This window comes from Protopterus annectens, chromosome 10.part0, assembly GCF_019279795.1.
Source record: "Protopterus annectens isolate FY-2018-M chromosome 10.part0, PAN1.0, whole genome shotgun sequence".
In the NCBI taxonomy this organism is placed as follows: Eukaryota; Metazoa; Chordata; order Ceratodontiformes; family Protopteridae; genus Protopterus; species Protopterus annectens.
In genome coordinates, this window is record NC_056744.1 from 508,993,515 (window position 1) to 509,065,603 (window position 72,089).

The window sequence follows — 72,089 nt, forward strand, 5'->3', positions numbered from 1 at the left end:
AAAGTGCTTAAGTTATTTTTAGAGGATGGACAGCCTTGATTTTGCTCAAAAATTGCTTAAATTACATCATGGTTCACTATTGCTGTAATGCGAGACCCAGTCTTAACATTTGTAGAGCACCTTCTATGCACTAGTTAACATCGCAGCTTCACTAAAAGCAGACAACACTGACAACAAAATAGCAACAGCAAGACATAAAATGGTTTCGATTCAAGGCCTGCATCTGCCTGCTCTCAGATATCTTTTACTCAGTAGTTTGGTTACAGCCACCTTCCTTGGACAGAGAATATGTAAGGTTGTTAGGGTGCTTTGTCAAATTTTGTAAACTGACTGGAAGGTCAGGTGACTTGCAGTAAAGAGGAACTAATTCTCTTAGACAGGGAATTCATAAGGATGTCAACCACTTACAAACTGATTTTTTGGCTTTAAAAGCCAGAACATCACATTGATTTTTTTTTATCTTACTTTTGATTAAATTGTAGTACATGGAAAATATAACTCCCCTTGCACTGCAAGTAATTATGAGTGGGTCAGCGATCGTAACCCTGTATTACATGATCTCAACATGGATGTCAAGATTCACCTCTTGAACTTTGGTCTCAAAGTGAATTTCTTGCATCTGTGTCTCAAGCATCATAAAGAGGTGACGCTCACTGTACCACTCGTTGTCCTCTATGCCATGGCTAACTCCTACTCCACATGTGCATATGAGTTTGCAGTAATATGACATTTTTATGTTTACCACTTTGTTTTTCATTATTAGAAAATAACAAAATGCCTAAGAAAATATGATTTACTTGCAAATGAAATATTGTAACTTTCGCACATTCATCATAAAGGCCAAAATATAGCTTTCAAAAGAATGTAACAGTCTAATTTATAATGCCAATCCTACCCTGATTCTTTTTTCAGTACTTCTTATCATTTAATTAGGTATAGTATTTATTTAATGTGTCTGTTAAAGAAGTCCAGCACATGTTAAAGTGAGCATATAACAAAACATGTGACACTCTAAAGTAATTAATATAAATACCACCTCGGATACCCCCTGAAAAGAGGCTACTAGCCTAGTTGGACTAACGCAGTCAATAAAGGATAAATAAAAGAGTAAGTGAGAATATGTTATGTCTAATAAGATAAGAAAACATAACTGATTTGTTATGCAATTACAGAACTTGAAATGTTCTTCCTCCTGCTGATTTTAATTGTCGTCCTCTTATTTCACTCACTTTGATAATATACAATTTACTTTTTTTCTCATAAAGAACCTAATATAATGTCTTTAGCCTTAATGTCTCCAATTATAATTTTATTCCAAAAGGCAATTTTAACAAGGTTAATGATGACCAGCACCATAAATCTGACAGGTAATTGCTAAATTATGTATAAATTAATATAAAAACTTATTAAGGTTCATAATCTACGTTCCTTGCTATACTTCCCTTTGGCAGCTTCTCATAATTTTCCACCTCCTTGCCCCAGTTGGTGTTTTTTTTTTGTTTTAACAGACATTTCAAGTAAAACAATCTAATGACTGCATACAAGCTTTGAAAATGATTTGTTATATTATTATGCCATGTGTATTGACAGTATTCAGTTCTGTGTTCCTCTGCAGCTTGCATGTTCATTATACACTATAATGAAATTAATATTTAGTATTTCAAAACATAAAGTACAATTACTTAAATACTGGTCTCACTTTGCTTTTGACCATGCATGTGTGCGCGCATGTGTGTGTGTGTGTGTGTGTGTGTGTGTGTGTGTGTGTGTGTGTGTGTGTGTGTACACGCATGTGTGTGTTTATATGTGTGTGTGTGTGTGTGTGTGTGTGTTTATATGTGTGTGTGTGTGTGTGTGTGTGTGTGTGTGTGTGTGTGTGTGTGTGTGTGTGTGTGTGTGTGTGTGTGTGTGTGTGTGTGTGTGTGTGTGTGTGTGTGTGGCTGTGTGTATTTATCATCATGGTATTGTGATTGTAGTCACTGTGGGTATAAGTGCACACTACTCCATGTCTTCAGACCACGCAGTATTCCAATATTTAGCTATGCTATTATCATTCAGATATATACAAACTGCAGTATGCTGTGTTGGCCGCGGTGGTAGGGTGGCCGTGGTGGTGTAGCGGTTAGCATTGCCACCTCACAGTAAGAGTTTCTCCTGTTCAATCCTTGGCTGGGGTGCCTTCGGTGCAGAGTCCACATGTCATCCCTGTGGTCATGTGGGTTTCCTCCGGGTGCTCCAGTTTCCTCTCACATCCCAAAGACATGGTGTAGGTGGATTGGACAATCTAGACCATGACAGACCACGATGGTTTGCCACAGATGGCCTGCACCTGTCGCCCCTGGGATTCTGGATACTGGCTAAGGCTCTTGCTGCCCCTATAGTGCCTTTTTTATGCAAGGTTCAAATAACAAATTCACCACCATAACAGGAACAGACAAGCAAAAACTGAGGGTAATGCTATTGCTACTCAATGCTAGAAGTCTAAATCTCAAAATGCACTCACTCGAGGCACTCCTTAAAATGGAGAACATCGATATCTGTGCAGTGACTGAGACCTGGTTCAAGGCTCTAGAGAGCACCCCTGCACTACCAGGCTATAACTCATACCACACTTTTTGGCCATGTAACTTGGACAGAAACAACAAAGGTGGAGGTGTGTCCATATTCATTAAGGATATCCACACCTCCAGGCTAGTTGCTCAGCATAATGCATCCGAGGTTATCCAAGTGCAACTAACTCTGGGCAAAACTGCAATCCAAATTTTAGCTTGCTACAGATCCCCCACCATGCCCCAGGATACCCACTCCTCTTTTCTTGATGTACTGGAAAATATTAGGGTTCAACCAAACACCCTAATAATGGGTGACTTCAACTATCCCACCATTAACTGGGAAAACTACTCTTGTACCAACTCCTTAGCGCAACAATTTCTGGAATTCATAAACTCCAATGCTCTGGATCAACTTATCCACACCCCCACCAGGGGCAACAATATCCTAGACCTAGTCATTACCAAGATAAGTGACCGGTGTTCCACACCTGAAGTCAACTCCTCGTTGGTCCAATCTGACCATAAGCTAATCACCCTTAATATGCACATCCCGCTCACACCCCCATTAAGGAAACCATGGTAAAAAATTTCTCCAAAGCCAACTTCATGCTTCTTAATACAGAAGTGGTGAACTTCATGACACCCATACAGATGGACAATACAGTAACAACTGCTGAATCCTACACAAATGCACTCTATAAGCACTTACACAAGTGCATGGATCGTGTATCCCAAACAGAACCAAGACTCTATACTCCAAAAAATGGAAGCCATTCTGGTGGTCCCCTGCCATAAACACACTGTACAACAGTAGGAAGAAACTGTTGCAAAACAGAGTAAAATCTCATGAGTGAAGGAGCTCCCTGGTCAGCCTCAGTAAGAAGCTGAGATCCCTTATAAGATCCTCTAAAGCTAGCTACGAAATCAAAATTGCCACTAATTCTAAGGACAACCACAAAGCATTCTATAGCTATGTCAAGAATCTTGATGGCAACACCCAGATCTGCTCTGAGTTACAGCACAAAGACACGAAAATTGCAGAACCAACTGATGTTGCCAACATCCTGGCAGATAGGGTCAGTGCTAAGTTTACCCCCCCCTCACCCCCTAAAGGACCCACATTTATACAGGAAGAATGCAGAGTCCCTGTAATCACAACTATGCAGGTAAAAGCTGCACTCTCTAAAGCTAGAAACACAGCATCCATGGGACTGGACAACATTCCAGGCTGCATTTTACATAAATGTCAGAACGAACTGGCTCCCCACTTAAGCACCATGTTCAATAATAGCCTTGCATCAGGCTTTGTGCCCACTGATTGGCGCACAGCAACAGTTATCCCACTCCACAGTGGGGGAGCCACCACTGATCCCGGGAACTATCGACCTATTTCATAGGAGTTGTTTCATAGTTTCATACTAAGCTAACTGCCCTTCTGAGCCATTTTAACCCTAGCCAATTATCCCTTCTGAGACTCAAACCCTGCACCTTGTGTTTGTAAGACAAACACCTTAACCATTAGGCCACCCTCCCTGATGAGCCTGATGAGCCTGGTCTGCAAGGCCATGGAATGTATCATCATGGAACTCATAAACAAAGACATTGGTAATCTCCAAACTCTGGATCCCACCCAGTTCTGGTTTGTGAAAGGCAGATCATGCCTCCTGAACCTGATTGACTTCTTTGAGGCAGTCACCAAAGCCGTAGATGAGGGTAAGGTGGTTCACACAGCCTATCTTGACCTCGCCAAGGCTTTTGACACCATGCCCAATTCTGGAATTATAGCTAAACTTACTAAACTAGGTGTAAATTCCTGCATCACAAGATGGGTTGCCAACTGGCTCACTGACAGAACCCACACTGTAAAAGTTGCAGACTCCAAATCTGACCTCAAAGCAGTGACAAGTGGAGTACCACAGGGTTCCGTCCTGGGACCTCTACTGTTTGGTATCTACTTCTCTGAAGTACAGGCTATCACAGAAGACCTCTGGCTAATGAAGTTCACAGACGACTGCAAACTAGGAGCCATAGTCAAGTCCCCAAATGATGTGGACATCCTACAGAAGGGCCTCGCTGAGACAGATGCCTTGTGTCAGAGCCATGGCCTCAAGCTCAGTGCCAAAAAGTGCAGTGTTATCCCCTTTGGTAAAAACTCTTTACCCATGAACTACCACATAGGCAGCAATCTACTTAACACCGAATGTGTGATAAGAGACCTTGGGACCCAGGTGGACAGTAGTCTCTCCTTTGATAGTCACATTGCCACAGTAGTCAGGAAGTCCTTCTACGTGGCACACCTCATCATAAAAGGGTTCTCATCTAGGAAAAAAGAGGTCATTGTTCCCCTCTACTTGACACTCATTAGACCCATTATACAGTACAAAGCCCCTTTTGGAATGTACCTCACAAGACATCTGCAGCAACTGGAAAGGCCACAGAAGTACTTCACAAAGAGGATTACTGGCCTCAAACAAATGCCCTACACTGACTGCCTCAAAAAACTCCAGCTTTACTCTGTAGCATATCGCCTACTCTGAGGTGATCTCTGTCTAACATATAAAGCTATGTCAAACCCAGAGCTGTTGGACATGCTACACCTAAAGAAATCCCAATCCCTCCAAGCTACATGCTCTAGGGACCTAAACCTTGTCACCACAATAAACAGGACATGCTGGAGGGATAGATTCCCATCCCAGAGACTTCCCATACTCTATGTCAAGCAAAGTTCTTCATTAGCACTCTTCAGGAAAAATCTTGATGAGTGGATGGGAAATAGGAAATACACCCGGGGATCACTTCAGTGTCTCTGCTTGACAGTGGCACAGAAGAATAACTTTCTTGGGTGGCGTCAGCCAGGGAACCTTGTTGGCTAGGCTTACGTAGGCCCTTGGGCCGATAGCCTAGTCCCTACCGATGAACCTAAATTGGCCTTAGGCATAAATGTGTGCATGTGTGTGCCTTCTGTGGAAGGTTTGGCTCCGGGCTGGCAACTATATATATATATATGTGTGTGTGTGTGTGTGTGTGTGTGTGTGTGTGTGTGTGTGTGTGTGTGTGTGTGTGTGTGTGTGTGTGTGTGTGCGTTTATAAGGGCATTCTTCTTTAAGAACGCCCTTTTTGTGTCTGGTCGCACAGATGTAGAAGATGAAAACAAGTCGCAAACACCTGTTGCTTCTGTCTAACTGATTGTTTACGTCTTCATCTTTTGTGAGCACAGAAGTTGAATTCCAGAAGGCATCTGGACTGCAGACAAATGGACAAGTTAGAGGTGTGTGTATGTGTGTGTGTGTGTGTGTGTGTGTGTGTGTGTGTGTGTGTGTGTGTGTGTATGTTTGTGTGTGTGTGTATATAAAGTAGATAGGTGTGTGTGTGTGTGTGTGTGTGTGTGTGTGTGTGTGTGTGTGTGTGTGTGTGTGTGTGTGTGTGTGTGTGTGTGTGTGTGTGTGTGTGTGTGTGTAAAAGAAGTAAGTAGGTGTGTGTGTGTGTGTGTGTGTGTGTGTGTGTGTGTGTGTGTGTGTGTGTGTGTGTTTGTGTGTGTGTGTGTAAGAGGGAGACGGGATACTTTGTGAATGAGTTACTATACACCCCTCCTGGGGAAAAGCTAGCAGCAGTCTTTATGCATTTTGTTGGGGTGCACCTACTTTAAGCAATCATTAAACAGTAGCCCTACATTTTTGTTTAAACATAATTATCTCACTGTGTGTGTGTGTGTGTGTGTGTGTGTGTGTGTGTGTGTGTGTGTGTGTGTGTGTGTGTGTGTGTGTGTGTGTGTGAGTGTGCATGCAATTGTAGATCAAGAAAATCTGGGAGGGTATGACTTTTTCTTTTGGAAGAATTCAAGGTTATCTGTACAATATACATATTCAATACATTCATACAGGACAGGCAACCTGACATTTGAAGGTATGATTTATTGAAGTGCGTATATCAAAGTTGTGTACTCCAGCATAGTTGTCCTTTTTTCTTGGATATGACACATACCTCTCAACTGTACAAATTTTCACAGAATATCCAGAATTTTGTCTCATATCTTTGGTCCATTTTTCATAAAATTGTGGCTTTCAGGCAAAATAATGGCAGATCATTAAAGACTGAAGTTAGGAAATAATGATAGACATTTGAGTTTCAGACTTCATACCTTACAGAAAATGCATGCTAATGTAAAACTTGTTATTCTATCAAATTTCTAAGTTTGTAAGTGCAATATTTAAAAATTGCCAGTAGTTTTGGACCTTTGTCCCACTTTTATTTATGGTTTTGTCGAGATTTCTTGTTCTAATAGGTTGACAGGTAATTATTTCTTTTATCTTCTGCATACTTCACCTTCATGCATCACTGTTAGGCCATTGATGTTACAAATGGAAAGAATACATTGTGTTATCAAGATGAGATTTGAATAGCATTTCAGTCTATTAAAACAATAGAAGGACATTTTGTTCTGATGCTAAAAATCAGCATCAGAATAAGAAACAAGTTCTTCATCAACAAGACCATGATGCCTGAATGTTTTTGTACATATTTAAAAAAGTGAGCGAAATAATATAGATGTTCATATAAAATAACTTATTTGGTGCTTATCCATTACTTATTTTTCTTTGAAATTCAGATTGCTCATTATTTCTATACCTTCTATACAATTCTTTTCATTAAATCATCTATTTTCTTTTTCTAATCTGTGTACCAAAAGCTACATAAGTTAGACACAAGTCTACAATCCTCATATTTAATATTTGTTCTGCACTCCTTGGACACTGCATGCGAGAATATGAAGTAGGAATATGGTAGGGGTGTGTGTGTGTGTGTGTGTGTGTGTGTGTGTGTGTGTGTGTGTGTGTGTGTGTGTGTGTGTGTGTGTGTGTGTGTGTGTGTGTGTGTGTAAGAGGGAAGTAACATACCCCTTAACTGTTCAGGTTTTTGCAGCATATACAGATTTTTGCCACATAGTTTTGTCTGTTCTTCCTAAAAAGTATTGAAGTTGTTAAATAATGACAGGCGTTTAAGTTTTAGACTTCATATCCTTTAGAAAAGTGCATACTAACACAAATCCTGTTATTCTAGCAATTTTCTAAGTTCATGAGAGCAATATTTATAATCTGTCCCTATTTATTTTAGGCTTTGTCCAGATTTCTTGCACTAAGAAGTTGAGGTGTGTGTGTGTAAGAGAGTGAAATGCCCTAGTTAGAGTTAGCAGGCAAAATTTATTTTCAAGTGCATTTTGAAGGAATTGTGATCTTCAAGGGAAGAAAAGTTTACTGTTGCTCATGCTAAGTTTGTTTAAAATGTGAAACTGTAGAACTTTAAAGCAGTGTTTGTAGCACAGCATGTAGCATGATTGCATCTTGATGAAGAGGGCTGTATGTTCTACTCCCGCAGCATGTAGATTTGTATTTTAAGGGGGTGGAATGCTGCGGTCCTGAGTATGTCCTCCTTTGAAGGAGATGCCTAGTCACTATGAACCTGTTTTTCAGTTTGCCATCCATTCCCTATTGCAATATAGCAGCTTACCATTTTTTAATGCAACAGGCAATTTGTTCTTTAAGGGCAGCAGGCACTAAATTTGTAGATGAAACACTGAAATATAAAGTTGTTTGCTAGCAGCAACCTCTTCATTAGTTTCATATCTCTTTAATGGGGAATTATTCAGATGACTTGTACATCTGCAAAGATTGTACATATTGACTGATACTGGTGGATTCTAATGGCAGAAGTTTGATTGGCCTTTTATGGTTGAAATGTTCTGAATTGTGCAGTTTTGTCATTATTGGTTCATATGTTTTGTTTCACTGTTTACTGGAAAAAAGTTAAAAACTATACATTTAAAACAGACTTTAAGAAGTGAGATATAATTTAAATGTTATAGATTATAACTTAATACAGTCAGGAAGGTGACTCAAAGAACTTTTGCATGGTCCTAACATGTGTGCCAGGGACCTATGATTTGAAAACAGCCCAAAGGTAAACTTTATCCATCACTGGTCAGATGCATTTTCTTTGAATGTAGGTTTCAGTGCTGTTCCAGTGAATGTGATTTTCAAAGGCAGAGAAGTTTTAATGCTAGGCCTGTAAGACTGTATTGCTGTGTTTAGCAAATGTCTATCAGTATTTATGCTATACAATTTGAATTCAAAGTTTTAAATTAAATGCAAATATCTGTAATCATTTTCGAAGTAATGCATAAAAAAGTATGAACACAGAGTTTTGAACAGTGTTTTTGACAACTGGGAAGAAATAGCCAAGTAATAGGACACTGGAATGGCTGCATGGGGAGGGGTGCTGCTTTTGAGGGGCTGCGTGGGGGACTCTTGGCTTGCACCCCCCTGGAAAAAATCCTGCGGGCACCCTTGAAGCTGAGCTACAGCAGTAATCACACACAGCTCTTCAGGGAAACACACAGTAGTCATGTGTCCCACTATTTATATAACTAAAGAGGCAAAAAACATGCAACAGTGAAGAGGGTTGAACAAATTGGCATCTCCTGTGTTGTTTAAGGGGGTTTGCTAGAACATCAGTTAGGCAGATTTTCAGGAAAACACACAGAAATTGGGTATCCCATACTCGCAAAATGAAAGAGACAAATGGTATGCATCCCAAAGAAGCCATGAACCAACAACTATTAACATCTGTATTTTTAAGACACTTTATTTACAGGCTAAGATACAAAAACAGTCAGGCAATGCTACTCAGCAAAACTCAAAGTAGTTGTGTGGCCAACACTTGCAGAATGAAAAAATAAAAGAGAAAAAAAAACATGTAGTCCTGAAGTGACTTGAACCTACAACTTACCTTTAGTAATCAAAGCACTGCAGCTACTAGTGAAGCTATGGCAGCAGGGGCAGCATAACAGGGAAATGCACACTAGGCATGTGTCTCCTTACTCGTAGAATGAAAGAATAAGAGATCAACAATGACTCTCCAGGACACAGCCTTTGAAATCCAGAAGCAGACTTGTCAGTATAATACTTAGCAAATAAAAATGCTGAAAACCTGGTGATCACACCCTATTTAATTTGTGCCAAATGCTGTGCAACAATGTACAACTCATGTGTGTGGTAGGTGCTGGACAAGGCCAATATAAGTATGACAGTTGCTGGGCATAACAAGTGGAAGAGTGAAACATGACCACATACTTCTTTGCCATAGAAGAAGCAGTGTCAGTGTAAGTGATTTGGAAGCGCTACATAGAAATGTGAGAGATGTGTTTATATATTTTTTGACCAGATTAAAGAGCAGAAATGGGAGTATAGAAAAGAAATGAAAATAGGAAGCAAATGGGAGACAGAAGAGAAGGTGAACGACTAAGGAATGAAAAGGATGGAGGTGGGGAAGTTGCTGCAACATTTTTTGTGGGGCAGTTGCCAATTTTTCATCCATATTGAAGCATTTCAGGGAACAACACAGTAACTGTGTATCCCACACTTGCAGAATGAAAGGCAAACAAACCTGAGATGATGTGGTATATTAACCAAGTCTTTTTTTTCCATATATACATTTTTTATGCATAAAGAGAAGTAAGAAAGGTTACAATAATACAAAGTACAGTGCAACAGTTGTACATCAATGCAAGGGAGGGAGAAGTCACTGATACAATATTGCCCCAGGACCGGCTATACCAATAAAATGTTTGGCTATGCCAAATAGAATCCTGAAACAGGATCTGTTATTGCAATATTATGGGAGAAAGAATCTGGCATAATACATGTTGGATGCATTGATTAATGCAACAGTCTGTAGGTATTTAACGTTATCGCGGTGACTGCACTGCATGTATTCTGCGCCTTGTTATTAGCGGATTTTTTTGTTTTTTTATTACATTTATTGCCATTTTGACCTAACCTTATGAATGTTAGTTTACCCATGTTTTTTAACGACATATTACAAAGATTTTATAGTTCTGCTTTCAATTTCTTATTACTTATTCTACTTCCCTGATCTAGCATAGATAGCAATTTTCCCTCCCTTGGATTAAAAAAAAAACCTCTGAACAAACAAAATAAAACAATCAAAAACAGCAAAACAGAAACCCCTTAATGATCCTTACCTGAGCCTCAGCCTGGTCGATCACAGATTGAGACGCCAGTCGCAGATCAGAAAGCGGGTGCTTTGCCCAGAAGGTAAGTGCCTTTTCAGTCGGAAATTCAGTTTTCGGTCTTTCAAATAAGAAGACATATTTCATTTCAGCCACCAGGCCTGTTCAGCCACAAAGACCAAAGAGACAAGAGAAAATCAAGAAGGACCAGAAAAAAGTCAAATCAAAAAAAAAAATCAAACATCAAAGGTTCCTTTATTCTTGTACAAGGAGACAAAATGCAGTAATACAGTTACAAGAAAGTTAGTGTTTATGATACTTGGACTTATTGCATTATTACTATTGTTTTGTAAGCCATTGCCCTAAGCATTGTTTGACGTAATAAAAAATACTAGTTTTTCTTAAGACAGGTGTTTACTAGTTTTCTTTTTTTTCTGCTAGCAAGTATAAACTTCCCATGTTTCCTAAGATATTCAAAAGATATCACGCATAACTGCCGGTCTGTCTGTATATTTCAGTATTTCAGTGTTGCATCAGTGTTTTCCTGCTGAACAAAGCATATATTCTGATCTTCAGCATAATCTTATCTACAGCTGCAGTATGAACAATGAACTGCAGTTTGAACAAGGTTATTCACTTTATTGAAGTGTCTTTTTTTGTTAGTTTAGTATAAAAAATCATCTCATCTGTTTCTGTCATGTTCACTTCTCACTGACCAGACCATGACAGTCAGAAAAAGTACATGCAATTATTTTTCAAGCCTAGAATAAAAAAATTAACCCTTTTTTTTAGGCTTATGCAGCAGCAAGCATAATGCTAATACATATATGAATACATGTTTTACTATACATGTGAATACATATTTCTCTCACAAAAAGAAAATACGTTGGGAAAGGAAGTAAAGCAAGTAAGAGAAAGGCAAACCGGTTAGGGTAGATAGCTGGGGAAGACAGAGAAGTCTGATAAGATGTGCAGTAACACAATGAGGGAGGGGAAACACAATGGTGAAGGAGACACTAGAAAGTAATGACAAGACTATCGTAGCAGGAAGATTATGCAACAAGCAGTGGTGGGCAATGACACCAAAGGTAGGCGACATTAGAAAGTAATGACAAGACTGTCGTAGCAGGAAGATTATGCAACAAGCAGTGGTGGGCAATGACACCAAAGGTAGGCGACATTAGAAAGTAATGACAAGACTATCGTAGCAGGAAGATTATGCAACAAGCAGTGGTGGGCAATGACACCAAAGGTAGGTGAACACCAAGATGGAAAACAGGATGGGATTCACCAAATGCAGTGCCTGCCAACTGAGATCCAGCTGTGAGTGGGTGATTCCTCACCACACTTGGTATCATCACCTCTGAGCCCTGTCTCAGATGCTGGATACAGTGCTACAGTGCTGGACACAGAAACAAGTCTGTCAGTCATTTGAGTAGGTTCTCCATTTGATTGATTTGCATAGGTGGGGCAGGAGGTATAAAGGTGGCTGTTGCAAGGTGAGACCCAGATGTGCTGTGTGCTTTTGGTAGTCAGGATGGCACTGTGGCTGCTGCTTCTTAAGGGGGTCAACAGGCCTTGCCTGAGGAATGGGCATGTTTTAATGCTGCTGTATATAGAAGTGAAATAAATAAAAACAAAATAATAAACAAAATTGATGTAGGGATCACCTCTGTGGCTCTGCTCGACAGTGGCACAGAAAAATAATTTTCTTGGGTGGCAAAAGCCAGGGTACCTTTTTGGCTGGGCTTGTATAGGCCCCAGGGCCAATAGCCTAGTACCTACCTATGAACCTATGAATCTATGAAATACAAATAAGGTGGGCTCAAGAGAAATGCAAATACAATGCAAAAATACACCTGATATGTAATTGTCTCATATATATATATATATATATATATATATATATATATATATATATATATATATATATATATATATATATATATATATATATATATATATATAGTTGCACCTCATATACATGACTTAACAAAAATCACCCTTTCCACTTTAATAAGGCCGTTAGCATAGATAAGTAAGAGGGACATGAATCCACAGCCATCAATACCTGCATTCAGAATAAGAAAAGGGCTAACATAAGATACTATGACAAATTTTACAGGGGTCTTTTGTCTAAGACATAGTAATGGGAGACCTGTAACAAATTTACATGTATAAAGAGAAATGTTGCTCAGACATACATGTCTCTCACAGATTATCAATGAAGAATATTGATAACAATTGTCCAATAAATGTATGCCCACTCACCCAAAACATGCTGCCCGGACAAGGAAAATGATCAGAACAGACATGTATACACAGACACACACATGCACACACACACACACACACACACACACACACACACACACACACACACACACACACACACACACACACACACACACACACAAACACACATGAACATGCATGTACACTCGCACACACACGCACACACATTCACACTAACACTGCTGCTAACTTTGAACCGTGGAATGGAACTAAATTTACACTACTTTTAATATAAAAAGCTTACATTCTGAAGCAAGTATGCTCAAGAGATTGCTTATGCTCTCTAATCTCCTCCTTCTGCATAATCTCTTTTGGGGCTATGGAGAAACTCTCAAGTATCTGTGGATGGCATGCAATGACACATTATATTTGTAGATAAAATAAATTCTACTTACAGTACATTGGTGGTGACTGCTGTTTGACTTCATCTTCCCATCCACCAAAGATGTCAAAACTGTAGCGTCTTGTATCCCTTCAATGGAAATGGCACTGTTCACCCATGGGGAGGATGGCAGTAGCACAGGTGGTTTCAGACTTAGTCTAGGCCCTTAATAGCCCTCCTATAGTAGTCTCTGATTCAAATCTAAATGGATGAGGTAAACAAATATTTTTGACTCTTCTACACACCATTTCTGCACTCTGAAAGGAGCACTAGCCTATTCTTCAATAGACATTATATCTTTACTTAGAAGAATCACAGGGAAAAGGGCAGAAAATAGCTGCACAAAGCAGATCATGCATGTACCATATGCCTCCTACCAATGGGCAATGATGGGTACCTTATTTGTGTGATGGATGGTAGACCAGGATAAAATAGATAATGTACTAATATTATGTCAAAAAATGGTACTTTGAAGTGTGAAACATGGTAATAATGTACCCTGTACATGTAATTAAGAAAGTGGGCTCAACACATTTTTCCATGTAGATAAGGTTACACACATATGTCATTTTCAAAATTATGTTTAACCCTTAGAAAATCATTTGTCATCTTGGTCAGTTGCAGTGGTCTAGGTATTGTTTTGGGTGGACATTTGCTAAGTAAAATTATGTGCCTGACATTACTTAAAGAGTGTGGATACAGATATATAACTGTCAGACAAGCAAACATTATGCTATATGGACAAGAGGAAGGCTGTTGATGTAAGGCTTTTTCAGGGCCATGGAGGATCAAGGCTGATAACTGCATTGTTTTCCACTCCTACAGAGTAATGCCTAAAAAAGCAGAGGACACAGAAGCACACTGTGGAGTCTGGTAAAGTGGAAAATATGCTGCAGCTCCAGGCTCTCTGTTTCCATGGTCAACGGCTCTTTGGCCTGCATGTAGCTGATTAGGTCTATTACGGCCATGCCTATGAAAATGTGGAGGCATTCATCAATGGAATTGGTGGCCACAACCAGAGTTATGAGTTGATATGTCACAAGGCCACCAATATTACACAAGTTACTGAACAAAGAGCTCAGTCCCCAGCACAGGAATGTAAGTCAGTGGGTATGGGGAGGGGGTGGCATTGAGTGAATCACCTGTCATGGATATGGAGGAGTTCCTGGACTCTCTCAGAGGCAGTGAGATCTCCACTCAGTCCCACAGAGCAGTGCTGGATGTTGACACAGAGATGGACAATCCACTGAAACAATCTGCTGGAGATGCCCCAAGTATGTAGACCTATTTTTTTTATGTGAGAATACCTATAGGTTCTTTCCACTCCTTAGACACTGTTCAGATTATTACAGCTCTCTGATTTCTAGTAAGCAGGTATATCAGGAATTCTACAGCAGTCTGCATAAGGTATATGATTAAATTATTTATTAGTTTCATGTTAATATTTGTAAACCTCAGTTTCAATATACATCTGGTGCTGGGTCATTCTTACACAGGATATTGTGTTTTGGTGATTCTTTATCCCAAAGCATCACTGTGGAACTGCTCCAGCCTGATGTTGGAGGATCTGTAACCTCTGTTAATGATGATGGGGATAAGTTGGCCCAGACAGATTGTGTACTGGACACAAGGAATGTGACCACTGCATCTCCTGGACAGATCATGGACACAGTCTCTATGCCTGTAGATACTCAGGATGCTCCCACCTCACAGGAAGGACAGAGTAATGGGGCACTCATTCAGAGAAGTGTGCTGGCTCCTAGTAGACACATGTCAGAACCTGCCCATAGCACTGATGGACAGAGAGATCCACACAGGGGTGTGGGGTGAGAAATGTGTCACCTTGCCCAAAGGTTGGTGTTTCAGTGTCTGCAATACAATATATGTTCAAAGCTACCATGGAGGCACAGGCTCCCATGTGTTATTCTTTGTATAGACTCAGGCACATACTGTGATGCCATGTCATCTCAGGGTCACCTGCTGAGGGCGAGGGGCCATCTCCAAAGCTGAAATGATAGGACACACAGTGTCATGTTTTACTTTCCTAATCTTCAGTATTCAGACGGTTCCCTGAGAAAGGCATCCTATGCTCTCTTCCCCACTTGTGCAATGATTACAACCATGTCCTTCCCTTTGTGCATTGTTACTTGGCCTGCCTATATCTGATTAACAACATGTCTAGTTTATGCATGGGCACACACTGCCATGTGTTGGTTTTGCATGTGTGATGTTTACTGTAGTGTATCTGCTTTACTGTTGTCTAGTTTGTTGTGCAAGCCACTGCCCCTTTTCTACTGCTGCAGCATACTGTGCCTGACTCCATCTGATATGACCATCGCCTGCTGCTTGTTCCTCATCTGACTCAGTCTCTACTGCTTGTTTTGTGGGGATTGCTTCACCTGCTAGTATCCAGCCTGCAGTAACTGCTTCCTAAGTATCATATGACTAAAACCACTGACACTAATTTTGCACATGTGCCAGTGTCATACTGTCTGTAGTGCACCACCAGATGACCCCGGACAGCAGAAATGTATCTTCAGCAGCCTGAACTCTAACTCAGTAATGTTCCATGTCTATGATTGGGCATGGATCTACCCCTGGTCTGTTTTATTTTGTAGATTTCTTATGGCTGTCACAAGCCAGGGTTCAAGGGCATATCCAGAATCACCACCAAGATGATCTGGGGGAAAAGTCAACTGGTAGTTGGAGTGATACCCCTTGTTGTACACTTAACCACTGTCCCAGTTAACTAGCTGGAGATTTTATTTTAATGTGGGAACAGTCTGTGACCCACAGTACCTCAAGGAAATAGGCTATATCATAAAAATCCTACACAGTGTTGCCGCTCTTCTCTGGGATAAGTGAGAACTACACATGCTCCCCTACATTCTGAAGTATGGCTCTAATAAAGTGATGGAATGTTGTCAAGGTAGATGCTTGAGATGCCCCCACTGTACCTCCAGTAGGTTCCTGAAAGGTCCCTATAGGTAGTATGCCTAAAGCCACATATACCTTAGCATCCACTAGGATAGGTACATGACAACATCCATGTCTGCAGATGAGGGTGAAATATATCCACAACTTCTTGGATGGAATCCCTATCTGCATGGCAGCAGTCCACAATGTTAGTGTTGTACAGTCCATGAAACATTAAGCTCATTTGGATGACTCAGAGCCTAAGGAGCAGCATTTGACTAGGTTCACATGTTGTGTGGGCACAGTGCCATTGCATGTCATTTATATGTTTATAACTCATTTCACCATCTTGTTTTACCTCATTAGCATATACTGAGATGCTAAACATAATAGTTTGTCATTATACAGCCACTGGAATATACTGTGATTGACCATGCTGCTTGGCCTGCCAGCCTTACAAAGCATGTATTTCTGAATCATTTATATATGTTGAGAGAAAGAGAGACAGCAAGAGAGAGAGAGAGATTTAGATATTAATAATGTGTGTGTGTGTGTGTGTGTGTGTGTGTGTGTGTGTGTGTGTGTGTGTGTGTGTGTGTACATTCATGTTTGTGTGTCTACACACACACACACACACACACACACACACACACACACACACACGCACCCATATATATCTTTATTAATCAGGTGACTCCCTAACCTAACTAAGGACCCCGTATTCTATGGTGGATAACTATGAATGAAGAAAGATTGGACTCTTTTAATGCAGGTACTATTAGGGAAAAGTTCAGCTGCCTAAAGGCTAGATGCTTCATGCTCTGACTCAGAAATCGTGGTTCAATCCAAAGACCATATCTCTTAACTCCTGAAATCTACCTGTCACTAATTTAGATGTGAGGGGTCTGAAAAACGAGAGTTCAAGGGAGGGGGTGCTTTTACTAATGCCCACCAATTACATCTTCAGACTAGTTGCTCACACTGCAAAGGCCAGGTGGTTACCTTTGCCATAGAGGAGTTGAGCTATGAGCTATGCTGATCCATGCCACATGATTATCGGTATCATGTAATCACCTAGATCCTTATGCCTCAGCAATAATTACAGTGAGTTTTAGTATACTGTAGAGAAATGAAAATGTCCAAGCAGCACAACAATCTGATTCACTAACCACATAGTCAGATTCAAAGTCATTTTTGTAGATGTGAAACAAATCTTGGAGCTGACGATAGCAGCTTATAGTTCATACACAGAACTTGGGAGTGAATTACATTAAATTATTGATATGGTCACATTAAGACAATGAAAATTACTTATAATGGAGAGTAGTGACTGAAAATGAGTTATTCCATCATAGAGCAGGAGATGAATTCTAAATGAAAAGAGATCAAATTCTGAAATTCTGGAATGCCTCTGTTGTTCTGACAGAAACTACTGGTACCAGCTCAACTGTGTGTAGAACTGAGGTTGACAGAAAACTCTGAAGCTTGCAAATCTAGTATGGCTGTTTTGTTGTGCAGACATTGGTACCACCAACACATCCAAAGATGAGAGCCTCCTGTGGATATTTGAAATTCCTACTACTAGGTTTCAGAATATTATAGAGAGTCAATTCTGCTCACAAAAATGGATATAGAACTGACTATATACAGAGTGATATGAGTTGTCCTTTTGACAGAGTGTACAATGGAGTGGCTAGAAGGACAGGCATGCCTGTTCTAGGGAAAGGGATCATACTGGCATGTCCATATCACTCATTAAGCCCAGGTAGAGGCTTGGACTTAGAAGGATCACCAGGCATGGTATACAGAATGCTCAAGGAGATAGGACTGTTCTGAAGTTCAGGACAAAAATGCCATTAGAGGGCACATTTTATTGCTCACCAACCTCAAAATATAATTTCATTACATCAAGGGTGTGGGGTATAAGAAAGACAAAAAGCCATGCTTTGCAGGACAGTATATGTGACACTGTTGCCTTCCAGCTCTGCTTCAGACGCCACTTCCTCTCCCTAATCCATTAACGGCTAGTAGGTCCCCAATTCAGTGGGAGGGCTGGGATGTTAGTGGTGGGAGTTCTAAGTTAGGACCAGAAGAATAGTGTCTAGCAGCTAATCACCAGGGACAAAAATAAAAAAACTGTTATAGCAAAAACAAGTTATATACTGAAAGTATGACCTTCTGCAAAGGATAGTTTGTGATATCTGCATATGGGATCATATATAGTAGTCATTTGATTCAAATTAAAACTGAATTGGGTGGGAGAGTAGTCAGAGGATTAGCATGGAGGTATAATTCCAGGAGGTAGGGGCCCATAAAGTGTACTGCAAATTATGCTTTGTTGGTAGTTCCCTGGTCATTAGTGTTGTCACTACACAGCACCCTTAAAAGCAAAACAATATTGGCCTGCTCAGTGCTCCATTATCTAGTAAAAAAAATACAGCCAGCCAACACAAGCTGTTGAAAGGAGCCAGTGAGCAGGCAGGAAGCTTTGTTAAATATGTGTTAAACAGGCAGTTACAATTAATCTGTCTGATGTGTAAGTCATCCACAAATTTTAGTGAAGATGTCTCACACAGGTAATATTGTCAACAGCAGAAGAATTTCCCCAGGGGAGGTTAGTGGTCCTTCATGCCCATCCCCATTTGTGTAAAGGGACCATGTAGCATAATGGCCGATGCCCAACTCGCATACATTCTCCTTCCAGTCATACAGGTGGCGCTATTGTGCAGCACATTCTCAAGATTGTGCAGTTCCATCTTTACTGAGACTTTGGTACTGCAGGCAGGCTCCCTGTGTGCAATACTAGTGCTACCGTACAGGTGGGACTGTGGCACAAGGAAAACTAAGTTAGCTCAGCAGATCTACAGAGTTTTTCAAAATCTCCTTACCAATTACTGGTAAGGAGATCACTGCCTTGATTTGGATGTATGCTACCCTGGTATGATATCAGACCTGGGATGTGAATGAACTTCAGTTCTGATGTGATGAAACATGCATATTATACAATCTGGTATACTTCCCTGAGTTTTTGCATCATGCCTGGGTGGGGTGAACTTCAGGTTTGTAATAGCAAAGAAAGATGGAGGAGTGCCTTTGCAATGCCACATGAACCTTTTGCAATTCATCATAAAGTATAACAGCTTATAATCTGCTGCAATGTTGCTTCCACTGAATTTTGCCCATGTAGTGAGAGAGAAGAACTTCAAACTGGCTATGTAAGCACACGATTACTATGATGGTTTAATTATTTGCTGAATTGTCTAGTTTGTTTATTTAGAAATGCATGCAATCACTTGTTTGAAACAGGCAGTGCCAGAAGCCAGAATCTTTTTTTTTTTTTTTTTTTTTGCTTTGCTTACCCAATTTTAGTTTGAAAGTGGAAGGTCATCCCTTTTCACTAATCTCATTTCTGGTGATATGTTTGCTTGTTAGAAGACCTAGTATATTTTCTTATTAAAAGTATAACTTATGTTCTAAAATAGTTAATTTTGTTTTGTGCTTATGCAGAATTAAAGCAATCACTGGACTCTGTAGCATCTTTTTCTATTCATAGATGTTAAGACGACCACACTGAATACATATAGCTGCCTAAGATGTAGACAGATAAATATATGTATTAAAAACAAAACTTACAGGTAAAGAATTTATCTGACTTGGGCACTTAAGCAATTATTACTTAGAGTACTATCTGTAAAGTAAATCATAAAGCAAAAAGTAGGAAAGTGTTATGGATGTATTTGAATATCCTGTCCAAGAGGTGTTCAAAGCTATCCATCCATCCATCCATCCACCCATCCATCCATCCATCCATCCATCCATCCATCCATCCATCCATCCATCCATCCATCCTTCTATCACCCCATCTTCTCAATTCAATTGCTTGTCTTTGTGAGGGGCATGTTGACACAAAGCTGAACAAGGTATAGATTGTTTTTATCCCAAGCAACAATGCTAATCTGATCTTTTTGGATCTCCAGGATTCCGTAGGCAAGCTGATGCTTCTCTCCCATCAGCCATGCTTATATACATCATTTAGAATTTAGCCAAGGATCATTTTCTCTAAGATCCTATTCCATATAAGTTGTCTCCTCTCAACCCAGGGAAACAGGGTATATACCTTGATGTCCAACTAGACTGTGTAGCCTTTCATCTACCGTGGAGAGTGGTTGTACACATTAATCAAAATCATTAGAATTACATGCAAAAAACATAAATGAATTCAAATGACTTCTATGGATTGCAAATAAATAATTCTGCAATGCAATGATACTAATTATTGATACTACTGCCCCTTCCCCTCTTTCAATATCAAATCGACAAATAAGAGCATCATCACTCCCACTGTTCACACTAAACTACTAGGGGTTGAAATAGATAGCAGTATGAGATTTGATATCCACATATCACAAACCATAAAAAAAGTGCATAAAAAATAGGTACGCTGTACAGGAACAAACTATACCTCACAAACAACACAAAAGCCACAATAACTCAAACCCACTTGATCTCTACCCTGCTGTATGCATTACCCATACTCACGAACCTGAGAAAATCTGACCTTGCAAAACTTGAGGCATGCTATAACAAAATGGCTAGATTTGCCACCCACTTAAACTCTAGATCACATGACTGTATAGCACTCCAGCAGCTTAAATGGCCTGAGTTTCCCCAACTCTTGCTTTAGTACCAACTAACCATGGATTAGAAAATTCTCTATCAGAAAAAAACACACCTGTCCTGCAAAACCTACAACAGCCATACTCCAGTAGCAGAACTTTACAATCCAATAACAAATCCCTGATAAAAGTTTCCATGGCCAACAATCAGGCTGGAGAATCCCTCTTCTCAAACTATATAGCTAAAATTTGGAATACATTACCTAGCAACATAATATTAAACACAACCTCAGCTCAGTTCAAACTAATACTAAAGACTCACCTATATAAAAAATGGATATATCCATGTATGGCTCCTGATTAAAGAGCTTGTTCCTACACATGCTTCTATAATGAGTAACTCTTTTATCAGTACTTTTTAATACAAATGGCATCTATGTCTATGTAAACTGTACACTCTATAGTATACTTGTATATTTCTCTACTGTCTACAGCTGTATGTCATTGACATTGCATTTGAATTATTGTTAATTTTGCATGTTTTACTTAGAGCTTTTCTCCCCTGACCTCCACTAAAAAAGGACATGGGCCCAGTTGGACTTTCCTGTTAAACAAATGCAAAATAAATTAAAAAAAATTGAAAAGAAAAATAATTTCAGGAGAAAGTAAAAATTCTATAAAAAATACTTTTAATGACCACCATGAAAACAACCATGATCCATATCTAGAAGGAAAATGGAGACCACAAGGCAAGTGTGTCTTATAGAGGTATTTGCTATCGGTTTCCTTGTCTTTATGCCTCAAAAAATACATAATCCATTGAAAAATACAGATCTATAGCAAAAGTCTAAACTAGTATTACTAGAAGATATTTTATGTATAAGCTTTTCTGAAAGTTTCTAAGTTTTGTACATTTCTGTGTTCCTACACCTGCAGACAAGAAAGAAACTTTCTAAAACACAAAAGCTAAAATTTTATGTTCCCTACATCAAGGTCAACCACTTTTTCACAGCATTTCTCCTCATAAAACAGAAACAGTTTATAGTTAAAATCAAAGTGCACCATCTCGGGAATCAGAGTTCATAAACTGACACACTAAATATGAAGCAAACACATGACCATTTAATTATGATGTAACTTCCTCTTTTTTAAATATGCAACAAAATCAGACCTATCATTCATTCCAGGTGGTAGCATGCATTCAGTTTAATTTGCCAAAACATATTCCTTCCACCCGAGCTCATCTTCAGCATCAAATCTATTGTGCACATTTATCACTTCGTCTAACACAATAAACTTGAAATTCACTTGACAACTTGCATTATTTTTATAATGTTTACCAAAAACATTTTTTTCATCTTTCACAGATACTGCATATTTATGCTCATAAATGCATATATTTAATTCTCTAGTTGTCCGCCCCACATAAAATGAATTGCAGGACATACATATGCTTAAATAAACAATAAATCTCGATTTGCAGCTATATTTTCCTTGTATTGTTATCACATGCCCTCCCACTGCTAGTTGTTTAACATCTGTCATCAAGAAGTTACACATATTACAATTTAAACACATACATTCCTGTATTAATAACCCTATTCTGTGTGGGTAGAGAAATGGGAGGGGGTTTAATCTAGCTTGTAATAAATTTTTAAAACTCCGTCTCTTTTTCTGTACAAATAATGGTCTATCTCCCACAACTTTCATCATCTCTGCATCTGAAATAAATAATTTCCAGTTATTAATAACAATATTTTTAATGGAAAAAGTATCTATGCTGTTTTCTATCTGCATTGACGTCACAAAATCACTTTGTTTTTTATTAACAATTTCCGACACTTTTGGCTTGTGTCTATTACATCGACTTTCTTCTAGAGCTTCTGCTACTACTTTATTAGGATACCCTCTACTCACAAAATTAGCACATAAAGCCTCACTTTCTCTGACAAAATCACTTTCCTTGTCAGTTAACCTATCTACCCTTTTCATTTGACTCTTAACTATATTATTTTTAGTTTTGTTTGGATGGAAACTATCGTAATGCAGATATGCATTATTTTGAAACTTTTTTTATATAGAGAGCTGCACAGACCCCCATCTTCCTTATAAATATTTAAATCCAAATAGTTGGTACTCAATTTGTCACAGGCTGATGTAAATTTTAAATAAGAACATACCTCATTTAAATACTTAAGAAATAGATTAATACTATACCCTCTCCAAAGAAGAAAAACATCATCAAAAAATGTTTATAGAATATAATATTACACTTATATATACTTTCATAAATATGAACTCTCTCCCATCCCTGCATAAAAATATTTGCATAGCTCAGGGCCATTGCTACCCCCATAGCTACACCATTCGTTTTTCTATATAGCTCAACATTAAATAACAGCAGTTCCTTACAAGAATATGCAGCGGAACAACAAGAGACAATACAACAAGCGCTGAGTCTGCAAGGTACTGCTGATTCTGCTTTTGTTATAGTTAATTTATCTGACATCACTTTAAATGAAGAATTGTGTCATGTGTTGCAAAAAGGATGGAACTTTGTACCTGCTAAAAGAGCTGATAAGTGCAATACCATTAATGCACATAGGGACTATGTGAGGAAATTAAACTTTAAATGTTTATTTCCTAACAAGGTTCAGGAACCTTTATGTTTTGTTAAGCCTAGTACATATAACCCGCCTTTGAAAAAAGAACTTGAATTGTTCCAAATGTTATGTGAGCAGCAAATTATAGAAATGTTTAATAGTAAACCGGCTTATAAATATTTTAATATGAATCCTGTACAAAAGGAAATGTTAGATGATTTGTTGAACAATGAAACTATTTTAGTAACGAAAGCTGATAAGGGTAATGCTTTAGTAGTTTTATTTAGGAATGTATATGTGCAAAATGTTGTTAGACCAAGCGTTTTATAGGAAGGTGTTCTTCAAAGAAATTAAAAAACAGTATTTGTTCATAGATGGCCAACTTGAAGAATGTTTTTTGACAAGAGCGAATTACGAAGCAAATTAGGGATTTTGTGGTGGTTCCAGCTCCAAAAATTAGTCGTATATTTGGGCAGCCAAAAATCCACAAAAATTTAGATAAACCATCTATGCACCCAATAGTAAGTAGTAGTGGAAGTAAAACAGAAGTACTTGCCATCTATGTAGATAAACACTTACAACAAATAGTGGTAGACAATGATGCATATATAAAAGACTCCTTTGATTTTAAAAATAAAATAAGGGAGCTAGAAATAGACGAAAATGATTATCTTGTTACACTTGACATTAAGTCATTATATACTGTTATTCCCAATGATGCTGGAATGGAAATAGTTTGGTTTGAACTAATTAGAGCTAGAAAGCTTTCACATGATACAGTGGGGCTTATAATGGAAATGTTAGATTTAATTTTAAGCTATAATTTCTTCGAATTTAATGGTGAGCTATATAAACAAACGAATGGTGTAGCTATGGGGGCAGCAATGGCCCCGAGCTATGCAAATATTTTTATGCAGGGATGGGAGAGAGTTCATATTTATGAAAGTATATATAAGTGTAATATTATATGTTATAAACGTTTTATAGATGATGTTTTTCTTGTTTGGAGAGGGGATGGTATTGATCTATTTCTTAAGTATTTAAATGAGGTATGTTGTTATTTAAAATTTACATCAGCCTGTGACAAATTGAGTATCATCTATTTGGATTTAAATATTTATAAGGAAGATGGGGATCTATGCACCTCTATATACAAAAAGTTTCAAAATAATGCATATCTGCATTACAATAGTTTACATCCAAACAAAACTAAAAATAATATAGTTAAGAGTCAAATGAAAAGGGTAGACAGGATAACTGACAAGAAAAGTGATTTTTGTCAGAAAAAGTGAGGCTTTATCTGCTAATTTTGTGAGTAGAGGGTATCCTAAGAAAGTAGTAGCAGAAGCTCTAGAAGAAAGTTGATGTAATAGACACAAGCCAAAAGTGACTGAAAATGTTAATAAAAAACAAAGTGATTTTGTGACGTTGATGCAGATAGAAAACAGCATAGATACTTTTTCCATTAAAAATATTTTTATTAATAGCTGGAAATAATTTAACTCAGATGCAGAGATGATGAAAGTTGTGGGAGATAGACCATTATTTGTATAGAAAAAGGGACGAAGTTTTAAAAATTTATTTCAAGCTAGATTAACCCCCCCCCCCCATTTCTCTACCCACACAGAACAAGGTTATTAATACAGGAATGTATAAGTGTTTAAATTGTAATATGTGTAACTTCTTGATAACAGATGTTAAACAACTAACAGTGGGAGGGCATGTTATAATACAAGGAAAATATAGCTGCAAATCAAGATTTATTGTTTATTTAAGCATATGTATGTCCTGCAATTCATTTTATGTGGAGCAGACAACTAGAGAATTAAATATATGCATTTATGAGCATAAATATGCAGTATCTATGAAAGATGAAAAAAATGCTTTTGGTAAACATTATAAAAATAATTCAAGTTGTCAAGTGAATTTCAAGTTTATTTTGTTAGACAAAGTGATAAATGTGCACAATAGATTTGATGCTGAAGATGAGCTTGGGTGGAAGGAATATATTTGGCAAATTAAACTGAATGCATGCTATCCACCTGGAATGAATGATAGGTCTGATTTTGTTGCACATTTAAAAAAGAGGAAGTTACATCATCATTAAATGGTCATGTGTTTGCTTTAGTAGTATTTCAAGTTAGTAGTATTTACTATATTATTCAGACTGAGGAAGTCTGAGGTGGATGAAAGCGCTTACTGATTTTTGAGTCTGTGGATTAAAAGCAACTTTTTACTGTATTTTAAACCTGTGGATTAAAAGCAGAAATTATTTGAACTTCGTGTTCCTGACCTGTGGTTTACTTTGACATTACAGATGTCCTCAGACCCTCTACTGCTGTAATTGCTCATACAAAACATTCAGAGGTACACGGCCATATCCTTTCCACAAAACAGGTATATAAAACAATGGGAATACCCCAAGCCTGATCCAATAATTGTATAAGGACAAAGATCTGATCCAGTTTTCCAATGCAGGACAAAAATCTGCCTTATTGCTACTGAGTGAAATTACTGAGTATCAGAAGAAATGTCCTTTCCAACACCCTTGCATATTTTTTCTTAGCAAGGCTTTGCAGCATAATTGGTTTTATTTGCAATTGGCATACTATATAAATTTTTTTTCTAGTTTCAATTACAGGTTTATTTTGTTTTATTTTTATTTGCTTGCATAAGTAGAGCACTGACCTCCATGGACCTTTTGCATATTCAGCCCAGTAGCAGTGTCTGGTTAAGTAACTTGATGAGAGACACACATTTAGGCAATAGACGCTAAAGGAATCAAACCCTGAACCACTGGACCACAGGAAACAGCTCCTTAATCATCTATGACAACTGCTAGATCATGTTCATGTAAATCCACAAGCAGTAAAAACAGCTATGACACACACCTATGCATCTTCATCCCCAAACTAACCCCTTCTGCAATAAAACTGGCTTGTTATATTACATCCTGCACACCTGAGAGATCTTAATGTCTTGGTAGGGTAATACCAGAGTAGTGGCTCACTAGTGTCAGTGCATGTGCAGTGTGCCTTTAAGACTGCCACCATATGTTCCTCCAAAGTTTTTGTTTTTGCCTAGTTGTGCTTGGCTACACCTAGAGTCCTTGAACAGCATATCAGGATAAACGGTCACAGGTACAGACTAGCCTGAATTACCAGAGTGGCAGACAGGAAGATAATGCATTTTATAAACATTCTCTGATTTGTAAAAAATTCAAGAAGTTTGTTTTTGGCATGCTTAAAGTAGTACCTCAAGATCTTAGAGGGGGTGCTTGGGAAACATGCTTGGAGTATAAAGAGCTCCTATGGCAGTTTTGTCTTAACACACATAACCCAGCATGTGTTAATGGGATGGTGTCTATACTTGCTCTACTTAAAGTGAGAGTTACAGGCTTATAGCTTTTGTCTGTAGTTTAGTATTGGTAATATCTTCATATGCTATTCAAATGATAATTTTTTATTTTCATTTTTGTAATATTTTAAGTTATTTACAAATACTTATATCATCCCGCTATAAATTTTATGTCACTTTAAGGCTTTTTTAAATCTGTCACATGCACTATTTAAATGTCCATTCATGGATTCTATTTTATTCTGATGAAGTCATGTGAGTTTGTTTGGATGAAAGCACATAGCCTTTTTGTGGATTTAATAAATTGTTATCTGTTATTTTACTCTGGTCATTACCCATATTACCTTTCTGCACCTTTTGTATTTATAGGTTCATAGGTTGATACTAGGCTATCTGCCCTAGGGCATTTATAATCCTAGCCAGAGTGTGTTTGGCTTTCGCCACCCTTTTAGATTAGTTGACTGTGCCTCTGTATAGTAGGTCACAGAATATAGCCCTTTTAAGGTTAGTTTACTGTGCCTCTGTCTAGTAGGGACACAGAAGAGATCCCAGGGGTAAACCTATGATCTCCTATCCACTCGTCAAGATTTATTTTGAAGAGGGTCATTGAGGGGCTCTGCCTAACATGGATTGGGATTTTGTTCCAGAGTGAGGGGAGCCTCTGGGATATTAATCTGTCCCTCCAGCCTGTCCTATTTATTTCTGTGCTGAGGTTTAATTCCCTGGAGTGTGTAGTTCTATAGGATTTGGATTTCCTGAGGTGGAGCACGTCCATTAATTCTGGGTTGGACATGGCTTTATACGTCAGGCACAGATTGCCTCTGAATAGGCGGTAAGCAACTGAGTAGAGCTGGAGTTTCTTTAGCCTAACTGCTTAGGGCATCTGTTTGAGTCCCTTGATCCTCTTAGGTACTTTTGGGGTCTTTCTAGTTGCTGCAGGTGTCGGGTAAGGTACATCCCAAATGGGGCATTGTATTCAATTATGGGCCTGATGAGTGATGAGTAGAGGGGCACAATGACCTCTCTTGATCTAGATGTGAACCCTTTCATGATAAGGTGGGCTATATAGAAGGTCTTTCTAACCACTTTGGCAACGTGATTGTCAAAGGAGAGATTGCTATCTACTTGGGTCCCCAAATCCCTAATTACTTCTTCCTTACTTAATGGATTACCACCTATGTGGTAATTTGTGGGCACTTTGTTTTTCCCAAAGGGGATGACTATGCACTTTTTGGCATTTAGCTTTAGGCCATGGCTCTGGCACCAGTTATCCGTCTCTGTGAGACCCTTTTGGAGAATGCTTGTGTCAGTCAGTGAGTCGATTATGGCACCCAGTTTGCAGTCATCTGCGAACTTGGTCAGCCATAGTCCTCCCCTGTTAGCCTGTACCTCAGAGAAATATATACCGAACAAGAGAGGTCCCAGGACTGAGCCTTGTGGTATGCCACTTGTAACTGATTTAGAGTCTGACATGGCACCTGCAATTCTGACCCTGTGGGTTCTATCCCTGAGCCAGTTTGCAACCCATCTTGTGACATAGGGGTTGATATTTAAGCTGGTGAGCTTATTTATGATTCCCGAGTGGGATATTGTGTTGAAGGCTTTTGCGAGGGCCAGGTAGGCTGTGTGGACTACCTTCCCTTCATCTATGGCCTTGGTGACTGTTTCAAAGAAGTCAACCAGGTTCAAGAGGCAGGATCTGCCCTTAACAAAGCTGAATTGGGTAGGATCCAGTGTTTGGAGGTTCCCAATGTCTTTGTTTATGAGTTCCATGATGATATTCTCCATAGCTTTGCAGACCAGGCTAGTCAGGCTTATAGGGTGATAGTTTCCGGGGTCCGTTGTGGCACCACCTTTGTGGACTGGGACCACCGTTGCTGTATGCAATTCCTTGGGTACATATTCTGTAGTAAGGCTGAGATTGAACAGTGACTTTATGTGAGGGTTCAGTTCTTCTAGGAGCTCGTGTAAGACGCAGCCCGGGACACCGTCCGGTCCCATTGATGCTGTGATTTTTGCTTTGGAGAGGGCAGCTCTCACCTGTGCATCTGTGATGTCAAGGAGGCTACACTCTGTTGGGAAAGACATTTGCTCTTTTGGGGGGAAGGGGGGGAGAAGTTTGCACTGAACCTGTCTGCCAGGATGTTGGCAATGTCTGTGGGTTCAATGTATTTTTTGTCATTTTGCACTAACTCAGAGCATATCTGGGAGTTGCCACCCAGGTTCCTGACATAACTAAAGAAGGCCTTGTGATTATCTTTAGCGTCTTGTGCAATTTTTCTTTCGAAGCTAGCATTAGATGATTTTATGAGGGATCATAGTTTCTTGCTAGTACTGATCAGAGATGCCTTCCCTTTTTGGGATTTTGCTTTATCATGTAGTAGCTTCCTCCTTCTGTTGTATAGCTTATTTATGGCTGGGGTCCACCAGACAGGTCTCCTGCCTTTGGAGGAGTGAGTCTTGGTTTTATTTGGGATAGCACAATCCATGCATTCCCGTAGGTGTTCATAGAATGCGTTTGTAAAGGATTCTGTGGTTTGGGCCATATTTTCCATTGGCCCGGGGCCTTTGAAGGATTCCACCTCAGTTTTGAGAAGTGTGAAGTTTGCTTTTGAGAATTTATTCACCGTGGTTTCTTTGGCTGGGGGTGGGGACAGGATATGGATGCCCAGTGAGATTAATTTATGGTCCGATCTTACCAATGAGGGGTATACCTCTGGTATGGAACATAGAGTCCCCATGTTGGTGATGATCAGGTCCAATATGTTTTCCCCTCTTGTGAGAGTGGTGACCAGTTGTTCCATAGCATTTGAGTTTATAAATTCTAGGAACCGTTGGGCGAGGGTGTTGGGGCTTGGGTAGTGCTCCCAGTCTATGTTTGGGTAGTTGAAGTCACCCAATATAATGGTGTTTGGAGAGACCTTCATATTCTCCAGTGTTCTCAGCAAAGCCAAGTGGGGTTCCTGAGTTTGGGAGGGTGGTCTGTAGCAGGCTATAAACTGAAAGGCAGTTTTGCCCACTGTTAGTTGCACATGGATGGTCTCCGATGCTTCGTGCAGTGCCACTAAACTGGAGGTGTGGGTATCTTTGATGAATATGGATACTCCCCCTCCTTTTGTGGTTTTGTCCGAGTTTTGGGGCCGAAAAGCATGGTATGAGGTATAACCTGGTAGTGCTGGGGTGCTCTCAGGAGCCTTGAACCAGGTTTCTGTTACTGCACAGATATCGATCTTCTCCATACTGAGGAGAGCCTCGAGTGCGTGCATCTTGAGGTTTAGACTTCTGGCATTGAGCAGCATTACCATTAGTTTCTTTTTTCTTTGTGTTGTCTATGGAGGTGGGTTTGCCTTTTGAGCCTTACCTAAAAAAGGCACTATGGGGGTGGCAAGAGCCTTAGCCAGTATTCGAAAGCCCAGGGGTGACATTATGTGTGAGAATGTTGCAGAATTTCCTGATTTTTGCCTAAAATTCCTCATCTGCTGCTCAGAAATGTAGCTTTCTAGCAAAACATAAAGGAATAAATCTTATTAATAATTCCAGACTTATGAGTTTCAGGCTTAATATCATTCACAGTGCATAGTAATGCAAAACCTGCAGTTCTAACATCCTTGTATGTTTATACAAGGAATTCTTAAATTTGTTCTTTGATTATATACCATCGTCTTGACATTATTTTTGGCTTTATACAAAGTGTTCTTGCATTTGCAAGAATGTCCAGATGTGTGTCACTTACTTTTGGGATGTTCCTCCTAAAACCTGTTGCCAAGGAGAGAACTGAGTTTCAGACTTCATATTGTACAGGTTATAAAGTGCCTATCAATCCACCAATGCATTCATGAATTTTGGCCATTTTGCATGATGAAAGGGAGAAAATATTTTTGGAATGTCTTAAATTTTGTGACATAGCTTTCATAGGTTTATAGGTTCATAGGTAGGTACTAGGCTATTGGCCCTAGGGCCTATATAAGCCTAGCCAAACGGTACCCTGGCTTTTGCCACCCAAGAAAATTATTTTCCTGTGCCCCTGTCAAACAGAGCCACAGAAGTGATCCCCGGGTGAATTTCCTATCTCCCATCCAATCATCAAGATTTTTCTTGAAGAGTGCTAATGAGGAGCTTTGTTTGATATAGATAGGTAGCTTGTTCCAGAGTATGGGAAGTCTCTGGGACAGGAATCTATCCCTCCACCATGTTCTGCTTATTGTGGTGACAAGGTTTAGGTCCCTAGAGCGTGTAGCTTGGAGAGACTGGGATTTCTTTAGGTGGAGCATGTCCAACAGCTCTGGGTTTGACATAGCTTTATATGTTAGGCAGAGATCGCCTCTGAGTAGATGATATGCAACAGAGTAAAGCTGGAGTTTTTTGAGACAGTCTGCATAGGGCATCTGTTTGAGGCTGGTAATCCTTTTTGTGAGGTATTTCTGTGGCCTTTCCAGCTATTGTAGATGTCTTGCGAGGTACATACCAAAAGGGGCATTCTACTCTATAATGGGTCTAATGAGTGATGAGTAGAGGGGAACAATGACCTCTTTTTTCCTGGATGAGAAACCTTTTGTGATGAGGTGTGCCATGTAGAAGGATTTCCTGACTACTGTGGCAATGTGATTATCAAAGGAGAGACTACTGTCCACCTGTGTCCCAAGGCCTCTTGTCACGCTTTTGGTGTTAAGTAGACTATCGCCTATGTGGTAGTTCATGGGTACAGAGTTTTTACCAAAAGGGATGACAATGCACTTTTTGGCATTGAGCTTGAGGCCATGGCTTTGACACCAGGTATCTGTTTCACTGAAGCTATTTTGTAAGATGTCCACATTGTTAGGAGTTTTGATTATGGCTCCTAGTTTGCAGTCATCTGCAAACTTTGTTAGCCAAAGTCTTTCTGTATTAGCCTGTACTTCAGAGAAGTAGATATCAAACAGGAGAGGACCCAGGACTGAACCCTGAGGTACTCCACTTGTCACTGGTCTGAAGTCTGCTACTTTCGCAATGTGGGTTCTGTCAGTGAACCAGTTGGCAACCCATCTTGTGACATAGGGATTTATACCTAGTTTAGTGAGTTTATCTATAATTCCAGAGTCGGGGATGGTGTCGAAAGCCTTGGCGAGATCTAGGTTGGCTGTGTGAACCACCTTACCCTCATCTACGGCTTTGGTGACCGCTTCAAAGAAGTCTATCAGGTTTAGGAGACATCTGCCTTTTACAAACCTGAACTGGGTAGGGTCCAGAGTTTGGGTATTTCTGATGATTGCTGATGGGGCGGTAGTTCCCAGGGTCCATGGTGGCTCCCCCTTTGTGGAGTGGGATAACTGTTGCTGTGCACCATTCAATGGGCACAAAGCCTAAGGTGAGGCTATGATTGAACAGGGTACTTAGGTGGGGTGCCAGTTCATTCTGCAGTTCATGTAGAACGCAGCCTGAGGTGTTGTCAGATCCCATGGATGCCGTGTTCTTGGGTTTGGAGAGTGTGTTTTTTACCTGTGCACCCATGATTACAGGAACTTTGCATTCTTCCGGTATAGAGATGGGCCCTTTTGGGGGTGAGAGAGGGATAAAGTTATCACTGAACCTATCTGCCAGGATGTTGGCAATATCAGTTGGTTCTGTATATTTAGTGCCATTGTGCTGTAACTCAGAGCAGATCTGAGTGTTGCCATTGAGATTCTTGACATAGCTATAGAATGCTTTGTGGTTGTCTTTAGAATCAGTGGCAATTTTGCTTTCGTAACTAGCTTTGGAGGATTTTATGAGGGATCTCAGCTTCTTACTGAGGCTGACCATCTTTTTTGCAACAGTTTCTGTCTTCTGTTGTACAGTTTGTTTATGGCAGGGGACCACCAGATTGGCTTCCTTTTTTTGGAGAATAGCATCTTGGTTCTGTTAGGGATTGCATGATCCATGCACTCGTATAAGTGCTTATAAAGTGCATTTGTATAGAATTCAGCAGTCGTACCTCTATTGTCCGTCAGCATGGGTGTCGTGAGGTTTGCCACTTCTGTCTTAAGAAGTGAGAAGTTGGCTTGGGAGAATTTTTTTATGGTGGTTTCCCTAATGGGGGGTAGGATGTGTATGTCTAGGGTGATTAGCTTCAGGTCAGATTTGATTTATTGCCTCGTATTTTGGTTAGATCCCCCCTAAAACTTTTGGCTTTCTACTTAGGCATTGATTCTTTCAGACTTTAGCCATCTGTTCAAGATAGCCTGTATTAGGAATATTTAATGTCTTTTAGGTTTCTTCACATGTTCAGAGGGGAGAGGGAAATTAAAGAGGAAGAAAAAGGCAGAATATCTGGAGGTTAGCCTCCAGTTTAAAATTCTGAAGATTTTCTCTTAAGTCATTGCTGAAAGTTCCACAGTTTGCTACAGTTTAAAAAATAAAATTAAAAAAAAAACTCTTTTTTTTAACTAAAACCTCAAGGCTGTAGTGCTTGATGCAGGCAGGGTATAAACTGCAGTAACTGTTTGCTACATTTGTAGCAAGCAGTTTGCCACAGTTTTTAAGGATTCAAGTTTTTAACTAATACTTGAGTATTGTAGCACTCATTGCAGACAGAGTATAAACTGTAGTGGTTGCTTCAATACTAAGAGTGCTACAGATTTCAGGATTTAACTAAAAAAAAATGTTTTTTTTTAAAAAACACTTTTAAACTGTAAGTTGTGATTACATAGGAGGAGGGGGGGTACAGGACAAAGAAACGGGTCCTGAATGGCTGGGAGGAGGGTGTTATCTATCCACCTGGCTAGAAGGAATGTCTGTTTTTTTTTTTTGTTTTTTTTTTGGAAGAACTGAAAGGGTGCAGTATGTGGATTTGTATTAAGCCAATCATACATGGATCAGCTTAATGCAGTACAGTGCTTTTTTTGCGCTTCACTTGAAGAGGTTAGAGGTGGGGCCCTGGTTCACGGTACCAGGACAGGACACTGTTTGAACCAGCTATACTTCTGCATCAACTTTTCTTGCTGGCTGCAGGTTGTAGCATGGATTGTGTGGCTATTAGTTGTCTTCATGTGGTACAGTTTTTCTTTTCTAACCACACTGAACTAGCCAATGATCCAATGTCTTAATGATGAACTAAGATTGCTGGGGTTACACCGCAGCTTTGCATAGCTCCCCAGTCTTTTTACCTACATTAAAGTCATTACTGTGGTAATACTTTGCCTGATTATGGTTGATAGACAATTCCACCTGCACTACATACTTTCTTACAAAATGAAAATGGTGGATGGTTCAGTTCTGGCTCCCTATTGAAACGTCAACATTTGACATGTGCTGACAACCTGAAAAAAATAAGAATGAAAACACAGGAGAAAAAAAAATTGCTCTTCTCCATAAAACTTTTTGTAGTGGAACAAGCTGAAGTGCATGCCCAGATAAGACAGATGTATTCAAGAATAATTTATCTGCCATGTACTTATCTCAATTTAAATCTTATAGTTAGTGATGGAACACATTCATCACTAGTGTCTTTCTTTAGATGTCTGCAGAGCAGTTATGCACTTTGTTCAACATGAACAAGATAATGGCAGATCTTGAAACGACACATAAACATCACTATGAAGCCACTGTCTGAGACTCACCTGGAACTGATGCAAGCGTCACAGGAGACAGGTAAAGCTTTATGTGTAAGTGACACCACAATGTTTCAACATGCAAAGGGATTGTGTTCAGAACTTATGTCATACTGTTTCATTATAAATTTAGTGGTTTGGTGTGACATGCAGATACAGGTAACAAGTAAAAACAAAGTGCTGCAGAGTCTGTTAACTGATATTTCTTCATGAGTCAAAGTGCAGAAGTTAACTATGAATGTACTGAGGAACTATAGAGATACAGCAGAAGTGTGCCCAGTTGGGTAGAGGATGAAGGAAAGACCCTTGTTCTGGGCACAGGCCCCTTCCCACCAGAGAAACTTGGCCATTATACAGGGGATCAGTGGGAGAGAGGTCTCTAGAGGCTGAGAGTGCTGACACCAAAGGTTCTTTAGGTACCACTGAAGTTTTCTCATGTGAAGCCTGGCCAGAGGAATTAGAAGGATGCAAGATGCCATGTACCCCAAGGCTTGCAGGAACTTCCTCACAGTGAGTTGACTTCTGGAAGCCAGCTGGGTAAAGTAGGGAGGCAGGAAGCTCTACTTTTCTGGGAATAGGAAGGCCATTTGGGATGCTGTGTCCAGCAGTGCTACCAAGAAAATGATCTTCCTGGAGGGTGTTTGTTTTGATTTCTTCTCATTGATGGTGTACCCTAAGCAGGTTAGGAGGGTTTTGACAAAGAGGATGTCCTTGAGGAGTTTTTCTTTGCAATCTGACTGAATGAGGCAGTCATCCAGATAAGGGCAAATCTGTATATTTTTCTGTCTGCAAAAGATTATGACTGGGGCTAAGCATTTGGTGAATACCCTGGCAGCAGTAGATAAGCCAAAGGGTAGCACAGAAAACTGAAAGTGTTGTGAGCCTGCTCTGAAGTGAAGGAATTTTCTGCAGGATTCCCTTATGGGAATGTGGAAGTAGGCATCTTTTAGATCTAGGGTAACCAACCAGGCATTTTTTGTCAGCATAGGCAACAGCTGCTGCAAAGTTAGCATTTTGAATTTGGGGGACCACCAGAGAGGTGTTCAGAATTGATAGATTCTGGATGGGGCACCAAGTGCCCTCTTTTCTGGGAACAAGGAATAGTCTGGGATAAAAGCCTTTGCCTGTTTGATCTGAGGGGACAGGTTCTACTGCCCCTTTGGATATGAGAATTTGGACTTGTTTTAATGCCTCTGCCCACTGATTTGGAGATAAGTCTGGGTACCTTCTTGGAATGGGGAGTTCGTTGAAGGAAAATTTCTATCCCTGAAAAATGATCTTTAAGACCCATTGTTCCTTTGTTACAGAAAGCCAATTTTCTTTGCAGAGTGAGAGCCTTCCTCTTAGTTTTTGGTGAATGGAAAGAGGGGAGGGGGGGGAGAGGGAGTCATTGAGAGTTTTTGCCATAGAAGGATGGCTTACAACTCCCTGCCTTTGGGGCAGAAGTGGTCCACTGTTTGGTTCTCTGCTGTCCCTGTGATAGGAGTCTGGGTGGTCTGTCCTTGCGGGGCTTAACTTGCCCCTGTCTGCTGGGTGCAGGAAAGAACTAGTGCTTTGAGGGACAATTCCTGCTGAACCTAGGAGATTGTACCTGAAAGAAATCTTTCACTGTTTGCATAGATTTTGCTTTGTCTTCCATCATTTTAAGCATCTCTTCTGCTTTTACTCCAAATAAGCGATCCTTATCCAAGGGTGCATCAAGTAATTTGCATATGACATGATCATGGAGAGGTTGTTCCTTCAACCATGCATCTCTCCTAATGACAGATCCTGACACTGCTGCCCTGCCTGAGGCTTCTAAGGTGTCATATCCACAGTGTAAAGAGTGCTTGGCTACTTGACAAGTATAGTGCAGTAAATCTGATAACTCTTTCGAATTGGCACAGTCAGGAAAGGTTGAAATATTTTGTTTTAATAGTTCCAAAGTGTGCTGTTGATATTTTAACATGTGGAGCTGACAGTTGAGAGCTCTGATAGCTAAGGTTGCAGAGAAGTATACCTTTTACCCCCTCTGTTTAGAGCTCTGGAATTCTTGTCAGAAGTAATAGGATTCTTTTGCAGAACTAGCCTTAGTTCCTTTTGGTCCCTGTGTAATGACCTCCTGGTCTGCAGCAGGATTTCTGTACAGGTATTTGTGAAAATCCAGTACTCTTTAATACCTGTCAGGTTTTCTGGGAGCAAGTGGCAGGACATCAGGAGCTAAGCCGGATTCATGGAAGACATCATTCACCACCTCTAAGATTGGAGGGATGACCAAGGGTCTGTGCTGGGTCAGATCTAGAAACTCTCTTAGTCTTTTGTTAGATTGAGGGAAGTCTTCAGATTCCCAATGGAAATGTTCCCTTAGGGTGTGAAGGGTTTCCCCAAAGGAAAGATCTTCTGGTGAGGAGGCAGAAGGAATGGATTTCTCTGCTTCTGAATCCTCATAAGCAGTCAGACGTTGTTGTTCCTCTTCAAAATCTGAATAATCAGACTCCTCAGAATCCTGTTCTGTCAGTATTTCAGGAGAAAGGTCTCTTTTTTTTTAGAAGTTGTGGCCTAACTATCCCTGATAAGGGTGATAAGATCCTCCACCATTTTAAGCATTGGAGCTTAGGGTGGTGGAGCAGGGGTAAAATGGTGGCTAGAGGTAGATTTCCTAGCAGTGGCCTTGCTTCTAGGCCTTCACAGCTCCGGACCCAACCGAGGCAGAGACAACCAAAGGCTCGGAAGAAAAGAAGACTTCTGCGGCATAGCGGTCTCCAAAAGGGTCTCATTAGAGGCCTGCAAAGGTATCAGATCGGGCATCAGGGGCTGCAAAGGTGCCTCACTGAATTCCAGAGAACTGATGACCTGCTTAGCAGTAGAGTCATCAGAAGACTTAGCCTTGTGTAGTCTGTCTCTATCTTTATCCTTACATTTTTTTGGAATGTCTACAGATTGTTGGCAGATGGATGCCATTTCGGAATGTGAAGATGGAAGGCAAAAATACCTGGCTACAATAAGAGCTCTATGACAAATGGTTCTCGTGTTAAAGAGGGCAAAGAACCATCAATGGGGGGCGTCGTGGTCTGGGCCTAAACAAGTGACACAGTATGAATGGAAGTCTCAGTGTGGGATTTGCTTTCCACAGGCGAGACAATTGTTAACTTTTTTGGACATCGGTTAGCGCAAGAAAAAAGGATTCCCAATGGGGTACTTAGCTTTAGATGTTTTCAGCTGTAATTTGTAACTCTGGTAGTGACCGACTGGCACACTTGCAAAATGCTTCTGCTACAGGCTCCACGGCAAAAAAGACTGGAGTAATGGCGTAGGCTGCCTTCCTTTATAGCATTGATGACCTGATGTCAGTCTGCAAGTGACAGCAGCCGACGCAGAAAAACATTGACTGTGGTATTTGGGTCGGCCAAGGGCTACCACAGCTTGGATAATCCACAGGTGATGACTGCAACAGTGAAACACAAAGAACATCAGGAATGAGTAACAGACACAGAGAGGTAAGACAGAGAGCATTTTTGAAAGCAAGAGTTATAAATGGTTGTGTGATCATTCCATGCACTACATCCAAAATTAATACATGTACAAATAACTATGTGGTTTCTTAGTACTGTGGATGATGCTGCAGTTGATTGTATGCAAAATGATTTCAGTTCCCTGCTGCAAAGCTGTTTGTGCAGCAAAGAGGAATAAGGCATGCTTACTGTGTTCTGAAGGTTCACTGGAGTGAGATTTCAAATCCAGACCCATGTAGAAATATTTCAGTGCACGGCTTTGTGCAAACAAGGGAAACAGAGAAAATGAATGCCTGGTCTGGCTGTGCTTATCTTGTCTGCACGATGCTTAGCAATATGCAAACCTGGACTAGAAGTCCACACCTACAGACAAGACATCTGTAAAAGTGTAAAGGTCAAAAAGGATACATTGTTGCAATTTTTGCTTCTCATCATGCAAAACTGCTATGTGACATTGAGCAGCAGTTAGCAAGGTTCTCCAACACCTGCAGCCACTGGATACCTGTAGACAGGATGCAGACAGTCAATCATTGAAAATGGATACATTGTTGGGCACTGCACAGACATGCTAAGCAGTGTTGCACAGCGGTTAACATAGAGAACTTAAGAATGAGTAGGAAATTATGGAGCTGTCTTGCAACTAGTCTTGTGGCAATAGGTGTAAGTGTAGGGCAGGAATACAGATGATCCCAGGTTCTAGTATGGGGTGTACAGCCTATTTTTACTGTTGCTACAGTGCAGTTTATAGCAATGAAATGAAAAATATACAAGTGTTATTTTAACATTCTTGTAACAACAGGTGCAAGTGTAGGGCTGCCATTCACATGATCATGGGTTCTAATACATGATATTCCACTTATTTTTACTGTTGTTCCATTTCCCATTATATTCACTTACACTTATAACATTTTAGATAGTGGAGCTGATATGAACTGTATGTGTGGGGGATAAGACACCCTTATTGTGTTTTCAGATATATGACTGACAGTAAACTATCTGCTGTATTTTTGTAAGTGTGATTCTGCTATCTGAACTTGGATGGCCTTCGCTATTAAATAAGACACATACACAACTGGATCTATATAGAAGAACCGTTTCAAGTCACACACATACATATGTTAAGACCTCAGACTGTCACATGTATTTATGAATGATTCCTGACTATATGTGAGAAGTACGCTTCTGTTGCAAAAGCAAAGAGGCAAAATCATTGGTATGGAAGACAATGTTTTGTACTTTATGCCTAGGTTTGAATCCCACACTTTAAAAGTCAATTTCACCAGTGTATAAACCCAAAAACAAATGTGTCAGGACATGACATTTATGCCTCCTGTGCATGTCTGTAAACTAAACTCAACTAAGAGGTACCTTCCAATTTTCAATATATATTTCCAAACTACAACAGCAAACACCCCTCAAACTAAGGTCAAGTGTCAGATTAACCTTCCAATTTAAAAATATTTCTTTCCTCCCAGCTTGCCACTGCTGCTGTGTGCTTAACAACATGCAAACATGGTAGGCATCATTGCTCGGGCTTGAGCACTACCGGTAAACATTATAACAGGAACTGGTGGGAAAGCATTAGTGCCATTGCTCTACTTTGGTAGTCAGATATGTCTGGAGTTAGAAGGGAAGCTGCCCAGTTTGGGGCAAGGAGGTGGGATGTCCTGGGGTCAGGTAAACTGCCACAGCCAAAGGCTTCTGCAAGGGGAAATATTCTGGCTCTCAATACAAGTCTGAGGCTTGGAGTAGTTTGGCACAGGCTGTATCCAGTGCTACTGGCATCTTATGCACTGTAGAACAGTGTAAGCATCGTTTTAATGGCCTACAGAGGTGCAAAAGGGGTACCTCAACCAGTGGTTGAATGAATTTTCAAAATTGTAATACATAGAAAGCTAAATATAGGCAAGACTGGTATACATAATGCTCTTCTGTTCTTTTCTGCTCTTTACACACCTAATAATGAAAGAGAGTTCAATAGATGTGCTCATGGTGATGCAATGGAGATATTGAGGGAAGCAAATGGTATGTATGCAGCACAAGAGAAGTATTATTGAAATATATAAGTTAAAGATAGATTTTTGTTTTTTTTTTATATACAGCTGTAGAAAACTGAGCATGTATATCCTAACTGCAAAAGCAAGTATGCATGCATTAGCTGTAGCACAAACCCACTTTAGGAGCCAACTATAAGACTGTAGTCATTGGTTGTGGGTTCAAATACCATGAGTAACAACTATACAGTACTGCATTTCTTTAATAATATTACATTAACTTAAACTCTATGTAAGTGGCATAAATGCCCTGCTGTTAACTGTAATCTGTACAATTGGACCAAGCAAATATGCAATATATGCACATTTCAAGGATTACTTTCAGCAATTTGTGTAGTTGTTAGGACGTATAGTTAAATGTAATACTTCAGATAAAAAAGTTGCTTAATTTTGTTAATGCACTGTATGTCACATATGATGGTACTAATTTTATCTTTTTTTTTCTCTCACCCCAACATTTATCTCTCGTTTTTATTTTCTATTATGTGTCATCAAAATGTCTCCATGCCATCCATCTGTACCAAATCATTAAACGCTTCACAGCCTAGGGAGGTAGGCCAACTCCAGTGGATTAACTTGCCCCAGCTACACCGGCTCCAGCACTGATGCCCAGCATATCTGGAACCCAACCTGGCAGCACTGCCTCTGCTGCCCCTGCACTATCTGCACCCTCAGGAGTACTGCCTTGTCAGCTGATGCTGTGGTACCTTCTGGGAGCAGTGGTGGAGGTAGGGATTTCATCCCTCACCAAGAGATGCTACAGTCAGTGCATAGGGTTGTGCACCCCACCGTTGGTGTATGCCTACACCGGATGAAGAAGGTGCTTCCCTTATAGCATGTAGGAGGAGGAGACATCATGCACTCCAACCATCAGCTGAGTAAGGGGACAGTGATGACAGTCCAGTGGGTGAGGACTAGAATCTCACTGTCTCCATGTTTGATGGTCATGAACCTGTGTTATCCCCTCCCGTACCCCAATCATTGTGTCCCCCAACCTTTTGTGTCTTTCAACAACCTTGTCTTTTATCTTGTTTGTTTGCATTTGCTTTCTCACCTACCCAACTTACCTGACCCAGAAATACCTACATACCTTACCCAGCATTCTTTTCTTACTGAATAAAAAAAAAATGTGCACCTGCCCGCAAAAAAAAAAAAATGTTGTCCAATACATAGTTGTCCATTTTGCACATGTGTCTTCTTGACAGACTTGATTCAGTCTGACTGGCTATACAACATGATTACGTTGTTCTCACCCCCCTTTCTGGAGGTGACAGTCCAAATTCAGCTAATATTCTGCAAATATTTTCAGTTTTCCTGTTGAAGAAATGGATAATTATAGTTCTTTGCTACCTCCCTCCTGCACATTCCTATATTGCATTCCCTTTTTTCTTCCCCCACTTGCTCCCTATTTCACCACTTTTCTCTCTATAACATTTTAATGCCTATAATCTGGTCAAAAAATAGAATCACACACAACACACAAAAGTACCAGAAAAAACAATGGATCACTTCATTTTTTGGCCTCTATGTTTGTGTGAAGTTTGGCAACACACACTAATGCCAAGCAAAGGTGAATGGCCCTACAATGTTGCAGTTACTTCTGTGCAATGCCATTTAAACCCACTGCTCTATATTATCTGGACTCAAAAAGAAATGGATCAATGCATTTACATTATAGACTCAGTACTAATTCTCATAATTTTAGCAATGCAACTCATGTTTGTACACTGCTTAATTAGCTGCGAATAGGGAATGTATTGGAAATTTGCATCTTGCATGCAAAAACACTTTGCCAACCACCATGCAAACCCACTGCTCTCTGCTGTGCTATGCAAAGTCAGTATTCGCATGTATTAGTGCTATTGACTGTTAAATTACACTTTATGCCATGAAACTACATGTGAAAACATAACAGACTAAAGAATCTATCACATATTTACAATAAAGCCATGTGTTGCCTCCCCCCATGCACTGCAACCCTGGTTTCTCTTTACGTGTTCACAGATATATCAACTATACTACATAAATTAGCAACAAATGTTTTATATGCAATACACATCAGTCTGTTAACATGCAGAACTAGAACTATCTTCACAGCTGAACATGCCTACACATCCATTAACTGACACTGGGAACTATCAACCCATAAACCTAAACAGCCTTATCTGTAAGGCTATGGAAAGAATCATCATGAACCTTGTCCACGAGGATGTAGTCAACCTGTAAAACTCTTGATCTGACCTAGTTTGGTTTTGTCAAGGGTAGATCTTGCTTATTACAACCAGTGGACTTTTTTGAGAATGTCACCAAAGCCCTGGATGATGGAAAACAGTATATACCACATATCTTGATTTAGCCAAGGATTTTGACACAATCCCCCATTCAGGTATCATAGAGAAACCCTCCCAGCTGGGGATTAACTCATACATTGCTACATGGGTAGCTAACTGGCTCACTGACAGAATACACACTGTCAAAATTGGGGAGTTCACCTCCACCAGAAGAGCAGTTGCCAGTGGAGTACCATAAGGATCTCTGCTGGGACCTCTACTGTTTGGAAACTATTTATCTGAAGTCCAGGCAAAGGTAGTTTGGCTTACCAGGTTTGCAGATGACTGTAAACTTGACACAATCATATAGACTGCCCCAGTAATGTTAACATATTACAGAAAGGGCTGGCACACACAAATGCTTGGTGCCAAACACAGGGACTGAAACCTAACACAAAAATATCTCAGTGTCCACTTTGGCAAAGAAGTAGCCCTGCTGTTTATGATATACATAGCACCCCTCTAAGATTAAAAGCTTGGCAACACTGGTTAAAACACTGGTTAAAAGCAATCTAAACATCAATCACCATGTGTCCGCAGTGGTAAGAAAAAGATTCTACATTGTGCACCTCATAAATAAGGCCTTCAAATCCAAGACCAGGGAGGTCAAAGCTCTACTGTACTCTACCCTTATCAAACCACTAATTGAGTACAATGCTCCCTTCTGTATGTACATTACCAGACACCAGCAGCAAATGGAGAGATGACAAAGGTTTCTGACCAAGATAATCCTGGACCTGCAAAACATGACATATATGAAAAGACTGAAATCTCTGTCACTGAACTCTTTATCACACAGGCTGCTGAGAGGTGACCTGTGCCTCACCTACAGAGCAGTCTCAGATCCTGCTATAATGGAAATGGTGGACATCTGAAAATGAAATGGGACAAGAATAACTTGCTCCAGGGATCGGCCTAGCCTGTGACATAAAAAGAACATGTTGGAGAGACAGATATATCTCTCAGCAATTGCTGCTCCTCTGTAATATGCTCACACTGAATGTGAAGCACAACTACTCAATGACCCTATTCAAGCTCAGTCTTGACAACGGGATGGGTGATGCAAATTCACCCCAAGGGTAGCCCTATGTCATTCATGGACAGGGGCAGTTGGTGCTGATCCCAGTGTTTCTCTACTAATAACAACCATCTAGATATTGTCAGTAAGGGCACTCAGTTTTTTACATGGCTAGGCTTGTACAGACCCTAGGGTCATTAACCTAATTACTTCCTATGAACCAATGAACCTATGCAGGCTTCCCAACATCTTCTCCGCTATATCCACATGTGAAGTCATCCACTATAAGTTGTCCTGCAGCCTTGTAAAAGTTAGACTTGTGCTGTGGCACTTGCATAAAGTACTGAACTCTGTAGTCTGTATACTTAGGTAGGGAGTTCTGTTGTCATTGTAGTCAATTGTGTGTGTGTGTGTGTGTGTGTGAGTGTGTGAGCACATGTGTGTATGTGCGCGCGCATGTGTGTGTGTGTGTGTGTGTGTGTGTGTGTGTGTATGTGTGTGCGTGTGTGTGTATCTATCTAGCCAGAAAAGCATAAGTGTGTATCCTACAGTTACCACTCCAATCCTATGAAGTGACAATATTTGACACTTGCACATGACTACACATCCATTTCATGCAGGCCTCTTAACATCTTCTCTCCAACAGCCACTGCTGATGTTCTGGAGCCTTGTAAAAGTCAGACCTGTAGTACAAAGCTCTGTAGCCTGTATACCTTAGTAGGTAGTGGGTTCTTTTTTAGCTGCAGTCAAGTTTTGTGTGTGTGCGTGTGTGTGTGTGTGTGTGTGTGTGTGTGTGTGTGTGTGTGTGTGTGTGTGTGTGTGTGTGTGTGTGTGTGTGTGTGTGTGTGTGTGTGTCTATTAAGTTTGCATCCTACAAATACCACTCCAATCCCATGGAATGACAGCATTTTGACACTTGCAAATGCCTACATATCCATTTCACGCAGGCCCATCTTCTCTCCGACATCCACTGCTGATGTCATTCACTATAAGTTGTACTGCAGCCTTGTAAAAGGCAGACTTCTACTGTGGAACTTGTGTAAAGTACTGAGCACTGTAATCTATATACTTTGATGGGTCAGGGGTTCTGTTCTCACTTCAGTCAACTGGTGTGCGTTTGTGCATTTGCTTGACATTACAGAAAACCTTTTACATCAGCATGTGTGACACTGTTATTACCATATTCTCCTCACCAGACACTCTGGATGTCTTCAGCTATAAAGTGTTCTCTGGGATACTCCAAGTCAGACTTGAACTGTGGCACTTGCCTTAAATACAGTGTTCTGTAGTCTGTGTACTTAGGTAGGAGTTATGTTATCACTGCAGTCAACTGGCATGTGTGTGTGTGTGTGTGTGTGTGTGTGTGTGTGTGTGTGTGTGTGTGTGTGTGTTTGTGTGCATACGCATGTGTGTGTGTGTGTCTTTGTGCACTTGCTTGGCATTACAGAGAGTCTTTTACATCAGCATGAGGGATGCTTTTATTACCATATTCTCCTCACCAAACCCTACTAATGTCATCAGCTATAGTGCTGTCTGAGACACTCCAAGTCAGAATCGAGCTGTGGTGCTTTCACTAAATACAGAGTTATATAGTTTGTGTACTTAGATAGGTAGGGGTTCTGTTCTCACTGCATCAACTGGGGCAGGTGTGGGTGTCTGTCTGTTCACTTGCTTGACATTAGAGAGACTTTTACACCAGCATTTGGGGCACTGTTATTATCATACTCTCCTCACCAGACGCTGCTGATGTCATCCGCAGTATCTGATTTGAGAATGTCCACTATTCCCTCCATGGTAGTGTCAGAGATTGGCCTGGAAGCCAGGCAGAAGTCACCTCATCATATATGAGACAGATTACAGTGACATGACTTTCAGTCTTACTGCATACATTATGGCATGGTTTGTAGGCCCTGTGTTTTCTTGGTGAGAAATCCTTGGGGTCTCTCCAGCTGTTGCATGTGTCTGGTGAGGTATATACAAAACATAACATTTTACTTTCTCCCTTTTTAAATTCTCCAAGTCATTTGGGTTTCTAATACCATGATGGGAATGGACCCCATTCCTAAGTCAAAGTATAATTAAAGTTCACGAAATTATTATTGTTTTACTCTTTGATGTCAGTCAAAAGTGTTCTTTGCAGCACCCACAATGTGCCCAGTAATGACTCCTTCTGCAAGTCATATGGAGTTACATGCATTGGTAGCATATCTAAATATGACTGTAGACTCTTTTTACAAGACCCATTGATCCTACTACTATTGGAATTATCTGGGTGTCTTTCTTCCACATTGCTCTCATTTCTGCTTGCAAATCCTGATATTTTATGACTTTGTGTCTCTCTGTATGCAGGACACTGTAGTCACAGGGTGTATCAATTTCAATGATCAATGCTACTTTTGTCTTCTTTTCTTGGACCACTATATCCGGTTTTCTAGAATCTATCTTTTGAACTGTTGGTAATGGATGATCCCATGTGATGTAGACTTCATCATTTTCTATGATGCTTTGTGGTTCATGTTTTTAGTGTTTTTCAGCCACTTCAATACCATACTGTTTGCACAATCTCCAGTGCAACAGTCTAGTCACATTATTATGCCTTTCAGTATACAGTCCTTCTGCCATTAGTATGTCTCAACCAGCAAAGACGTGTGCAACTGTTTCCAATTCTGTTTTACAAAACCTAGATTTATCTGTTTCTCTCACATGTTGAGTGGACTTTGTAAACCAATGTGTATGTAGCCCACTATCTTGTGCCACCAATATTAACCTTTCATCTCTTGGTTTGAATTTGCCTCTCCTTAACCATTCCTGCTTTCATTCCTGATCAACATGAGGTTCTCCCAGACGTTTTCTATATTTGTAGCTATATTTATTAATTTCCACATTTCTTGCCTTCTCATTTGGTCCATCACCTTATTGTCTTTCTTTTTTTTGGCACATTCAGTTGCTGCCTGTTTTTTTATCTACTTGTGGTTAGATTTCCATTCCTGCTTGATGCTGATATGCTTCTGCTAGCCTAAGCAGGGCAGTCATCTCAGATTTATTCTCCTCTTGTTTCAAAACATACACTACATTTGGGTCTTATGAGGTCAGCAGATATGTGTGGAGTCCCACGATTGTAGGTCTATACATGTAATCAATTTCAAGGAGGCCCATCCCTCCTTCGCAATGAAGAATATATAATATTGGTAAGCACTGATTTTTATAAATCATTTGGTGAGCATGAATCATCCCTCTTGCTTTTCTATCTAATCTGTCCAACACATTTTGGGATCAGTCAGTCACTCCAAAACTGTAAGTTAGTACAGAAAGAACAAATTGTATTAGTGTTCTGATCAGGTTCAAGTACAGTGCTGTAGTATAATACTCAGATCAGAATATGATGGCATGACTTATGACGTGCACAGCATAGGCTTTCAATACCAGTGTGGACACTTGGAGGTCGAAGTTTGGATGGATATCTAAACATGTTTCCAGGTCTTGCATAACTAGGTTTCAGCACAGTGGGACTGTTTTCAATGCTGTAATTAGCAAGGAATTCCACTTTGCAGAAGGACAAAATAAAAACAAATGTTTGCATTTATTTGTAGACCATGTGGCTTTGTCACTAATCATTTGTCTGTTTTGGTCCCTCCGGTACTATGTTATCATCATTGGTGAACTCGATGATTGCACCCAGTATACAAGAATCAGCAAATGCAGTAAGGCAAAGGCCATATACTTTAGTCTGAACTGTCGAGAAATAGATTACAAACAGTAAATGGCCAAGTGAAGATACCTAGGGTATGGCAATAGTGACAGCTCTTCTGGTACAGGTTGATTCCCTAACTTTCACAGCAGGTGTTCTATCAGTGAGCAAAGAGGTAACCCATCTACTGATGTATGGGTTTTTCCCCAGCTGGGGAGTGTTTCTCAATGATACCTGCATGGAACATTGTGTCCAAACCCTAGGTCAGATCAGGATAGGCATTATGATCTATCTTACCCTCATCTAGGCCTATCACACAGAATCAATTGGCTGTGACAACATCACAGATCACCTTTAGTCTGACTCAATGCATACACCTTCCTGACGCAATTAAATACATACTTCAACACATCATCTATGTTCCTGTAGAAAGGTGCACATCAACATGCATCCATCTGAGTTGGGAGGGACAGCACCCGATGCATGTATGCACACTAATATTCCGGCTGTGTGCAGCAGACCTGTGTGAGTTGTTAATGCTACATCATGTCTGTTGCATCTGTTAAATGCCCTTAAAGAGGTCATTGACATCATGAATGATGACACTAGCATCCTTTTCAACTTGACAAGCCCAAGGAATTTGACACAAATCCACAGTGAGGTATTCATTCAACACTGTCAGATGTGGCCATAAACATCTATATCACCAAGTGGGGAGACCACTGTATCACATATATGACATCTAATCATGTTGAAATGCGTGAAATGACATATCTCAGGTCAAGTGATCAGGAATGAGCATCAGGGCTGTCTGCTAGACCCTTTCCTGTTCATTATTTAAGTCCCAGACGTCACAAATTATATACACATCCTGTATCCACACAGCTGTAGGAAGGACTACAGATTGTGGGCAGTCATTGTCTCCAACTGTGATATTAGTATAATATAGACAGTATCAACACACACAAAAGATTGGTGACACAGCCAAGACAACACCTGCAATGAAACAAAAACATGGGAGGATGTGTTACATCAGTAAAACAATGACCCAAGGATAATGTAGACATCACACCCTATAATCAGACCACTAGGTATGCAACCACATGTCCTGGGGTAGATGGTACGTGGAACGTCCACCAGCATGTGGTCACAGTATTGACTACTCCCTTGTATGTAACACAACTACTGAGTATGTGATGGACATCCACATCACAGGCCATAATACCTACATAGTTCATAGCCTTCATCACACCAAAAACTGAGTACAATGCACCCTTCTTCATGTACCTCCCTACACATCTTCCAGTAATGTGCAACTATAGTGCCACAATGACCTGTCACACATCTTATTGGCCATACCTAGGTATTTTTTCTGTGACATAAACATTACTGTCTGATGGTGGGGAATTATCATCAAGTTGTTACACCAGATGCATGTTTGATACCTGTTCAGGTGATGAACACATTATTTACCTAGCTGTTTGACAACATTGATAGCATGGTTAACATTTGTGACAGTGTGGATTGTGCCATATGGTTGTGTGTATATATATATAGGGTTTCACTTCATAATCTCGTATTACTGAAATCCCAAATTTCAGTAACCCGAGACTATAAAGTTGAACCATTCACAAAACCAAAACCCACAATCACGAATCACACAATCACGAACCTACATACACCATACACCACATAACACACACACCATTCCACCCACAGCACACAAACCACACAACCCTACACTACAAATAAGCATAGGGGCAAGCCCCCCTGCACCCCTCACCCCCTTTACTTATATATACCAATTCCGAGGTCACACATAACAAAAAAAAAAAAAAAAAAAATCTCACACCACGCCATCCTCCGTTCACTCGCACACAAATACACATCACACATACACAAACACCAACAAATCCAACACTTACACTCACACTTACACCATCCTACCCTTACCCACACGTACAAAAACACACACTCACTCACCTGCAATTTCAGGCACCATAACACTACACGCGACGCACCGGAAATGCATAAGCGCAGATTCGAGATATTCAAATTCGCTCTTATGCACTTTCAGCATTCTGGTTTTTGGCTTCATGGTCAGTAATTTGAGATTCTGAAGTGTAACTATAGATATATATGGATATATATAGATATAGATATAGATATAGAAATAGATATATGCCATGCACACCAGTCAGCTAGCCTGTATTGATCATAATGTCACAAACAAGTATAGGAGTGGCTGCTGACACCTTCAGCAGATGTTACAGTGTCAGGACAGTGTGAGTGATTAACCTCATAGAGTATGGACATGTCATAATAATTGTAAAAGTGTGTTTGCACAGAACCATTTCTGATCACTCTAAATTACATATTGTATATCAGAGACATGGTATTACTTCTGGTATTATTGTCCATGATCATGCATGTTTATTTTACTGTTGCCCATGAGCCTGTACCTGTGTCCCACTTGCTGGAGATCTTTGCTGAGATTACTCTCACATTCAGGCAAATCAGTTTGCACAGCTTCACAATATGCACCCTACCCCAACTGCATATAACATCCCTGATACATGTCCTCTGCATTGTTCATGTAAGGTTGGTTATCTCACACAAACATCTTCCCCATTCCTATGTCACCTTATGTGACAGTCACATAATACACATTTTCACTATGCAGTCCATACTGTACCATACTGACATGTCCAAACAAAGAAAAAATGAAAAACAAACCAGTGAAGTAAACATACAGCGAGTAAAACACAATGAGAGCAAATGATAAACCCGTGTAAGATACAAAAAAACGTTTAATGAGCGCTTTCGGTGTGGACTGTGCCTCACCTTCATCAGACACAAAACATCCAATTAGCAATCTATTTATATAAAATCAGGTAAATTAAATTGGTTAATTAATGTAACCTCATAAAAATTTAAAAATAAATCACAGACAACATTCAATAAAGGAAAATGAAACAACGCATATATGAACATTATTACGCCATAAGCAAGAAAGACACTAATAATGCATTGGCAAAGCATGTGATGAAGTGCCCTGACCACTGTTTTAAATGTATTGTTCTTCAGCATAGGCACATTGATATAAGAGGGGGTCCTTGGCAACTTTTATTAGAGATCGATGAACTGATGTGGCAAATCAGAACAGGGGCACATACTTTTCCAGGTCTCAATGAATATTTATATATTAAAAGCATATTGAGACTTTTAGCTTTGAGGAGATAATTGGTATACACATGCATTTATTATAGACCAGTTAAATATTTTACATCTATCTGTCATGTATTCTTGTTTAGATTATTCGTTATTAATTTTATTATATATAGGATCAATATTCATTTATATTCATATATATCCATATTTTTATTCATTTTTTAACTGATAATTTATGAACTTGTATTGGGGTGGTCTGTTACGTTAAAACATAAACTTAATAATGCGCTGTAGTAGGACTTTTTTGCAAATTAGTTCGATCAACAAGTCCTAAAGTGGCTGTTTTACACTACATTAAGGTATTTTGTTCGACTGCTTTTATGTCCTGAGTATATATACCAATACATTCTGGTTGCTGGTTTTATTCTTTTCTTCCACTATTAATTTATTACTATTAATATGTAATAACAACATATATATATTTTATACATACTTGTTTATTGAATGTTGTCTGTGATTTACTTTTAAATTAAACGTTTTTTTGTATCTTACACGGATTTATCATTTGCCCATATTGACATGTGATTGGTGTTTCTGCACCTTCTGTCTTCCATTGACATGCCCTCATCTGCTATACATTAGGTTGTTTCACTTGTCCTCTTTCCCTTTGATCATTCCCACAATTCATCTGTGTGTTCCTTTGCAATGCATACACTTCCCCTGAGTGTTTATTTTACATGGCAGTTCATGTACCCTTACAGGTCATTTATACAACTTTGGTACAGAATGCCTGGAATGGGATTTCACAGTACTCTTCACTGTATACACTGTCCTGTACTATGTTGGGACCATATACATAACTATATGTTAATCTCTGGAAATCATTGTGGCATTCTGCGCAATCCTGCTAACCTGCTGTGATTTGAGGTAAACAGGTTTGCTATTTGTGTTGCTTTACATGGTTTTCTGCCCAGCAACACTTTGCCAACCACAAAACCACACTTATTTATGTTTAAACGTGGTGCACTGCATGAGTATGTAATTAGCGCTGCTGCTCACTGCACATCATCATGTATGCATGTAAACTCCATAGAATTACAACTATTTATGATTAATTGTGTTGCATTGACTAGTTTACAGAAAGCAGCACTGAACAAAACAGAGTCATCGCACACTACATGGGTGGATTATAATCCTCTTATGATTATGAAATGGCCCCATAACCCAGCAGCTATCAAACATTTAAAGTTTTTACATAGTAAGAACATTGACAACTTTGCCATTGTTACTTCAGTGTTACAATATAATTGCTATATCCCATCTTAACTTTTTTACGCCATTGATACCTTACTTGGTATGTGTATGACTTTAATAGTCAGAACAATAAACCTGTTCCACATATTCAGAGTAAAGACAAGCTCTTTTATACATATATTATTGGTTGTCATAGAAATAGTACATTACCTATTGCTTATTTATGTTTAGTATATGTAATCGCCTTATCCCAGTTTAATCTGGTTATTTGTGTTTGGCATATATACTTGCCTTGTCCCAGTTTAAATCTTTTGCAGGTAGTATTGTTCCCCATTTAAACTGATGATGTAATAACAATGCAAATTAAAAGGGTAACTAATATACTACACCAATAAGGAATGCGTGGCTATAGTGCGAATAACAATGTTATGTAATCAGAAGTGCTTTGGTGTGGTCACATGGATAAGACAGCGTAATAAAGGCTGGATGAAAAGAATGAAACTGTGTACTGTGACACAAATCTTACTAAAAACAGAATTTGACTGTCATGGATATAAACTAATCAAATGGAGGAAGGAATAAATGTTAAAAAGGAAGATGAATAGATAACTATGTAAATGAGCGAAGGTCAATCAAAAGGTCAGGAACCATGATAAAAAGGTTAGTTCAGATCTCAATGAAGCCATTAAGAAAGAAATGACCAGGCAAATACAGGACAGACACAATAAATGTAATAGACAGACTGAGGTGTGAATGAAGACTGAGCAGGACACTAAGCACATGGAGGGATGGATAAAAGTACAGGAGATCAGGCATAAATTCTAGATGAGTTCTATTTCTTGGCCTTTGCAAAAAATGACACATGACGGATATGGGGAGAGACAATGGAAAAACATGAAAACTTACTTTGAACTGGTATGGATTTTCAGAGATAAGACATATGATTGACATCTGCTTGCTCATGTGAGTCATGTGTGGAAAAGGATCCTCAGTGAAGAGTTGCTAAACCTTTACATTTCAAAAGAAATGAAATGATGTCACAAGACTGATAGAAGACAGTGATGGACCCTTCCATAAAGATGGGGAAAGTACTGGGGAATTATATGTCCATCAGTCTAACATCCACTTATTTATTAATTTTCCCTTTTGATAACTAAGTAAGTGGACTTTTCGTGACTTATCTCAAAGACAGTGGATAGATGCAATGTACAGAAAAAAAATACTATAGCTAATCAACCAGCTAGTCTTTTGGAGGAGAAAGGAATCTAGGGTAACTAGAGAAAACTGACACCTTCAGTAATGTAAACTGTGGAAATACTCACATGAAGCCAGAGTTGTACCTTAGGCTATGGAGCTATGAGACAGATACCTTTACAGTGAGTCAGCCTGCTTAACTCTCAAGAAAGATATTTGAACATACCCATACAACCAGACATTTTGCACAGAGAGGGACAACTGAATATTGCTATACATCTGGGATTACCTGTTGCTTAGTTCAGCTTGCACTCTAAGTTATGTCTGAAACAAACAGAACTGGTCATGTGGGCATGGTGTTTAAACTTCAGTAAGACATTTAACATTGTGCCTCACATGAGATTAGTTAGAAAATTAAAATGTGCATAAAATTAGGACCAGACCTGCAAGACAGATAGAAAATCAATCACTACTACCTGTCTGACATTGAGCATAGGGTGGTACTCAGAGATATGTATACACAGAGAGGTCATGAATCACAGGATGCCTCTGAGTTCAATATTAAGATCAGTCCTGCTAAGTGTATTTCTGTCAAATATCATGATGGAATTAGTCGCAGTTCCTGTACAATATTAAGAGCAGTGATCAAAGGAGGAATGGCCAAAATCCAGCCATATATGGTACATTCTAAAATGTTTCTTGAAAACGTGCAAAATGGGATTTAATGCAAAGTTCAAGATTAAGCATTTTTACTAGACAAACATGAAAGCATTCATGCAAAATTGGGTCATCTCGTAAAAGTATTAGAATGCAGAGGATAAAAGAATTAGGATGAAGAGGATTTGGAGGGTTAACATTAACCTTTTCTGGCAAAAGTAAGTAGTGTGTTGAAATTTGTATCTAATGAGGTAGATAAAGGAGATTCTGAATTCATTTTTTTTTCCTGCAGTTCAGTAATGAGTCTATATTTGGCATATTATTATCCCAGAGTGGTGACCATACAGAGAATGGAAAAGGAATGTGCTGGATATAAAACAGGTATACCATAATGGTGTGAGCAAAGAAGAGATAAGTAGGTGAATAAAGACTGAGAGCTTGACTTGTACAAGCCAAACTAGTGGTGGGTGTGATTGGTATAACAATTAAGGTCTTTACCTCAAAGACACAAGGTACAGAATTTAATTCTGAACCTAGGTTATTGTCTAGGCTTAAAATGACCCTTCAGGGTAGTTAGCCTAGCATTCACCTATGAACTATGAAATTTGTTTTTGTGGGAAGTTGGTATAATAGTTAAAATTGTTTATCTTACAGACACAAAGTGCAGGGTTTGATTGTCACATGAGATAATTGGCTAGGGTTAAAATGGCCCAAAAGGGCAGTTAGCCTACTACTAATCTATAAACCTATGAACCTATAAGGAGAAAGTACAATTGTGTAAGTAAGCCTATCATAAGAGTAGATAATCGAATGGTCACTGTGCCAGTATCCTAAGCTACATGGGTTATATCCTGCACAGGATATAATAGCTGGCCGACTTACAAAATATCAGGGCACTTTCCAGACACCCAAACCATTAGTCAGTTCAAGCTGAGCTGACTAAAAAGGCGGGTTTGGGTGCCTAGCTCTTTAGAGATTTCAGTCATTTGAAAGAGGGAGGCTGAGTCCTAACAGGACATTGCTAGGAAAAACAAAAAAAAAAAAACAAATGTCCACACCCTATCATAAAAAAAACACCAAAAACAATGGAACTGGATGTAGAAAGGGAGAGGCTACTACAGCAGTGATGACTTCAACATCTACTGTACTATGTTCTTCATATTGCTCACTCCTGCAGTAGCATAAGCTATATGGGTAGATTACCATAGCTTAGAACAACTTGGAAGTGAACAGAGAATACTCTAGGAGCACCGAGAGAATAGTTCTAGCAAAGCCAGTCCTATAATTGGAGATGGAATCTAGCTTGTAGTGCTATGTAAAAGTATGTACAGAGGATCAAGTTCCTGCTTCTAGAATCATTCTAGAGTTTAACTACTTCCAAAAAGCCATAGATGATGCTAAGACCCTTGTAGAATGTGCTTTCAGCCTGCATGAAATAGCTGCGGTGGGAATAACAAAAAATAACATCCATTGGCAACCATTTGGAAATAGTCTGCTTTGACACAGGTTGTCCCTTCTTCTTATCTTCAAAAGGAATGTACAACTAATTGAAATTTCTGAAAGGCTGTGTTCTTGCAAGACAGTACCTGTGTCGTCCGTGTTCATCCAAAGTATGAAGATTCACTTCACCGTCATTTTAGGGTTCAGGAGAGAATGCGTGGATATTGATAATTTGGTTTAAAATAAACTCATATGCCATTTTAGGCATAACAGAAGGATTAGCTCTCAAGGAAACCCTGTCTCTGAGGAAATTGAGATAAGGCTGACCCACTGCTCTTCCTGCACAGTTAAGAGCAATCAGCAAAACTTTTTTTCCATGTTAAGAACCTCAACTCAGCCAGATGAGCTGGTTCAAATGGATCAAGTGTTAATTAAGATCCTATGGAGAAGCCATCTGTTTTTGGAGGTCTCTTATGCAAAACCCCTTTAAAAATATTTTGACATGGGAATGCCTTGAAAGAGGAAGATTTATGGGTAGACATATTGAAATGGCTAAAAGGTGAGCCTTGACGAAGGAGTGAGACAGGCCATAGGAAAGCAGCTCTCACAAATATTGCAAATCTGGAGAAACACTATGCCTGAGTGGGTGCTGGTTATGTTGTTGTAACCAACTAGAAAACATTTTCCATTTGCTATTATATGATTTTTCAGTAGTATACTTTCTTGCCTCATTAGAACCTGCTGTACAACCTCAGTAAACAGGTGACTAAAAGGTATTAAGACCCTGTCATGCAAGCAGTCAGTTGAAGTTGTTTGGTTAGGGATCAATCAAACACCCCTATTCTTGTGTGAGTAGATCTAGTCTGTGGGGGAGTTCATGGTAATTGTCCCTGGCCAATTATGAAAGACAGGAGAACCACTGTTGCTTGGACCAGAAGTGAGTCACCAAAATGATCTTGGGGATTCCTTCTGAAACATCATAAACAGGATATCAGTGTTAAGGGAGGAAAAGCACACAGGAGCATTTATGTCCAAGGAAAAGAAAAGGCATCTGTCGTCCAAACTTTCTTGCATGGAGTTCTGAAGTAGAATTTTGCCAGCTGATTGTTTAGAGAGGAGGCAAAAAAAGTCTTCCCAAGGAACTCACCATAGATGGATAAAGTCTTTGATGATCCTCTGATCTAGTTTCTGTTCTTTTTTTTAAATGTTTTTATTAAATTTTCATAAAACATAATTACTACAAAATTTGTAATCAGAAATGCACATACATATTAAAAAGTAAGAAAAAAACAACACAATCTTATAAACACAGAAACAAAGAAAATAACTATTTAGAAGAGTTTCCATAGGCCTTCTAGTCATTTGTGTTGTTGCATGTCTGTTCAATTCCAGAATGTTTTTTTTTTATTTTTGCTTGTCAAGCAGTTCTTTAAATTTTGTACATACATTGGAGCAAGGGTAATTCTGTTCATACTCAATCTGATTGTAATAATTTCTAGAGGAATTACTTCAGTTGCTAAATTTTTAAATTCTTTAAGTGAGGGAGTAAATTCATTTTTCCAGTTTTGTGGGATCACTTTTCTGGAGATTGCCAATACAATCCACAATATGTTATATTTCATTTATTTAACACAAGTGGGAATAGTGGTATTAAAAAGAATTAATGATTCAGATAAAATAAATATATATATCAAAAAATACCTGTAGAGAAGAATTACCCCAGGATTTAATAAAATCTGTGTAGGCACAGTGTAAAGTGTATATAGAATGTTACTGTGTCTGTGTACATGGTTCCCCCTCGGCAATGCATCATGCATATTAATGATAGTACATTGCTGAGGGAAAGCCGAGAAATGTGGTTATTGAATCAGTCCAAGGAGTGATGTAGTGATAACCATGTCTGCAGGGGAGTAAGAGACTCTCTGCACTGTGCTAGTGTATTATTTTTATTTATTTATTTTAAAAAAAGCATGTTTGCGAGGCACAGCGAGGAGTGCAGCAATGCTAAGCAGCACCCACAGATAAGACAGCAAACACCTGCCAGACATCTAAAAATAGAAACCAGATGCCATTAATTAGTTATTTAAATGTGATGTTTAAGCGTATCAAAGCATGTTTGTGTAGTGCAGAGCTCAGCACTGCTTATAAGTATTTCAGTCATGTATATGAGGGAGGGTGGCCTAATGGTTAAGGTGTTTGCCTTACAAGCACAAGGTGCAGGGTTTGAGTCTCACAAGGGATAATTGGCTAGGCTTACAATGGCTCGCAAGAGCAGTTAGCTTAGTACTAACCTATGATTCCTATGATTCCTATGAAGGTGTATTGGATTTCTTAATATGCACATAGCTAAATGGGTAGAGTGATGGCTTCATGGGCAGTAGGTCCAGGGTTTGAATAGATGAAAGGGACATTACTATTTAATTTTAATATACACATTTTGGAGACTAATTTCAAATATGGCTCTGCTGCACACTGCTAAGTTCTGCTGAGACCTGCTAAGATCTGCTAAATGCCCCGCATAAACATGATAACTGCTGCTGATGTTTATGCATTGCTGGACTCTGCTTGGCTGGTTTGCGCACTGCTAAGCTCCACTAAAACGATGGTTCTGTGAGTTTTCATGCTTCTCAGCTGTGCTGGTTTGCACAGTGCTAAGCGATGTGGTGCTTTTTTGAATGTTGCTCAATGACATGCAAGGGTGGGAAAACAGCCTATATTAAGCCCAACAGGTGGGAATACAGCATAATCCATTGGAGTTATTCCACAGATGGGTGCTATGGCTGGTGTTGGTGGAGGTGCATGCTTTTGGGCACAGTGTTGGGGCATTCTAGAGTCCAGAGTCATGGTTGAACTCCTAGTTAAAAACCTTGTAGACCGGCTGCTGCAGATAGGTTTCCAGGGCTCAGAGTGTAAGGCTGGGGCCTGGAACTGGCTGGCCAGAAAACTCACCAGTGTTACTGGTATCCCTGGCACAGGTGAGCAGTGTCGTCACCACCATGATGACTTGAAGTGATGAAAGGGGTAACTCTTGCACACCTGGGTCCAAGAAGCTTGGACAGGGAATGCCCCACAAGTATGTAAATAATTTCACCTCTGTTTCACCAATATCTAATCTGAATGTCTGCAAAACTGGTATGCATAATGGTGTGCTTCTCTCCCAATAGCTGCAGAAGACAGGGCTTGCAATGTCAAGTTGCACTCAGGGTGCCTGGCCAGGTTGTGTTGATAATGTGGTGAGTATGTGTGTTATGCTAACTGTAGTGAAATAAGCAAGAAAGGGTAAAGCATTAACTGCATGAATGTATATACAATAAAGTCTGTAGTGCAATAAATGTGGAATTAGAGCTGTATTGCATGAAGTGAATAATGGAAACTGTAGTGCAATAAAAAATGAAACAATAACAGTAATTGCATTAAAGTACATACAATAAAGTCTGTGGTACAATAAATGCAGAATTAGAGTTGTATTGCAAGAAATAAATAATGCAAATTGTTCTGCAATAAAACAGAAAACAATACCAATAACACCAAGGACAATGGAGTACATCAGAATTGTGTTGTTGTAACCATTGCAGTAGAGCTGTATGCATTCAGGCTGTAAGGTAAGGTGCTGCAGTCAAGTATAACACTGTAATAGCTGTAGAATGCAAATCTAGTGGCTGCCAGTTGTATTGTTTAACTCAAATAATATTGTTCAAAGCTGTCTCTAGGCCAATATTGTTCACATAATGCTCTGTCATCCACAAACATCAGGTAATCAAGGTATATGGGTGAGGTAGCCCATTCCATGAACTGATGTTTTTTGTTGACTTCACAGATATTTCAACCCACTAACAATAAATTGTGCACACCAGCATTGTTTTTACTGATATATAGCTTACCTACTATATGCGTCATGCTTGTATTTCATGCATGTGTGTTCTACTGTCACTGTAGTCTTGTATAACACTGTAGTAGTACTGGCAGGTCATATTTTGGTTCCAGGTAAGGTGTAGGAAAATATCAGTCAGTGTGTAATCAGGAGTGACTCAATGGCTCAGTTTTTTAAATGCTCTGTGTCTATAGTACATTTTGCTACATACAGACCAGGGTGCGAATAAAGTGCTATGTAGCACTAAATATTATAGTAGCAGTCATGTAATGCACACATATTCTTTCTCCACAGGAACTACAGGTAAATGGGTGAAGTAGCCCATATTATGTATAGATAATTGTGTGTTTAGATTTCCCAGACTGTTAAAATCATTAGCAAGAATGTGAGAAATTAGCAATGTGGAGTCAGATATAATATGTGTAATCCTTGTATGGCTGCATGCCTGAAGTGTCTGTTAAAAGTTGCTGCAGTCGATTAATACATTCCATGCAGATGTCCCCTGCAGTCACTGCTATTGGGTTCTATTCCCATGCCTGCCAACCAAGGCTTGACTGCTGTTTAGTGTATGTACTGTACTGTAATGTACACATACATGTCTCTCAAGTGTCACAATTTTACGTTATGTAATTAATAGTGCATAATCCACCTGTTACAGACAATGAGTACCTAGATTGCAAAGTATCACTATTTCAGCCCAAAGAACACCTTGGGGGTTATATAGGTCCACCTGATGTGCAAGTGTTCTGCATAGGTGTGTACCCACAGTTGTTACCATTTGGCCCATAGTGTCCCATGCATATAGCTTGAGAAGTATGTATGTGCTACATCAGCTAAAGGAGACTTGTACTCACTGTACACATAAAGAAAATACAGAACTGTAGAGTAGATAATAGTACTGTTGTCAAGAAAGTAAGCAGCAATGTTACTAATGGACTGATTTTCTCTCTCTCCCCACCCCTTATCTTCATTTATTTATTACTCTTATTCATTGGTTATGGTTTACTATTAACATACATTGTTACATTAACTGTTTTTGGAACATGTGTTTTATTATTCAACGTACTCCAACCTTAAGTCCCTTAGGTCTTCCAAAAGCCTACAAGTACTGACCATTAAATCCAACAATTCTGGTGGTGAAGCACTATATGCCAATTCTATTGGCAAATCCTGGAATGCCCTTCCAAACAACCTAAGACTCACGTCATCTCAGTACCAGTTTAAAAAACACCTCAGAGCACACCTGAAATCTCAATGGTTATGCCCCTGCTCCAATCCAGACTAAGTGCTATCATCCCTGCCTGTCCTAGGCTTCTCTCAGCCTCCACCTAACCCATAAACCCAAGAGGCCACTATTTTGCCTGTTTGTCTAGCTGTTTAATTCTGTACCTCTTCAAAACATAATTTTCACTCTTGCTTCCTTTATTTGGGCCTGTAAGTGTCAGTGTATTTACCTGTATTTACTTGTCCTAACAACAACATTGTATTTGTATTTACTTGATTAACTTGTTGTAACTTCATCATTGTATTGGTTTAACTTACCATGATCCTGGAGCTTTTCTCCCCGGGCCTCCACTGAAAATGGACATGTATCCAGTTGGACTAGCCCGGTCAACAAAAGTAAAATAAATAAAATAAAATAATTATTGTTATGTTCTATAATGGATGCATATTAACATATCATGTTAAATTACCTATTTTGTTGGCCTTATGCAGTAACTGTTACTGGCACACTGTTATACTGGCTGTTCTGTTATTTATTGTTGTGTTTCACATAATATGCATAGATATGTAATTGCATTATTTTCAATGTTCTGCCATGCTCTTATTACTAATAATGTTTTGTTAATAAATGACCTGTACTTATTGCTATACCTGCATTACCACAGCACATCGGGGTAGGCTGGTTCCTGGTGATCCAGATACTTTGCCTCAACTGGATGTGGCATGGTGGAACTGGGTCCTAGCATGTCTGGGACCCAGGCTGGTGGTGCCCCCTCTGCTGCCACTGCACCACTTGTGGTATTGGGTGGAACCACCTCAGGAGATAGGGCCCAGCCTCTTCCCTGGAAGTGGTGGCAGAGGGGCTGCAATCACCCAGGATCAACTTCCTGTCATGGTTAACAGGATTGTTCACTGGATCTATGAACACCACCTACACCAGACTGAGAACAGGCTGGCCAACCTGTTGTGGCAGGCTCACCCTGACACCCATCCTCCAGCACAGCCTCGCTCAGGGTACTTAAGAAACAGTGTTGATTGTCCCATGGGTGGGGATGTGAGTCATGCTGCTGCCATCTGGAGGCACATGTGACTTGGATTCCACAACACCCTCCCCATCCAAGGTGTTTACCTCCCTCATCTGTCACACACCACATCTACCTGCTATCTTGGCTATCTTTTCTGTCTGCAAATGGATCCTCTTCTACCCAGCTTACCTCCCCTCATGTATTTATGTCTCTTCCCCTACATTCCACTCTCACCTTAAAGAAAATGGGAATCTGTCCCAAAAAATATTGTCCCATACATAGCTCTCCATGTTGCACATATGTCCACTGGACACCACTAATCTGGTATAATTGGCTTGACAACACAGCTATACTGTCGTCACCCCTCACTCTGGGGCTTGAGACTCCAAATTAATTTTGAAAATCAGTCAAAATGCACAGCTTTTGCTGTACAAGATATGGATAGCTAGGGTTCTTTCCTACACCCTTCCTGTAGATCCCGAACTGCATTTCACCATGTTTTCCCCCTGCTTTCCCCCATTTCACTACTTTCCTATCACCCCCTTTTTCTATTCTTTATATTATTTTAGCACAAATTTGTGTGCAGTGCCACTTCATTAAGCTTAAATGATTAAATGTCTTTATGATATTATTAGACACATATACAAAGCAAGCACCTCTGCCAAGTTGCATACCTGGACCCCTCTCGCTTATAGGCCAGTGCATTAACCCATCATGCCACATATATCTGACTTAAAATGTTTTTTTCCAGCAAAACATACTGATTGCTTCTTACAGTCATTAGTCATGTAACTGAAATAAAAATTAATGGGGAAAATGAGAATGTACCTTGAATTCTGGTGAAATAATACATCACTAGACAGCTAAAGACATAATGATAGATGTAGGCCTGTGATAGCAGGTATATGTGCCCTTTTATCAGCCATTTGTGGAAAGACACCTGCTAAGTCAGCAATGGCAAAGTATATGTACAACTGGGACCCTGGTGCAGAAATACAGCCATATAAAGCCATACACATACTGATGGATGTAGAAGTGTTTGTCACAGCCTGTATATGAGCACATATATCTTGTAAATATACATGCCTTTGCAGTGGCTTAGTACTGCAGTCTGTTAAATGCCTTGCATGCAGTACATTTGCCACACACAGTCCTGGGTTCAAATCCAGTTTTCTGTTGCAGTTCAATTACATTATTGTGAAGACAACAAGTAATGACTGAGACATGCAATCCTAATCTGCACAGGTTACTTCTAGTTAATGAACTGATACCCAGTTTTGCAAGTCAGCAGCCTGTAGGTAGGGACATACTGCACATATCCATATAGCCTAACTATATGATGCCTACTACTATGTTATTGGCACCATTGCATAACAGATGTACCTTTATCACATGCCTCGATTGGGCTGTACAAAATATCCATACCCTGGCCCCGCCATAATGACAGGGCTAACACAGCTGCCACAGTTACACAAGCAGCTTGCTGTCACCAAATGTGTCCACACTCCCCCCATGTGCACTAGGCTGCAGCAGCAGCTGCATCCTGTAGCATATGCAGCTTTATGTAAAGGTAGCTGCTACAGACCTACCATACCTCCCAACCCCCTAGAACAAGGGATCCAGACACAGACATATGTAATGGAGGCTAAGGTCCACAGATAGGGACACGTGTAATGGTCCAGACACAGCCATATGTAATGGAGGCTAAGGTCCACAGATAGAGACATGTGTAATGGTTTGCCCCTACAAACATAGTAGGTTGATAGAATAACAGCTATTGCATTAGCATGCATATACCAATGGCAATGATGTCTGACACTCATGTGTCTCTTTCCATACCGATCTCAACCCACAGTGTTTGTCAGTGAACTGCCAGATGACCACAATGTTATGGGTCACTGACCACACATATGTGGCTAAACTGTGGACATACTCCATAAATCTCTACAGTTGACAGTTATGGTACCTACCCCCTGCAGTGCTGTACTCTCCACACCTCAGTAATGTCTATCTTAACAACTATGAAAGGGACCCAGCTCTACATGAGGGCCTTATATATATTGCACTGTGGTGGCATGTCACTGACCAATGATAGTGCAATTCAACTGTTTTGGCTGCAAATAATTCTAAGCCACAGACTGGTGCCAAGGCAATTACCTGCTAATGAGTAGGACCTTTAAAAGGAAAGCAGCTGCTTATGGGGAACATCTCTGTATGAGACTTAACTCACACAGAGACCACTCTGTATGAGACTTAACTCACACAGAGAGCATATTTCCCAAAGATTACCAGAAGCGAAGTTCAAAAAAGGAGTACTGCAGGTATGTAATAGATTTCTCCCTTAACAGGATGCAGATGGGAAGATGGCAGAATGGGGAATCGAGATTACAACCATAAGCCTGTCTTAGCTCTATGGCAATAATATATCAGTGATACTCTGCTGTCCTATACCTACAGGCATGCCTCTCACCTGTCCCTGATTTTCAAGCACATCTCAGCTCTGTCCCTGTAAATCCCTCCTACAATGATTGGCAGTTGTAGGAAAGCTAGTGGACTGCACATAATTCATCATGACAATGAGTAAGGGTGTACACTTCTGTAACATCAGACGATGTACTGTAATTAATCTCGCTCATTCAATCACTGTCTCACATACACAGTTCTAACATTTTAAAAGTGTCCCTGAATGTCCTTGATATACTCTGGCTAAGTCCACGTTTCTTTTGACATATGTCCCTGTTTGGTTAACAGTTATGCCTAACATACCTGTCAACCTCTTACAGCATGAAATCAGGACAAAGCCATAATTTATGGAGGACCAAGGCCCAAACACAGTGACAGTGTTTAAATATTTGTCAGAGATCCACACAGTTGTGTGAAACTGACCAAAACTGTGAGGCAAACATCCTGACAATCTGCAAACATCTGTATAGTTGAGAGGTATGATGCCTATAGGGAACATATACTACAGCATGTTAGCATTGTTTTCTGTCAATGTGGCACATTAGTGTTGCTGGATTGTCCCCATATAGTTGTTGTAATAGCACACTGTTAATTGTCTGACAGTGGCCATATGACATATCAATGGAAGTTAGCCGTAGGAGACACACCACAGTAGACTGCAGTGCTGGATGTTGAAACATACAGTATAATCTGTCACAGCACACAGGGACATACCCCAGTATTGCTACTATCTTGTTGGTATCCACACATGTAGAGTGTTGTCAGAGTGTGGGGTATGACTTGTGAGGGAGTAGTGAATAATGCAGGCCATTATGGGAGTGCTGGATCTGTACATTGTGGACTACCATGTATCTAGTCCTGTAATGTATTCCCCTTTTGTTGTCCTTCAGCAATCATGTACTGCAGGAGACATGACCCCTTTATAGATGTGGAAAGTGACATAATAGTGGATGGACTGAGACAGCACCATCAGATCTTGTTGTCCAGGGGGAGGCATAATAGGGAGCAGCAGGAATTCTGGGCAGACCTTGTGTGGGATGTCAATCAGATTGGCCAACATGACAGTGCCTATGAGCAGTTTCAACACCAAGCCGCAGACATGCTGAATGATGCACGGCCAAGGGCAGCTGCTGTTCCATGGATCGTGCCACCACCAATGGAGGCCTACAACAGAACAACCATTCTCGGCCACAGAGCAGTTCCTGGCAAACCTAGGAACACATGACAGCTCCCAGGCATCCATCACACCATATGTCGTGGAGGTGGGTGCCACAGTGTCCACAGCAGAGGAGTACCCAGTTAAGTGTACTGTGTTCACTATTGTAATACTGTATCATTCATTGTGGCAGGCTGTACATAGCTGTACATGGGTGTTAGGTCTATCTGCATTGGTGGGAAGTTAGGATTTACGTTCAGTTGTGCACACATAGAGTGTCAGCAATGCAGCCAGTATCACAGTAGCTACTTTACATGTGGATATATGCACATATTACCTTGTAGTGCTGCAACCTTTGGTGGTGCTGACAATACCTCTCCTTCACCTTTTCATACGTCTGTCAGGTGTGGCCAAATTCATGGTCTTATACCTGGTAAATGTGATATTGTTTTTTACTGATCATATATACCCTATAAAAGTTAAGGGATGCCATATTGCCCTATGTATAAATGTTGTGTTTAACCAGAGTAGAATATTTGTATGTTCCATTCTGGAACAGTTAACTATGGTGCATACACTGGTTAGTCACAGGTGCGTATTTGAACAACCATCGACACATCTGCACTTATAGTTAAGAGGGGTTACACAGCCTAGTACACATGGTGCAATTACTCTGAAATGCCTATTCAAACACAAAAGGATCATGCTACATGCATGAGGCAGTGACACTAGCATTGGCATATCATTCTCAAGATAGGTATACTGGGTTTTATGTGTAGTTCTATCATGTACAGTGTCATATTGCATATCTTACAGACAGATTGTACTGGCAAATTTACCTGGATGTGGATGAAGTGCATGTTATAAAGCTCTTGACTTGTCTGTGTATGTTGGTGTGAGGTTGTCTGTTGTGCATGAGAACAGAGATGAGAAGATGTGTGACTGGTAATGCAGTTGTGGATCTTCATTTGTATGAGTCTGTGTGGATTACTATACATAAAAGTGCAGGTAGTACTGGACTGCTTTTGTCTTGGTTTTCACTGGTGACCATGGGTGGTGGTGGTGTTGGAGCCTTTCCCCCTCACAACCTGATGTCAGTGTCCCACAAGACTCTGATGATGATGGTGGCCATAGTGAGGAACAGGTGGGGTTGTCAGGGGCTGAATCTGATCCAGAGGATGGCATCTCTATTCTGTCCTCATTGTCACCGCACACAGTCAGTATGCTCACACATACCCAGTTCCCAGAGGCCACAAATATTGGACATTCAGAGAGTGGTGACATTGAACAGGACAGTGTGGAAACTATGGAGTCAGTGAGTGTAGACACTGGCCATAGCCAAAAAGCTGGTGAGGTCCCACACAGGCATATTGACAGGGGTGCTTGTATGAGGATTGCTGTCCATCCACTACCTGATGAAGGTGTCACATCATGGGTCACTTGGCACATGTTTTGGGCCATCATGGAGGCACAGGCACATTCTGAATGCAATACCAGATGGATGCTTTGGGTTATGGATGCAACACAGCCTGATATCTGTGACTGCCTCCACCACACTGGGGACACCCTGGATCAGTTCACTGATGCAGTGGACAGATGGTGGGCTGAGGCAGTGTCTGTCTTGTACTGCATATCATCTGAGATGCAACATCTGGTTGGAGTTGAGCATCAGACACGTGAACATAGATTAGCAACACCATCTGCAGAAAGTCCATGTGGCTACGCACAGTCACGCTCCCATTATGGCAGTACCTCCAACACTACAGAGGGAAGTATGCTGTCTACACCATGACATGGCAGATCATGGGCACATGGCCCTGGGTGGCCACATGTGGGACATAGCCCCAGCATTTTGTAGGCACTGTCAGATACTAGCACCACATCTGACCTTGGGCATGGTGGTGGCACTGCTACTCCTGGCAGAGCCAGTTCCTGTGATCATGGCAGGAGATGGTGAACTGTCCACTCTACCATGTATGGCCCCCAACTGTCCAACATACACATGTGTAGGACTAGCACTAGGCTTGACTGCTCACACACCACTGTCACATGCAGGTCATATACAGATGCAAATAGCACCTCTCCATGGCCCAGCTAACCTGCACCTCTCCTGAATTACACACATGCTGTCAACTGTTTGGCACAGCTTAGGCCTCTGGCACCCCACACACCACGCCGTGTGCATGTGATGATACCTTTGCCACATCCCTGCCATTACTACAGAGGGAAGTGTGTGGTCTACACCATGACATGGCAGGCCATGGATACGTGGTCCAGGGTTGTCCCATGGGGGACACAATCCCAGCATTTTATAGTCACCATCAGGTATTAGCGCCACATCTGACCTTGGGCATGGTGGTGCCACTGCTACTCCTGGCAGAGCTAGTTCCTGTGATCATGGCAGGAGACAGTGAACTGTATGCTCTACCATGTACGGTCCACAGCTGTCCAACATACACAAGTGTAAGGCTAGTACTGGGCTTAACTGTGTACATGCGCACACTCAAACACCACTGTCACATGCAGGTCAATTACAGACACACATGGCACCTCTCCATGGCCCATCTAACCCGTACCCATCCTGACTCACGCACATGCTGTCAACTCTTTGGCACAGCTTAGGCCTCCGGCACCCCCACACCACACCCTGTGCATGTAATGATACCTGTGCCAGATCCCTGCCATTAATGCAGGGAAATGCTACTATGTGTCTGATGCACAGGGTGTCTATATCACTGGACATGTACTTGTCTAGTGCAGCATTGCTTTGCCATGCCACTTGTTGTGAGCCACAACAGGTACTGTATGCTTGCGTGTGTCATGACTACACCTTACACTTTGTGCATCTTTGTTGCATGATGTTGGACTGATGGTAGTGTTGCAGAATGACAGTTGTGTCACAGACCTGTGTAGTTTCTGTTCCAGGAGTCTGAGGAGATACTCTATGAACACATGGCATCAATACAGTAGCACAGGATGGCATGGCAGCACAGCAGAAATATGACATCAGCAAGGTACATCAGTATACATGCATGGCTTCCTAGATGCATATGTGTAGAGCAGTCTATCACAGACAATGGGGTAGTCAGTGTATTCATGCATTCAAACTTTGTGATAAGTTCTGCTACCCTTGCTACATGCCACCTGGATTATCTAAACTTACAAATCTGGAAGGTGTGGTGAAGGACTTGACATGTCTGCAAATATCCTGTGCCCAGGTCAGACAGGTAGTGGACAGCAGTTATGATTATGAATAGGAGGGCAATTTAAGGCCAGCATCTTCTCACAGGGCCAAAAAGTGCATGACTACTGACATGGGGATAGCCCCTAAGGGCAAGTCTGTAGCACTACACAGGGATATATTTACACACACACACACACACACACACACACACACACACACACACACACACACACACACACACAGAAACTTAGTTGGCTGCTGTGAGTATATAATCCCTGCCTATCTACTATTACACACTATAGCTTGCAGTACTTATCACATGTGCCATGGAGTTTATCTGATAGTAGACTGTCAGTCAGCACTCATATGGTGGATGACATCAGCAGGCCTGTATAAAGGAGGGCAATGTAGAGGGCAGCAGCTAGTCACAGGGCCATAAAATGCATAATCATTGCACACAGATAACCCATATGGGCTTATCTGTTGTGCTGCCTGGGGATATATTTACACAGTGACAGAATTGGCTGCTGCGTGATTAGAACCTCTACTTATTTACTATTACACACTACAGCTTGCAGTACTTATTGCATGTGCCATGGAATTTACTGATATTAGAATGTCAGCCAGCAGTCTTAAGGTGGATGACATCAGCAGGCCTTTGCAGAGGAGGGCAATGTAAAGGCCAGCAGCTAGTCACAGGGCCATAAAATGCATAACCATTGCACAGAGATACCCATAGGTGCAAGTCCGTAGTGCTGCACGGGGATATATTTACATACCCACAGAGTTGGCTAATGTGAGATTAGAACCCCTATCTATCTACTATTACACACTATAACTCACAGTACTTTTCAAATGCACCACTGGTTACATCTGTTGCATATATGACTCCAGGCACAGTACTTGTGTACACAAAGTAGCCTTGTGTTAGAGAGCATGTGTGGTCTACAGAATGATTATTGCTTGATACTGTTATTGTATCTAGTGTTCTAGGAGTGGGATACATGTTACTATCCCTGCTATGTGTGTACAGTTAGCAGTATGGCCATATGTGGCTGGTTGCAGTTAGATAGGAAAACGTGTGGCCAGGGAAAATATGACCTGTCCAAGGCATGCATTGAACCATTGCACAGTACAACACCTGCTCACCTATGTCCGTCTATAAGGTGACATTCCAGAGGCACAGGGTCTGTGGGGTGAGAGGATGATGTACTGTAGCAGCCTTAGTTTGGTTCCTTTGGGCAACTATTTTGATGTGTGAGTGCAGATAACTCTCAGCGTTCTATGGATATGTGAGGAAATCCATACATCCCCACATATACATATATATATATATATATATATATATATATATATATATATATACACACACACAGTATATATATATATATATATATATATATATATACACACACACACATATATATATATATATATATATATATATATATATATATATATATATATATATATATATATATATATATATATATATACATATATATATATATATATATACATTATATATATACATTATATATATATATATATATATATATATATATATATATATAGATAGATAAATATATTTATATATATATATATATATATATATATATATATATATATATATATATATATATATATATATATATATATATATATATATATATATATAAATGTCTACAATAGGGATGTCTCTATAAATGTTGTTGTGCGTGTATGTTATGTATATGAGCTATGTAGATACGTATAGGTTCATAGGTTCATAGGTAGGTACTAGGCTATCTGCCCAAAGGCATTTATAAGCCTAGCCAGAATGTGTTGGCTTTCACCACCCCCTTAGATCAGTTCCTTGTGCTCTGTCCAGCAGAGCCACTGAAGTGATCCCTGAGGTAAACTTTCTGTTTTCCATCCACTCGTCAAGATTTCTTTTAAAGAGTGTTAATGAGGAGCTCTGCCAAATGTAGATTGGGATCTTATTCCAAAGCATGGGGAGTCTCTGGGACAGGAATCTATCCCTCCAGCACATCCTATTTATTGTTGTGGTGAGGTTTAGATCCCTAGAGAGTGTGGCTCACGGGGATGAGGTTTTCTTTAGGTGGAGCATGTCCATCAATTCTGGGTTGGACATGGCCTTGTATGTCAGTAAGAGAGCACCTCTGAGTAGGCGGTATGCAACCGAGTACAGCTGTGATTTCTTCAGTCGAGCTGCATAGGGCATCTGTTTGAGGCCAGTGATCCTCTTGGTGAGGTACTTCTGTGGTCTTTCCAGCTGTTGCAGGTGTCTTGTAAGGTACATCCCAAATGGGGCATTGTACTCTATGATGGGTCTGATGAGTGATGAGTAGAAGGGCACAATGACTTCTTTTGATCTGGATGCAAACCCTTTTGTGATTAGGATGGCCACGTCGAAGGAATTTCTAACCACTTTGGCAATGTGATTATCAAAGGTGAGATTACTATCTACTTGGGTCCCCAGATCCCGTATTATGTCTTCCATATTTAGGGGACTACCACCTATGTGGTAGTTTGTGGGTACTTTGTTTTTTCCAAAAGGGATGACTATGCACTTTTTGGCATTTAGCTTGAGGCCATGATTTTGACACCAGGTATCCGTCTCAGTGAGACCCTTTTGGAGGATGTCTGTGTCATCCCGAGAGTCAATTATAGCCCCTAGTTTGCAGTCGTCTGTGAACTTGGTCAGCCATAGTCCTCCTGTGCTTGCCTGTACCTCTGAGAAGTATATGCCGAACAGGAGGGTTCCTAGGACTGAGCCCTGGAGAACTCCACTTGTAACCGATTTAGAGTCGGACCTAGCTCCCACAACTCTCACCATGTGGGTTCTGTCCATGAGCCAGCTGGCAACCCATCTTGTGATGTAGGGGTTTATGTTCAGGCTGGTGAGCTTGTCTATAATACCAGAATGGGGAATGGTGTCGAAGGCCTTTGCGAGGTCTATGTAGGCTGTGTGTACCACCTTTCCCTTATCTATAACCTTGGTAACTGTCACAAAAAAGTCCACCAGGTTTAGGAGGCATGATCATCCGTTAACAAAGCCAAACTGGGTAGGGTCCAGTGTTTGGAGGTTCCCAATGTCTCTGTTAATGAGTTCCATGATGATGTGCTCCACAGCCTTGCAGACCAAGCTAGTCAGGCTTATAGGGCGATAGTTCCCAGGGTCTGTTGGGGCTCCACCTTTGTGGAGTGGAATAACCGCTGCTGTGCACCACTCTATGGGTACGTAGCCTGTGGAGAGGCTGAGTTTGAACAGTGTGTTTAGGTGAGGGGTTAGTTCGTCTTTGAGCTCGTGTAGGATGCAGCTTGGGACACCATCCGGTCCCATTGATGCTGTGTTTTTGGCTTTGGAGAGAGCTGTTTTAACCTGAGTGTCTGTGATTTCAGGGACTCTACATTCTTCTGGTATGGTTATGGGCCCTCTTGGGGGTGAGAGGGGGGTGAAGTTTGTGCTTAACCTGTCTGCCAGGATATTGGCGATATCGGTCGGTTCAGTGTATTTTGTGCCATTCTGCACTAACTCCGAGCAGATCTGAGCATTGCCACTTAGATTCTTGACATAGCTAAAGAATGCTATGTGAAGAGTCTATGTATCATTGTAATATTTATAGCTATATATAAATATATTGGTATTATATGTATATGGGGTACCTACTGATAGATACACTAAGCATGTGGGAGGGGGATAGGGTCAGACAGATATTTATAGGTAGCTGTCTTATGTACAGACATATTTCCACATAGCAGGTCTTTGTGAGGAAGAGGCAACATAATTGCACTTAAGTTAGCTAAGTCTAGGAGCATGCCCAGTGGGACTGTCAGTACATACAAGGTGGCTTCAGGCTAGAGCTACCTGCACTCAAGGCTGGGATTTTGTGTGCTACAGACATTGGCAGCTGCATCTGTTTCTGCAGTACAGCACTTCCCTGACATTGTCCACGGCATTCCCCAGCTGTATGCTGTAATTAATATGTGATTGGGGTACATAATGTAACACCACTTACAGGATGACAATTTGCATACCTCTCACTGTACATTATTGTTCATAATGTCTAGCATATCTTGCCTGTTCCTTGATCTTTCAAAGGCTTTTGACACTGTTTCTCACTCTTTGCCACTTAACAAACTTGCAGACCTAAACTTCTCCCCTGATACAGTTGCATGGTTCTTTAACTATCTCACTGATAGGCAGCAGTCAGTGAGATGGGGCTCTACACTATCTATCCCCCTTTCAGTAAGAACAGGTGTCCCCCAAGGATCCATTCTTGGACCTCTGCTTTTTAATACCTTCACCAAATCACTTCACTCCTCTTGTCCAATATGCAGATGACTCTGCAGTTATCACTATTGCTAATTCACCCTCAGAACTCCTAACAACTACCCAGACATCCTTTAATTCAGTAGAGACATGGCTCACTAATTACCAGCTCATCCTCAACCCTAAAAAAAAAAACAAAATTGCTACTCTTTCTTCCTAATTCTGCAAACCACATCAAATCTTCCTTCTCCATAAGGTCCCTAAACAATACTCCTATAGAA